Raw genomic sequence first — 72089 nt, forward strand, 5'->3', positions numbered from 1 at the left:
GTCTCCATATTTTCCCTAGATTATTGAAGTCAAGATGGTCAGGGCCGTTCGTTGTCAAAACTGTGTTTCTATATGAAGCAGTGGAGACTTTTGAGAATGATCTGGGTCAAGCATTCAAGGTAAATGGTTAGAAGTTGAAGCATTACTATGGTGACACAGCAAACTGCGAGGTGGTTAGTGCCGTTTTATTGTTCGTTTGATCTCGCGTTTCTACGTCAAGCTAACGACGTAAAACAAGCGCTTCTTGGGAGGCAACCCAAGTTTGTTGTATATTATTAGGTAGAGGAAGCAAGAAGAAAAGAGAAAAACAAAAAAAATCATAAAAACAAAAAATTTCAGGGCCAACTTCAGAAGTTGAGCGCGCCCGTACTGATCTAGCGCGCGACCGCACTGGAATTCCAGAAACCAAGCACGCCCGCGCTGATCTAGAGCGCGATCGCACCGATATGGCAGAAGGTGAGCACGCCCGCGCTAATCTAGCGCGCGCCCGCACTGGGGTCCCGATTAAAAAAAAATAGCAGTTTGTGAAGAGAAAATCGGGGTTTTTTTAATAGAAAATTAATTTCCACCCAATTTTTACTCTTCCACATCCCAAATTTCCCTCCCCAAATCAACCCATTATTCCCACTATTCCCATAATCAATTCCCACTTCTATTCCATATCTAATTCTCCTCTCACCTCCTATATATACACACACTTATACATAAACTTCTCCACCACTTCTCAAATTCTCAAACACAATTCTCTCTCAAACACTTATCTTTTATTCTCTCTTACTCAATCCCAATGTCTCCCAAGAGACAAAGAACTCAAGTCAGCAGCACCACTGATTCTTCGAGTGCAGGTGGTGTGAGGCCGAGGTTTTCGACTCCTGATGCTGAAGCGGAGTTTACGAGGCTTCTCTCGAAGCGTATAGCAAAGGAGCGAGGTTTTCTGCCATTAGGGAAAAATGGTAAGTTGTTGGAAATAATCTTGGAGATGGGCTGGGTTGCTTTTTGTGAGGCACCCACTACTGTGCCCATGAGTGTTGTTCGAGAGTTCTATGATAATGTGAAGGCGGAGAAGAATGGTTTCACTGTGGTTAGGGGGATGACGGTGGAGTACAGTGCGAATGTGATAAGGAGGGTGATTGAGAAACCCGCGAGGAAGCCCGGTTAGGACACCTGGAATAATAAGACTCCAGAGGATTTTGATTTGGATTTGATAGTTTCTACTCTTTATGTGCCTGAGACTCATTGAAAGTTCAAGAGGGGAACGACTGATTATTCCATGTTCCCTTCCTCGTGCATGAACAGGTTTGCACGTGTTTGGAATTCATTTATCTGTGCTAACATCATGTCATCTTCTCATGTGCATGATATTACTATGGAGCATGCTCGTCTGTTGTGGGGTATTCTTCAGGGGGACTATGTGTATTTGGGGATGGTTATTCATCAAGGTATTTTGAGGATTTTGTGAGGAGGTACTACAGGTTCTATACCCTATGCATCCATTGTGACGAAGCTGTGCGTGGCAATTGGTGTTCATTGGCCCGCACATGAGCAGCTTCAGCTTCCCAGTGCTCCTATCAACAGTTCTACACTGCTGAACATGACAGAGTGGTATGGTGGGAAGCCCGATCCTAAGGGGCTTGAATATTCTTATTACCATCTGCCAGGAGGAAGACCAGCGGATCAGACTTATGCTGGTGGGACTTCGCAGGCTCGTCGAGCAGCATGGAGAGCTCAGTTGGGAGAGGAGGCCGGTCCATCACAATAGCAGCAGCAGGAGGAGGAAGCAGGAGCAGATGTTCGAGCTGGTTTGAGTGCGATGCAGTATAGGCATCTAGCGAGGAGGATGGATGCGATGCATGACATCCATAGTCGGTTTGCACGTGATCTCACCCAGGCACTTGGGACTGAATTCAGAGCCATAGGTATTTATATCCAGTGGTCAGTATTTGGTGAGGACTCCGTGTATCCACCTCCAGACACGGCTGACACTCCACCCGTTGAGGGTGATGATCCTGATTCCGAGTAGGTATGCCTGATTCCTTACTATTACCTTCACTGAGGACAATGAAAATTTTAAGTTTGGGGTAGTAGTTTAAGGAATATGTTTTGCGTGAGTCGCATATAGTTTGTATATTCATGATAGTTTAGTGCATATAGTTGCATATTTTTCCATGTAGTTTTTTTTTATTTTGGTAGTTTTTATGATAGTTTGTTCATATAGTTTCATGCATTTGCATTATAACATGATCCCTTAGATGATTTTTCCGATTGAGTTGTGATATTGATGCTAGTATAGTGATGTCAAATTTAGTGATATTAAGTCTTGTCGAATTGATTTGCATGCTAGAGACAGTTGTATATCACTAAGTCTTATAGGTTGCTTGAGTGTTAGATCATGATCATGGTTTATTGTTTGTCAAGATGTAATCGCTTGTTTATATATAGAATTTTGGATATTCTTTTAATGATAGAATAACATAGATTTTTAAAAATTGGAGAAAATTGGATTTTATTGCTAGTTGTTGTGGCTAGATGTCAAATGGATAGTAGTCGGCTCATATTTATATGAGTAGTCTAGGATTGAGCGAGATGGAGCAAAACGCACTCGTTCAGAAATTTAAGAAAAAAAAGTGTTATGTATAATTGATCACGAGTGGGCTCTTTAGTACTAGAGTTATTAATTTCTTAGGGGACTTTGTGCCTAGTGACCTAAGGCTTATATAGTCTAGGATCCGATAACCTAACGCTCGCTACATGGGTACTATTGTATAATTCTTTTGTGGACCTCACTCATTGCACGGTCAAATAAGCATACTTGTGTTATTTTGTTGTGAATAAAAGCGTGAATCCAAATAAAACTCCAAAATAAAAATTGAAGTGTCATATGTTATTTTGAGTCTAGCTTTTATTTTATTTATAACATTGCGATTGCATTGATGAGTAGTGAGTCATGATTATTGATCTAGTTGCGATAGTATATCTGTAAGCAGTTGCACACACGCACGTCTCTGGTTTGTAGGTTGATTTGTAAGGTTTGATTGATCTTTATGCGAATAACTTCATTTGTTGAGATGTTGCTTGTTGATTTAGTTATTCTATTGGGGATCGTTGCATTCATTTAGTTGCATTCATGCATATTTTTATTTCTTGTTCTTTGAGTCTGTTTATGCTTGAGGACATGCATCGATTCAAGTTTGGGGGTATGTTGAGTGGCATTTATGACACTTTATAACGCTCCATTACGCTTTAAATTGGTGTATTTGTACTCAAGTTGTTGGTGTTTTTACGTGTTTTTGTAGTGTTTTTGCATTGCAGGCATTTTCCAGGTAATAAGGTAAATTAGCATGGTTGTAGTGCTAATTTGGTGTTTGGATGGTGTTGGAATAAAGGCTCGTGAAAAGACCAGCTCAAATCAGCAAGGAGAAAAAAAATCAGAATTTTATTCAGGCTGACGGCGCGCCCGCACTGAAGTAGCGCGCAGTCGCGCCCAATGAGCAGAAACTCAGCGCGCCCGTGCTGGTCAAGCGCGCACCCGCGCCAGGTCGAGGTAGCAGAATTCTGTTTCTATTGGGATTTGGAGAGTTTGAAGCCCTGGTCAATTCTATAGCATATATATACATAAATAAAGACATTTTTCATAAGGAGAGACATAACGGAGCTTAAGGAGAAGACGACAAGAAGACCTATAGCACAATTCAATGAAGGCGAAGAAGATCTAGTTTATTCTTGTGAATCTTTGTTCTAAGTTGTAATCTTGTATGCTCGTTTCTTGTTTGTTGAACCTAATACTCTGGATTTCGTATTTTGTTTATTATTTGTTTATAAAGACTACGTTTATTATACCATGCTTTCATCGGAACCCATGTTGATGATGAGTGTTATTATGGGCTAATCGTTATCGTGGGGTTCTAGCGGATTTATTTATGAATTTCTTTAGTTGATTTGTTTCAATGAATTTTGTATTAAACCATTATGTTATCAAATTCTATAGATGTATAGGGTCTCAATATAATTGGTGTATATTCAGCTTCTATCTCTTTTGCGGATGTCTGGTAGTATAGTATTCGTACAACGAAAGTTGGCGTTTATTAGTTTCGTGTTATCTGATTAGTGTCATCACCATTACATGCCAAGGTTAAGAACGAAAAGGCTATATAATGAAGTACTTAATGAAGTTAGAATCCCATATTTGTGTTATATATTATTCAACTCTCTTTACTCTCTTTAGTTAATGTTGTCTAGCATAAATTCTCAATAGTTAATCGTAGTATAATAAAAACCCAAAATGTTATTCGTCTTAGCATTGAATAATGGTCATATCATTTTTGCATAAGTGCATAAATCACAAGCTTAATCTAAGCATGTCCCTGTGGGAACGAACTAGAAATACTTCTATATTACTTGCGAACGCGTATACTTGTATGAATTTTAGCACGTGTTTAGCGACTAACAACAACACGTAACATTAACGCGACTCGACCTATTCGTATCACTTCATTAAAGTAAGAGTATTCATTAACCTCGATTTACATTCTCAGTCCTTATCGTTCATTATACTTATTCAGTTTTACGAGTTGGCTCTTTTCGCGATTTTAAGGATTTCTACTTGCGCGACCTCCGTTCCGATATTTTTATAAAATTGAAAAATATTTTTTTTACTTGAAATTTTACATCAGTTTATTTATTCCATTTCTCAACCTCTGTAAAATTTTCATGATTTTTAAATAATTTTAAGTCGATCATTTATATTCTCAAAGTTCATAATTCATAGCAGTTTTTATCGCGTAAATCATTTTCACTAAAACGGGCCTAACTTTTGAACCGTAAATCGAAATCAAGCGATTGAAGTGCCTGAACGATCTTTATGATAAGATTTATCATTTTCAAGTCTAAATTTTCAAGGAAAGGCAGTTTACATATTCTGTAACTTTGCAGAAAACTAATTACTGTGATTCGGGCATTATAATGATGTTACATTTACGATTCGTGGTTTGTTTTAACACTAAATCACTACCTATCATTCAAATATCAAAAATCCATCATCTTAACTACTTAATAAACTCAAGAAATCAAGGCCTTATGCTCATCAACATCATGATTACCATCCAATACATCAACGATCATTAAATCAACACAACAACACCAAGACTACATCTATGTTCAAGATCCATGATTTTCTTGAAAGTTTAACACTTAACCAAAGTTTGAAAGAAGGTTTTATACCTTTATTGGTTGCTTGTATGGCTCTCCTTTGATGGATGATTCTTGGTATGCTCTTGGGTGTGCTTAAAGATCCTAAATTCTCCAAAAAAATCAACAAAACACTTAAGTTAATATTCAACTACTATTCATCACCACATTTATCTTTTTATTTACCTATGTAAAACTCAAGAAAATGGTATGAAATAATTATCTTACCTTAATTTGATAATATAGAAGTTTGGAAGGTGGAATTTTTTCCATGGCTTGAAGCTGGATTTTGAGTTTTTGTTTCTTCCTTTATTCAAGAAAGCCGAATGGAGCTTTTTGTGGAGAGAGAGAGTTGTGCTCGGTGCTTGCTTGGTTTGATGTGTATCAGCTTATTTTTATGATATATAAATATGTATATATCTTGTAATAATCAAGAAGCATGGTTTTTCTAAGGTTAGTACCTAGCCAAGTACTTGCACCACCATACTTCTCACTATTTATCCCATCATCTTATTATGCTACTTACTATTTGATTATCTTTACTTGATTGCATTTTATGCTAATTAATTTGCATGATTTGTATGGCTTGTATGGGAAGTTGCATGGGTTCAATACGTTCATTCATTCAATTACGAATTCATTTGGTCGCTTTTTCGTAATCGTGATAAATCCCCGTAAGTGATTCGCGAGGTAATCTTTTCTTATAAATCCTTTATATTTCGTAATCTTGTACTTGAGTTTTATTTGTAGGATTTTAAATTCTTGATCATAATGTGATTCTCGTATTCCTCAATAGTTCGTAGAATAAGGTCATTTTGAAATATTGATTTTCTTCGAAAACTAACACTTTTACATACACTCATTTGATACGTATAACCACAATATCAACTCGGAAACTTAGTTTACATACCCTAATATAGTGTGGGCTAAATGTTTTTCCTCGATCGTCAGGATTACTATTCATACTTGATTTTACAAAGTCCCAAAAATTCGGGTTATTACATGTATTAAATGAGAAAATGAGAAAATGGTGTTTCTTATTTAAGGAGTGTGATTTATATGTGACTTGTATTGTTACGTTCCGTATGTGTTCGCCGTATAGGCGGTGGTGTTTTAAGTGGATATTATTTTAATATTTATTTGAAATACTAACTTTTATTTTCTTAAATTATTTCTATTACGTGTGTGCAAATAAAAACCGAAAAACCGAAATCGAAAAGCCGAAAAACCGCACCGAAAAAACCAAAATCGACAAAAACCAAAAAAACCGTAATCGATGTTAGAAAATGAAAAGTTTGAGGCATTTTTTAGACATGTTCTTAATGTAATTTCCTAAATCTAATTTTTGGAGGTTGTTTCTTGTAATGACTTAAACTTTCATGTTTGGATCTAAGTCATTTTCTTAGTGTAATCCATTAAGAAATTTAGTCGAAGTTAGTAGCTTGAAAAGGGTTGTGTGGGTTTGTCCCACATTGATTAAGCGAGGAATTTTACTTAATATTTAATTATAATATTTACTGACTTATTAATTGTTTTAATATGAATATTGAATCCGAATATCAGGATTTGGTGTAATGCACTGAACTGATTATCCACCGGGGTACAATGTGTACATTATCCGTCGGGGTACAAAGTGTGCATTATCCACCGGGCTACAAAGTGTACATTATCCGTCGGGGTACAAAGTGTGCATTATCCACCGGGGTACAAAGTGTACATTATCCGTCGGGGTACTAAGTAAACATTATCCATCGGTGTACAATGTATGGATTATCCATCGGTGTACTAAGCATTATCCACCGGGGATGGGCTGTTTTCGATTCTGAAAATATTCATTAAATGCATTTAAGTCAGAAAATTTATTTTAATTAATATAACATATTCATTTATGTTTTGGGATGTAATATATATACTGAACAAAATGTTTTGGAATAAAGAGGTTGAAATATACATACGTAAAACCCTAGGTATCATCTTCCTCTTTTTCTCTCCTCCAAAATTATACAGATTAGCATAGGTTTTGGCGACTGAGGTCTGATCGCTTTCTGTACATCAAGTTGCTATGAATCGGTGTGTTGTAGCTGTTTTATCCTGGGAGGGTTATTGCAGTCTCTGAACACAGTAAGTGAGGGCAATAAACTCTTCAAGAACATCCTCTTCCTCTCAAGGGATTGGTGACTCAGCTATGATTGAAAGCTTCATTATTTTAAGCTTTCTTTCTCCTCTTATTTTTCTTTTACAGTTACTGATTATATATTATTTACGACCTTCGTGTTTTGTTTTCGTTATTGGTGCTATTGCCTTATACTTGTTATTGGTTATATAACTGCCTCATTGTGTTAGTATAATAGTAATTTAGTATTGTTAATATCCCAACAATCTTGAAGAGTTTATTTTTTATATAGCTATTTAACGAGATGGTTATCAAAACTGGTACTCCTGTTGGTGAGACTCCTGTTGTTAGTTCTGGTTCTAGAGTTACTGCGCCCGCCATAGATTGGACCACGTAGAGATTTCCACAACCTATTGATTTATCGGGCATGCCTGATAAATTCATTGGGGGCTTCTTTTTCTCGTTGGCAGAAAAAGATGAAGCTCTGGTTAACTGTTAAGGGTCTATGGCCGGTGGTACAGTATGATCCTCTTGTTGTGGATCAAGAAAAACCCGAAACTATGACCGTTTATGCGCTATGGACTGAGAAAGATGGGGTGGCTAGGGTTGTCATTCTAGCTGCTTTAGCGAACACTCTGTTTGATGTTTATTCATCAGATGCCTATAGTGCTAAGCAGGTGGGGGAGAAGCCGGACCAAACCCATAATACTGATTCTCAAGGTCTTGAGAAGTATTCTGCGGCGAGGTTTCTTGATTACAAACTGGTGGATACCAAATCCATGACTGAGCAAGTACATGAGTTTGAGATGTTGGTGCATGCTTTGGGTGAGTCTGGAATGGACTTACCTGAGAAGTTTAAGGTGATGGCAGTGATTGAAAAGCTCCCTAAATCTTGGGAGGAGTTTGCTCTCTCCCTGAAAAGACAGAAAGTTGAGATCACATGGACAAACCTTATGTTGGACATCTCTGTGCAGGAACAGCACAAGTCCAAACAAGGACATATGATGCCTGTTGAACATGGGAGTAGTTCGAAGGTGAATGTAGTGACTGTTGGGCAGAAAAGGAAATCTGTCAATAAGAAGGATAACACTAAACCGAAAAATGACAAGAACAAGGCTAAGAAACCAAAGGCAAACAAACCTTGTTGGTCTTGTGGACAGGCTGGTCATTGGAGTAAAGACTGTCCTGTGAAGAAAGCAAAGAAAGCTGGAGTGGTAGCTCAAGCAAACACTGTGCTTGGACTTGCAACCACTAGTGGGCCTGTGGCTAACATGGTTGTTGGTGAGGTTGTTGCCTTTGACGCCAACGACGGGTATGTTAACTACAACCCTGAACTACTTTCCACTTATCTGTCTAATGAATGGTTGATTGATACTGGAGCTAATGTGCATATTTGTGCTGATATTACTCTGTTTGTATCTTATCAACAGACTCATGGAGTGACAGTGACGATGGGGAATGCTAGTGCTGCTCAAGTGCTTGGAATAGGAAACGTGGACCTGAAGTTTGCTTCTGGGCGGATTCTATCTCTCACTAGAGTGCATCATGTTCCCTCTATTCGTAGAAACATTATTAGTGGAAGCAGTTTAGTTAAGAATGGCTTTGAACTTTTTCTCAAATGTAATAAAGTAGTTATTACACATACTGGTACTTTTTATGGCAAGGGTTACTTGTCTGACATTTTATTTTTAATAAATGTGGAGCCTATTTTGGGCAGTTTTATTAATGATAGTATTGCACCTTCTGTTAATTTTGTAAAATCATATGATTTGTGGCACTTATGACTTGGTCATTTAAATTTTGGTGCTCTAAAGAATATGATGAATTTAGAGTTGATTCCAAAGCATGTCATTGATAAGAAAACTAAATGTCAAGTATGTGTGACTGCTAAATTAACAAGAAAACCATTTCATAATGTTGTTAGGGATTCTGACTTGTTAGATTTAGTACACACAGACATATGTGAATTTGGTGGTGTGTTGACTAAGGATCATTGTAGATATTTCATTACCTTTATAGATGATTGTAGTAGATATTGTTATGTTTATTTGCTTAAACATAAAGATGAAGCACTAGATAAATTCATTATGTTTAAAAATGATGCTGAAATACAAACTGGCAAAGTACTTAAAAGGTTGAGGTCAGATAGAGGTGGTGAGTATACGAGTACCTCGTTTAATAAATTTTGCGCAAGCAATGGTATAGTTCATGAGGTGACTCCTCCATACACCTGAGTCTAATGGGGTGGCAGAGCGAAAGAACATAACTTTTAAAGATATGATTAACAGTATGTTGATTAATTCGGGGTTGCCTAAGTACATGTGGGGAGAGGCTCTGAATACGGCTTGCCATATTCTGAACAGAGTCCCTCTGAAACACATAGGTAAGACTCCTTATGAATTATGGAGAAAGCGTAAAACTATTTTGAGTTATCTTCGTGTGTGGGGGTGCCTTGCCAAGGTACTTGTCCCTAAACACAAGAGAAAGAAACTAGGACCAAAAACTGTTGATTGTGTCTTTCTGGGCTATCTTGAAACCACAATTGCTATGAGATTTTTGGTTTTAAAATCTGACATAGAGGGTATTATGTCGATTACGATAGTTGAGTTTTGTGATGCAACATTCTTTGAGGATGTATTTCCTATAAAGACTGGTATACCTCAAGGTACTTCTGATGATGATCCCACTCGTACATCGAGTTCCATTCCCGATCATGTGGAAAGGATGACAAATGTGGGGGCAGATCCTGGTAGTAGCTCTACTCCTGGTCGAGGACGAACCTTTAACTTTTTATCAGGCCATGGATTCTTCAGAATCAAGGTATTGAAAAGGCGCTGTGAAGAGTGAGATGGACTCCATTGTTTCTAACGGAATATGGGAGTTAGTCGATATCCCTCCTGGGTGTTCTACTATAGGATGTAAGCGGATTTTTAAAAGGAAGTTAAATCTTGATGGTTCAATAGATAAGTACAAGGCTAGGCTAGTTGGTAAGGGCTTTAGGCAAAGAGAAGGAATTGACTACTTTGATACATACTCTCCTGTTGCTAGAATGACAACAATCAGATTGCTTATTCTTATCATCCATCAGATGGATGTAAAGACAACTTTTCTTCATGGTGACCTTGAAGAAGAGATTTATATGGATCAACCTGAGGGATTTGTTGCTTCTGGTAATGAGAGGAAAGTATGTAAGTTAGTCAAATCCATTTATGGCCTAAAACAAGCTCCTATAGACTGGCATAAGAAGTTTGATGAAACTGTTTTAGGCTTTGAGTTTTTAGTTGATGAAAGTGAAAAGTGTGTCTACTATAAGGTTAGAGGAAATGAAAGTGTGATTGTGTGCTTATATGTGGATGATATTTTGTTGTTTGGAACCAATATTGAGATTATTAACGAGACAAAGAGTTTCTTGAAAAGGCACTTTGAGATGAAGGATATGGGTGAAGCTAGTGTGATTCTTGGGATCAAGTTGGCTCGGTCAACCGATGGAATAACCTTGTCACAGTCTCATTATATAGAGAAATCTATACTTGAGAAGTATGGTTATTTAAATTATTGAATCACTAGTACTCCATTTGATCCTAAAGTTGGCCTTATCAAGAATAGTTCAGGTGTTCATGTGTCTCAGTTAAGGTATTCTCAAATTATTGGGAGTTTGCAATATCTTGCTAATGTGGCTAGACCAGATATTTCTTATTTTGTGTCTAAGTTAGCTAGATATACAAGTTGTCCGAACAAGACTCATTGGGAGGCACTGGATAGAGTTCTTAGATATCTCAAGAGAACAATTTCTCTTGGCTTGCATTACCGGAGATTTCTGGGGGTACTCGAGGGGTACAGTGATGCAAGTTGGATAGCTAAGAAATCTGGTTCCAATGGAGTGACTGGATATGTGTTTACCCTTGCGGGTGGAGCAGTGTCCTGGAAGTCTTCTAGACAGACTTTGATTACTCGGTCTACTTTTGAGGCTGAGTTGTGTGCACTCGATGCCACGGAAACGGAGGCTGAATGGTTATATGGACTCATAAGTATGTTACATGTAGTAAGCAAGCCGCTTCCTGCCATTTCTGTTCATTGTGATAACCGTACAACTATCGAAAAAGTCAGAAGTGTTAAGTATAATGCTAAAACAAAGAGACACATCCAAGTTAGACTTAAGTCTATAAGGGGTCTTGTGTCTGATAGGATTATTGCTATAGAGTTCATAGGAACTCAGGATAATATAGCTGATCCTTTGACTAAGGGGCTTGAGCATGTTGTGGTCCTTAAGTCGAGGTTGGGGATGGGACTGATAACCCATCATGGTTCATCTACAGCGGGAACCCAATACACCTGAAAGGAGATTTCTCGAAGAGTATTCAATGTGGTAATAATAAGTTGTAAGGATGAATCGGTAGTACCTTTACTATATATAGACTGATATTTACGTATCTGAGTCTATCCCCTGGAAACCTCAAAAGGTACTGAAACTGCAAGTATAGCAAGAGTTTTATAACTCTGAATGGGGACAAGTCGTAAGACGAGATGTTAGCAGTACATCTTTGGAGATGCCCAGCTAAGCGAATGTTATTGTGAGGCCGCAATTAGAGGAAAGGGTTATTTCTCGAAATATTCGACGAACAGGATCGAGACACGACCATAACATCTCAAAACCGTAGATCTGATCATAGCCTTTGACCTGTCGTCGTCTATGGAGTGTGGTTACACTTTACGGATAAAGACTCAAGGTGAAATATTCCATCTATATCCGGTAGCCATCGAAGTAGAGGACTTAGGAGGGTTCAAATCCGGGAGGGTACCGACTCTGAAAAGCAAGTCATGATAAAATCTGATATGCATTTCTGTATGGATTTATGGGGGATTGTTAGAAAATGGAAAGTTTGAGGCATGTTTTAGACATGTTCTTAATGTAATTTCCTAAATCTAATTGTTGGAGGTTATTCCTTCTAATGAGGACTTAAACTTTCATGTTTGGATCTAAGTCATTTTCTTAGTGTAATCCATAAAGAAATTGAGTTAAAGTTAGTAGCTTCAAAAGGGTTGTGGGGGTTTGTCCCACATTAATTTAGCGAGGAATTTTACTTAATGTTTAATTATAATATTTACTGACTTATTATATTGTTTTAATATGAATATTAAATCTGAATATCAGGATTTGGTGTAATGCACTGAACTGATTATCCACCGGGGTACAAAGTGTATTATCCGTCGGGGTACAAAGTGTGCATTATCCACCGGGGTACAAAGTGTGCATTATCCACCGGGGTACAAAGTGTACATTATCCGTCGGGGTACAAAGTATGCATTATCCACCGGGGTACAAAGTGTACATTCTCCGTCGGGGTACTAAGTGAGCATTATCCATCGGTGTACAATGTATGGATTATCCTTCGGTGTACGAAGCATTATCCACCGGGGATGGGTAGTCTCTAATTCTGAAAATATTTATTAAATACATTTAAGTCAATATTTATTTTAATAAATATAACATATTCAGTTATGTTTTGGGATGTAATATATATACTGAACAAAATGTTTTGTAATGAAGAGGTTGGAATATACATACGTAAAACCCTAGTTATCATCTTCCTCTTTTTCTCTCCTCTAAAATTATACAGATTATCATAGATTTTGGCGACTGAGGTCTGATCGCTGTCTGTACATCGAGTTGCTGTGAACCGGTGTGCTGTAGCTGTTTATCCTGGGAGGGTTATTGCAGTCTCTGAGCATAATAAGTAAGAGCAATAAACTCTTCAAGAACAGCCTTTTCCTTTTAAGGGATTGGTGACTCAACTGTGATTGAAAGCTTCATTACGCTAAGCTTTCTTTCTCTTCTTATTTTTCTTTTATAGTTGCTGATTATATATTATTTACGACCTTCGTATTTTGTTTTCGTTATTGGTGCTATTGTCTTGTTCTTGTTATTGGTTATATAACTATCTCATTGTGTTAGTATAATAGTAATTTACTATTGTTAATTTCCCAACAACCGAACCAACGGAACGGTTAAGTAACAGTTACGGTTTTGTGCATATAACCAAACCGAAAAACCGAACTGTTTATATAATATAAAATTTATTAGACTAGTACAATAATAATGGTTAATAATATATTATTGTTATTTATATTACTTATTTACCATACAGTAGCTAGTAGTATAGTACCATTATGTAGTCTATGATAATCTGAATAGGACTTTTACTTGTCTAAAGTCTAAAGTCAGCGTATTATACATACTGTCCAATGCATGTAATTATAGAGAAAATATTAGAATTATTAGAATTGTTTTTCAATTCAAAATTTGTTTAAACTCACTTTATAATTATAATAATAGAAAGTGTGTAAGTTAAATCCTAAACTTATATCTTTTTATGTTAAAATATTTCAAGTTTATTATTATTAAAATAGATATAATATTTTTTAAATGAGTAAAAACCGAAAAAACCAAAACTAATGAACGGTTACTGAACCGAAAAAACCGTTTCGGGCGATTCAGTTACGGTTAATAAGTAGAAACCGAACTGAACCGACATACACGATTAGGTAACGGTGTTTAGTAAAAAACCGAGCCTAACCGAACCCTGCACACCTCTAATTTCCATTATCATAAAATATTTCACAATTTTGAATTTTAGTTTTTTTATTTCTTAAGTTAGTTCTAAAACTTAAAAAAGATGTCTAAATTATCTTCGTGCCTTTTTATTTTAAATTGATTTTAAAAGTATTATTGTTTTTACCGTCTTCATAACTTGCAAAAATCATATAAAATAATCTATACGTTCAAAAAATATTTTAAAAATATGGGCAGAAAGATAATTTATTCTCTAAATTTTTAAAGTGATTATTTAATTGTACCAGCTATTTTTGAATTACCATGTATTTTACAAACTGAAATTCGAGGTGTTTTTATCTTAAAGATAAAATCAGAATTTTTAGTTAGGCAATTACTTTTCAGCCCTTAATCCATAAAAAACCCAGGCCCTGCCCAAATCTCTCGATTTCTCTCTCATACTCTCGGTTTTATTCTCTCTCATAATCTCTTTCGCACTCTCTCCTTTCACTCACTTTTTCTTAGGGTACCTGTTACGAGACTTCCCCAATACATATATATAGGCATGTTTTTTACCTAAACACATGCCCAAATGACATACCACTTATCAATTAAATATAATAAAATTTAATAAATAATTATTATACTTATATACAGTGAACTTAAATATAAAATTAAAGTTAGTTGATAATAACAACCAAATACTATTATAATACTAATTTACTAGTAATTTTTTAAATATTAAGATATATGTAAATATTTTAAAATTATATTTTTTATTTCTGTATATTTCTAATATTAAAATAATTATTAAAAAATAAAAAAGAAATAGTAAAAAGACATGTCTAATCAAAGAAAAGACATATCTGGCTACTTACTTTCATGTATGTGCCGCTGTGACATGTTAGTATATCCTTCTCAATTTCTTCTTTTTTCATTAAACTTACAAATCCTTCATTCTAAATCTCTATTCCTCCATCTTTAAAGTGTTTATGTTAGTATATATGTGTGTATATGTGTGTAATGATATGGGTTTTTGAAATGGGTTTTTGAAATGGGTTTGACGTATGTGATGGTTTTGGAGGAAGGGGGTGAGAGCTCGAGGTGAAGCACCGGAAACGGGGCCACCCGAGATCCACCGTCGCCGGCGATGAAGAAATCGGAGCCGATGACATGGTTTTGATAATTTTAAATGTTGTTCTTGACTACTTTGTGTTGTTTTGGTGAATTGATGATGACTTTATATCCGATTTGGGTTTCTTGTTTTCGATTAGATGTCTAGTGTTCTTGGTAGTGGTTTGATGTGTTACTTCTGATTATGTGTTATAATAGAAATTAGGCGAGTATAATATATTGTTAATAGGTTTCGATTGATACATGCTTGTTTCTTGAATTTTCGGCTTGATTTTAGCATGTTTTAAGTTTCAATTTTTTATTAAACTTAAGGGGATTGGGTTGTTCTTTAAGGTTCTGAAATTATTTTGGAGCAAATGATGATTATGAATTGTTAAATGTTTATTGGATGCATGATATACTTACATGGACTTTTGGTTGATTGAATCCATTTTTTTTTTAATTTAAGAGCTTTTAAAAATCAAATTTTTGATAAATACGAAAATGACTACTAGCTAGTATTTGTTAGTAATTGAAAGAATTTTTCTTGGATGACTAGAGCTAGTACAATGTCCTTTAAGTTATTTAGCATGTTAAATATGAGTTTTGGTAAAATTAGGACTATTTTTGAATTGAACTTTTAGAAAATGAAATGAAAATTATTATCTATGCTTTGTTAAGATTAATGCTTGATTGTGGTTAGTTAATAAAGGATACATGATGGTTATATGAATTTGATAATATTAATTGGTAATGGGGATCGAGTTAGAGAAGGTTTTGGTTGAAAATAGTGAACTTTTGGTTAGATGATTTTATGAGCTAAAGAATTAAAGGCTTGGTTAAGTGGTGTTTATAAAATTAAAATTTTAAAAATGCGATTGTCTTTCATAATTTTCAGATTGTTAAATATTAGTTTGAAGGATAATAAGATAGTAAATAAGACTATATGTCTTAAAGATGTTAAATGATTTGTTGAGTTAATATAACATTATTTGGTTGATATTTTGACATATATTCTTTGATTTATAAAATTTTATATTTGAGTTAATGTTGTTTGTTGCGATACTTTGACTTGTTTTCGTGTTCCTCGATTTGACAATTGCTTGTGTATTACTTCATTCGAGTCTTATGACAATGTGTGCTAGAGTATGTCTATTTGATTCATGTTCTAGTCATTAATTGTGATAATATCACATGACAATATGTTTAGTTATAGTCGAAGTTTATAGAAGTTGGTTATTGATTATAGTATATATTGGTTTTGGTATGTACAAGATTGATTTGGTGTTTGTGGACTGTATAGTTAGTTATACTACCGGATTTTTGTTAGAATCCTAAACGACTCTAACTATAAATTTGTTAGCTAATATTTATAATATCATGTGTGTAAAACTGTTTACTTAAATATTTACCAAGTCTTATAAGTATTAAGATATACTAGCATAAATCCCGTGCGATACACGGGTTTCCATTAATATTTTAAATTTTTATTTATTCAGTTATATTGTATTTTTAAAATATTTATATAAATATATAATGATTATAAATTTATAATAAAAATAATAGTAACATGTGGTCGTAATTTAGTAGAATAAATAGACTATTTCTAGTAGTTTAACAATTTAGTAGTTTAGCAGATATATATATATATATATATCTTTTAATAATAGGATAAGTTGTATTCGTAGTTTAGTAGGATAAGTATACTATATTTAGTAGTAGTTTAATAATTTAGTAGTTTATTAGATATATAACACTATTTATCTATTTTTGTAATAATCAAAATTAGGGAATTATCGTTGAACCAAACCGTTGAACCAAATTATCTCTATTCCGGCTATTATATTATAGTATAGAATCCAACATAGTTAGCGTATAGTCAAGTTAACTAGTTGGATAACGTGGATTTGACCAATTAGACATTATTTGACTTGAAACTAATTAACTTGGATTCTCAAATTTGTTTTAAAAACCAAAATCATTTCTTTTACCTAATCAAATTTTACAAAAAAAAAAAATACTTTTAAAATTCTGTTTTAAAAACAAGTATGTTTAATGTTTTAAAACTAAGCTTTCAAAATGAAGAGAACAAAAAAATTAACTTTTAAAATTCTGTTTTAAAAACAAGTATGTTTAATATTTTAAAACTAAGCTTTCAAATGAAGATCAAATATGTACTTGCCTATGTGCTATATGATCAATGTATATGTACTTTATGATAGAGTGTAAGTTATCTAGGATTATCGAAAGGGTGGATTAGAGTTCGACGTTCAGGGTGAACGTTAATTAGATTATAAACGGTGTTGAAATATTGTCTTATATATGTGTAAATGCGAAGGGAAAGTGCGGATTAAAGGAATGAAAGGCTAATCTAGAAGAATTTTAAAGTAGGATCTTCGAGTTGTAAGAAAAACAAATTTGAGGCAAGTAACATTTCCTCGACTTCAAATACACTCTTCTTGATTTGAATAGATACTATCACATTTTGATATCTTGTTTTAGATACTGTTTTACTTAAATTTAATAGCCTAATCCCTTTCAAATTCTTCAAGAACTACTTTGAAATGCAAGTACCCCGGAGATACTTTTGATTGATATATATATATATATATATATTATTGTTTGTCCCCATTGACATTGCATTTCCATAGACTTAACCCCACGAGAAACTTTATTGTTGATTTCTTGAAAATGAATTTAAAAATAATTTCAGACTCGAAATTTTCCTATAAATTCCAATGGATGGTGATGTTTTTAAAATGAAAGTGTTTTGAACTTTCCTGTAGATTGGAACTGTAGATTGGAACTGTAATTTTGACTGAGACGTCGGTCCCCTCTTAAAAATTTGAGAGTCATGTATAGGTATGATTTGGAACTACTCCGTGGCTGATCATCGGTTGCAGCTCGTAGCATCTTTTCGTGATGTTCCAATTAATTTTCACATTGTTTATATTTTAAAAATTTGACTCCATCTTTACACTTTTATGTGTTGCATTAACTTCAAAACTGTTTAGATTACAGTTGCTTGCTGAGCTTTTGTGGCTCACTTTTTAGAGCAAATCCAATACAATAGTGTCTTAAATTGTTGTCCTAAACTATAATTTGAGTTATTTTGATTAATTAGATACTCCAACAATGTCCTAGTGTGGTGCCTTAAAACACTAGGATATCCATCAAATGCCTCATTTTAAGGCTCTATTAGGGATGCCTTATTTCAATTTTTTCAATAAAAAATTTGTTTCACTCTTTTTTTACACATATCTTCTCTCTCATCTTTTTCATTCCCTCCAAATATAATTCAAATATAATATTATTTTAATGATAAGATACAACTATAAAGTATTGTTGTTGGAGTGCATACATGAGAATATTATCCTAAATTACTAGGAAATCATATTTTATAATATTTTTAAGGTATCTCTTAAAACACTCTTGGACTTACTCTTATCTAGCCCCTTTCAGTTAAGCGTGCCCTAAGATTGTCAAGATTGTCAGGAGTAAGAGCATAGCCAAGAAAAGTGAATATTATAAACCTAGGCGCATAAGCAGGTTTGTGATGCTTCTTCGGTTAGATGATCTTTTGACAAGAAGTTTGAGGTGATAGGTTGTATGACGAATGTAAGGAATTTAGTTCAAAGATTGTAGACATTTTAGTTATTGTGTAACTTCATATAGAAGTTATTTAGGGAAATTTAAATTAAATGTATTAATAAGATTTGTAAATTTACATTTAGATACTTGTTTCAGACCATTACCTGTTTTGAATCCAGAATTCGATTCGGGGTCGAGTCTTTATATTTATATTATATATATTATATTCAGGTTATATATGTTAGTGTTAAGATGTGACTCCCCGATCCCGGTCTATGATTGGGAGGGCGTCACATGTGCGGGTCTTATTTGTTAATATTTTTTATTTATATTTTAGCAATCTGAATATAAAAAGTTTATGGAAATACAATCTGTATATCGGCAATAAACACTCATTATTATATTTTTGTTATTTTATATATGAATAGAATATTTAAGTTTTACCGAATGTGTTATCTAATAGATCTTGTTGGCAGGATTCGATTCAAACATGAGACTACAAAATAAGTTTAGTGATATTATTTGATACTATTTAATACATGTTTGTAGAATTTGAACTTGAGACCTTGTTTGGCCTAACTTTATAATTAAATCTAACATTTTCGTTAACTTGATTTGAAAGATGTAATGATCGTAACTGAAATGTATCAAAAACATGGGTTAAACAACTGTAAATTCTACCCATGTTCAGTTTTTATGATTTAGTATATACTATGTAGTATAAATAATGGAAGGACGAATTGATGGATCTGAATAATTACACAAAAATGTTGTTCTAAATACTTTTAGAACATCTCATTTAAAATCTTAAAAACTTCTTCTCTCACCTCTATTTTAATTTAAGAGCCACTACATAGCTCTTAATTTTTTTTATGAATACAATTTTTATTTGCAAATGTTTCAGTTCAAATTTTTCTCATGATTATTTTGAAATATAACTAATATTTAACTTCAAAATGAAAAATAAAGAGTATTATTGGAATTGACATGAATATCTATTTCCTAACTTTTTAAAAGTCACATTGTTTATATCATATGTTTATATCATATTTAAGAGCCCACTAGGAGAATCTACAACATTCTTTTAAATAACTCGTAAATAAAATATATATTATTGGCTTTTAACAATATAATGTAATCATGTCAAACCAAAACCGATCAATATCCGAATGAAACGGATTCGAACTTCTCCAAAAAAAGTTCATCTACAACAATTCTATGTACATTCACTCTTTACTTATATTTATATTATTAAAAAGAACTTAAACTCGTGAAATACTAAAAAAATGGGAAGAGAGGTTCAGTATGTTTTATTGGTTTACTATAAAATAATAGATAAGAGCTATTTAGTTGCTCTTAAAATTGACGAGAGAGAAACCACTCTTAAATTTTAAAAAGCCTCTATGAGTGTGATGGAACTCTAATTTTAGCATTACTCTTTATATTTTTAGTTAAGAGTTTATTTGAAGGGATGGTTGAAGATGCTCTTAGAGCAACTCAAGAAATACTCTTCATTCTTTTTTAAATATATATTATTATATAGACTCTTAGTTATTTAAAATACAAATTCATCTTTTCATTCCCACAATGGCTCTTCAATGTTCATCTTTATCAATTTTATATGTTTTGATGTTTTATATTGTGTCAAGTATATAACATATGTAGAGTTTACCATTTATTTTAGTAATAGGTTTCAATGTACTTGTCATATTTGTCTTTTAGACAACTCATAATGTTATAAGAGTTTAGAGTTTCTCATACAACAGTCTTGTACATAATAGTTATAGAATAAATCAATATTGATAGAAATTTAATGAAGATTGTTCAAGTAGTAAAATGAAGATAGAAGATCAATAAAGTTGCAGAAATTCTCTAAATCCAATATCATAAAATCTAGAAGAGTAATATCGTGAAGTCTAAAAGAGTCATATCGTGAAGTCCAGTTTATAGTCATTTAGTGAAGTTCAAGTCCAAACTTAACCTAGCTCGAGCAGTCTAATTATATGCTACACCGAGAAGTGAGGAAAAATGCTAAATCGTGAAGTATAGAATTATACTATATCGAGAAGTCCGAAGTAAACTGGATAGCATAATCAAGTCAAAAGTAGTTCACGATATCTTTACTCAGCCTTTTCACAAAAGACAAATAAATGTACAAATTACCAGAAACGAAGAAACAGATCACTACAGCATAATATACAGGAGGTGGTCCATGTGTGTCAAAATTACGGCCAAACTTGTAGAGAAAGAGAACAAAGCAGTAAAAGATCAGGAACGAATAACGAAATAAATTGGTTCTCAAAAAGCTGCTACGTGTACCCTAACAAGATAGCATTCCATGTTGTAGATAGATGTGCACACTGAGCAGCACAATGATGTATCTATATAGTGCACATTTCGTCTTTAGCTGTGCGAAACATTGAGTAAAACATCTTGTAATATTTTTTCTCTCCATAATCCAACTCAAGAAACTATTCTTGAGAAGAAACTTGTTTTTCTTAGGAGATGTATCAACAATTTCTTTGTATTATATATATATAATAAATTGATTTAAAAATCTTTGTTTTACAGTTAATTTCATTTTTCGAGAAGAGTTTAAAAATTTCAAACTAGTCATTCACCCTCTCCCGCCTAATTTTTGGTTCCTTATTTTTTAACATATTGCATGTGACTAGAATGGTATTCTAAATGTTAAATGTCCTACGGATTACATTTCGATATAAATCAATATAAAATTGAAAGAGGAAGTAAAAGATGTTCCTCAATATTGGAGATCGATTAAGAGTTAGGGAAGGGCATGGAGGTTGTTGGAAATGTTTTTTACTTAAATCTCCTCAAATTTAACTGAGGAAGGAATATATATGATAACTATTGGAGTTGCTCTTAAAAAATAATGCTTTCTCAAATTATTAAGAGTCCATCTTTCTTTTTTTTAAGAGCAACTTTAACAGCATTCTAACACGTCTTTAAAAATATTATAAAAATATAACTTTTAGTAATTTAGAATATTATATGATAGGTTAACTCCAACAATATTTCTTAAATTTGTTCCTTATAATAATAATAATAATAATAATAATAATAATAATAATTTTATTAATAAAAAGTTATGGAGAAAAAATGTAGATTATGAAAGAAATGAACCTTTTGCTGAGGAAATAAAATAAGGAATGGCTAGTGATTCTTTAAATATAAGGGATGAGAGGGGTGTCTTGACTTTTGGGAAGCTACTTAAGGGACTTAGAGTAAGTCCAACAGTATCTTAACAAGTTCCTTATAAATATTATAAAATATTAACTCTTAGTGATTTAAGACATGATTTTGAATTTGAACTCCAACAATGATCCTTATTTTCATTCCTTATTATTATAATAATAATAAATTTGAATAAGATATGAAAGGAAGAGAGAGAAAAGAACTTAAAAGAAAAGAGAGAAATCAATTTTTTATTGACAAAAATGAAATAAGGGATAACTTGTGATTCCTTGAAGATAAGACATGAGACTAAGACACTGTTGTAGTGCATTTTTTTTTGTCACATTTCTTATATTTGGAGTTAAGAACATGTTTAAGGAAGCTGTTGGACTTACTCTTAAAAGACTGTTGGTGCACTATTTTGTGTCAATAAATTTTAATTTATAATTTATTATAATATAATACAAGCACGCAACTCTCCGCTTGTATTATTGTCCACTTGTATTGTACTCATGTCTAATAAAAATACTTTAATATTAAACTATTGTTTAAAGAGTGAAAATAAAGAATTTTATCGGAGATGAATCTACAGTAAATTCCTGAGAATTTTTTTTTATATTATAATCAAGAGTGACTTGAGAAATTGTTGACACTACTCTGATGATTGAAATTCTCACAATATGTTTAACTCATTTCTAACAATCTCGTATTTCACTCCTAAAAATAAAAGACACTTGTATTTAGTTTTTGAAAAGTACTTGATCTACTAAGACTCATCATCCTAGTTTCGTTTCGAGTACCCCGTGTCGGACACTCAACACTCAGATTTGAATACTTGTTTTATACTAAAAACATGAATACTTTTTAACCTGTTGCCTAGTCCAATATTTGGACCCATATCCATGTATGTCGGGCATTTTTAGCCGAATCCGAGTAACATAAAATTACGTGGAACAATGGGATCTACCATTCTATTTGATTTTCTCCATATGTGCTAGATCGTCACATGCCAACATCATCGGAAGCTATCAGACGTCGTGAATGTCGACTTGCTAATGGCCTCCAAGTCCGGTTAGTTGCTACCTCAAATTTTCTTTTATCCTTTATTATCAGACATTCCTTGGTATTACTGTTCTATTTAGAGTAACACTTGATAGTTTTTTGTCGCAAGTCACACCTTTTAATTTCAAGTTTATCCTCGGGGAACTTTTAATTACTAAAACTACTGAATTTGAGCAGTAAAACAAAAACCTAAAAAACTCCACATACCACCACATCAGAAGGTTTCACATACTGGCATGAAATCTCTTGAGTTACGAGAAAACCAAGCAAGTTTCACCGGACAAAGTTACTTAAAAAAGTTGGAAGGTTTCGTTATACATGTATATTTTGACAGTGGTCCCGCATTTTTTTGGTAACCTCCCCGTTGTTTTCCACTTTACCCTTATGGAGGAGTGACTTTACCACACTCATCATCTCTGTATTAACCTGCAGAAAAAGAGTATATCCCAGATGTACAAAAGTTGTCATAAGATCTTATGTTTAAAATTTGGCACCCATCCAGCACCAATTAATACCAAGACATCTACCCAATTTTATTTATCAAATTCTAACACTCTTAGCAAATAAAGTTTTCTTAACTATGGAGAAAAGAAAAAACAAGAGTTAAAATGATAATGACAGTTGGACTTTAAGTGCTTCCACTTTATTGTCCTTTAGTTTGCCAATCCAACAAGGAGGGCACCGGTTGATGACAAACAATGCAACAGAATTAGTGATTATACCTGTGGGTTCTGAAGGAAATCGAAGATGTTGTTTGAACATGAAGGGCATTTCATAATATATTTTTGTACTCGTAATGTCCGCCAACCTTCAAAATTTCTCTGTCTAATGCAAGGATGACCAGAAAAAGCACCCAACAAACAGGACTTGCAGAAGTTATGTGCACAGGGAGTTGTAAGAGGTAGAACCATCACTTTCCGGCATATAAGACAGCTAAATGCTGCACTAGTGTTGCATCCTTAAAATTAAGCCTGAGCAACATATGGAGTTCTTTCTTCTGTTAATGGTGGAATAAGGTAAAGCAGAAACATACCTTTCAAGAGCCTATCTTTAATTGAAGATGCATGTTTATGCCTCGCCTTTCCTGTTTTTCTTATAACCTCTGTATCTTGGCTGCTTGCTTGTTTTCCACTTACTGGTGGGGGTTTTAACCACACCCATCTTTCCTTTTCATCCTGAATGCAAAATATCAATCTGAGTACAATGTATATAGAAAATCTAAAATTCTGAATACCATGATTAGAACGGCATCCTAAGTACAACTGCCACTACTTTGTTTTCTGCAACCAGCTATAAAATATTTAATATTTAATTTTATGTGGTTAATAAGTAGCCAAAGTAACCAATTTCCGATAACTGCCATGGCATAAAATACATTTAAAAAAATTGTTATTAAGTATACTCAATAAAATCATGTGCAGTCCCCTAAAATGTGTGATTGATGTTCGTGTAAAAAATGATCACATCAGCTAAATATTACAAATAAGCATAGAAACAAATTTGAAGGATTTGTATATATATGCAAAATTTCAACCAAGACAGGCAAAGACTCTAACATTGTAACCCCATGAAGGACTTTCTTTTCTCTCTGTAATTTCACTTGCCGTCTTCAGCTCTTTTATATCGGGTAATGACCTAGGCCGGTCGCCATAGTTACCACTGCACATTTACAGAAAATAATTATACATTAAAGGCAGTCGAGAACATATTATAGAAGACAATTCTAAATCACACAAACAGATTCAGATGTGCAAGCGCCTATCTTAGGTCTATCCATTTGTGCCCAGATAGAGCAGAAACCTGCTCCATGGGGCAGGATCGTTATCACACCGAACAAAGAGATAGTGAGAAACCTTGCATCCCTAAAATTAAAACATGTCAGTGGATACTTTTAACCACAAATATAAATCATATTACATATTTACGTAATTCCTTTACAAGATTCTTACTTTATTACAAACTTTCATCCAACATTTTTCAATTCTGTATATACCATCATATCGTATTCCTGATTTTGGTGCATAAAAAGGAAGTTTCTTTCTCTGGAGCCTGTGTATATAAAACAACAGCATCAAAAAGATATCTTGAGAATTAGATAGTATTTGGCATAGTAAAAAGATGGCATTTTGTATATGTGAAGTAGGCATTTCTTTCACTTTCTTCCTTGGGAATTATGCACAATCAAATACTCAATAAATCCACAAAAAACATTTAGGCTTCCAATTTATAGAAGCATGCACCATCATTCAGGAGGTAACACATAACCTGTCGAATAAATTCATATTAGAATGGAAATTTGATTTCCTTTCTCGTCGGTAATACTTTCCAAATCTTTTGGGCTCGTCAAATTTGTCTCTCACTCGCTTCGTCAATAGTGACTCTGAAGAGCTGAAACGGTGGTATTTCTCATAAAGAACACAATTAAAATGTTGAAACTCTACATCGCATATCCATGTGCAATTGGACCAGTCTAGGTTTTTCCATTTTACTAAATACTTTTGGTAGCTACCCTTGCGAGTTGAAACAATCTTGGTATCAACGATATCCTCAATTTCGTTATGTGGATAAGATGGGAAGAGATAAGTTGCATCAATATTGACCAGAGAATTTTTTGTACTTTCTTGAGAAAGATCTTTGCTATCAAATATGTTAGTAATCCCCATATTGTCTGGCAAATCCAGAACATACATATTGGAATTAATCTTGTGAAGGACTTTGTATGGTCCAAGCTTTTGGTTTTGAAGTTTCAAGTTCTTTTCATCCAGAATATGTTCACAACGTATATGCACCAAGACTTGATCTTCAGCTTCAAAAATAGCATGTTGACCACAGTAATCTGCATCATTTTTGTGTCCCGCATTGATTCTAGAAGTATTGTGATGTACCTCAGCTTGATCTAGGATCTTCCATGAAGAATATCTACAAAAGTAGAAAGCCGTAGGAGGTAGTGCACATTTCAGATATATAACATTTCAACAGATAATTTAGCATTACAACAAACTAGATATTGTAAGAGATTTGTTCTTCGAAAAGCTCACCTTACAACTCGAACAGGATAGCCCTCTTCAAAACTAACACGTAAAGCTTCATTGTAGGTCTCCAACTTCTGATGAAACCGTTTGCTTGTTTGTTCACACTCAAGCAGATCTCTCCCATTACTGTAACAGAAATAGGGAAGAGAGAGAGAGAGAGGGAGGGAGGGAGGGAGTCAACTCAATGCTAACAATAACACGGAGATGGGGAGGGAGAGAGAGAGAGAGTCAACTCAATCTAACAATAACATATTTGTCTTAGCCTATATCAAACGCTTAAATTTGAATGAATAAGCAGTAAACCAAAGACGTAGGGAATCAAATTAAATCATTATCTTCAAAATCATTCCTAACTAATACTCCCTCCGTCCCACTGTGATGTTTACGTTACTATTCGGCACGCATTTCGAGACTTCTATAAAGTATAGTTTCATAATGTTTTTTCAAAAAAAAAATTTTGAATAAAAGTTTAAACATAAAACTTTTATTCAAAAAAAAAATTTTTAAAAAAAATATTATAAAACTATACTTTAAACGAGCATTTAAAGCATGCCGAAAAGTAACGTAAACAATTTAGGGACGGAGGGAGTAACTATTAGTCTTCCTTATTTTACTAGTTTTATACCCGTATCGCACGAGTTATTTGTAAATTATTAATATAAGTATTTTAATTCTTTTTTCATTTATTTTTTAAATAATTTTATTTATCCTAAGATATTATTCTAATTAAATTTAACTTTAGTTAATTTTATAAATTAAAATTAGTAATGTATCTTATAATTTATGTATAATATTTTACTTTATGTTGTGGCTTCGAAATGAAATTTTTTATTTATGGTTTTAAATAATTTGGTCCATAGTTATATCTCGTATATTTATTTATTTTTTAATTATTTCATTTTTCCTAAAATATTATTGTAATTAAATTTCTTGCATTAAATACTCAATGTGTGTCCAGTCAAATCAAGTTTTTGTTTTTATTTTTTTAAGAGAATGTTTGTTTGTGGTAATATCATATTAATTAATTGATGTAACTTATTTGTACATTTTTTATGCTTTTTTATGTATTTGTTCTTTTTATTTATTCTTTTGTTTATAAAAGTTTTTGATATTTGTTTTGGGTTTCAATTACATTAATTTCATATCATAAATGATTATAATGAGTTTTATTAAACAAACTACATCTTTATTTTTTGAGTTTATTAGGCAGACTACTTTTTTAAAAAATTAATTAGTTTTTTGTTGTACTTTGAACTATGTACTTTCTGATGTATTAATTAATTGATTTAACTTATTTGTATATTTTTTATATCTTTTGTTTATGAATTTGTTCTTTATATTTGTTTGTTTCTATAACTTTTTGATATTTATTTAGAATTTTTATATAAAATAATTATATATTATAAATGATTAGAATGAGTTTAATTGAACATACAACATCTTTATGTCATGAGTTTGTTAGGCAAGCTTTTTTTTTAAAATGAATTAGTTTTTTTCATTGTACTTTGAACTTCGGTACTCGAACTTAAACCTGAGTGAGGCTATTTTAGTTATGAAATGATGTTCTCGTTTCAAAATTATATTTTTTATTTATATTTTTAAATCATTTTGTCGATGGTTGTTTCTCCTACTTTTATTTATCTTTTAATCATTTCATTTTTCGTAAAATATTATTCTGTTTTGTTGTACTTTGAACTTCATGTATTAATTAATTGATAACTTAGTTGTGCATATTTTTATATTTTTTATTAATGTGTTTGTTCTTTATATATGTTTGTTTGTTTCCATATTTCTTTTATTTGTTATGGGTTTCTTTATATTTGTTTGTTTCTATAGTTTCTTTAATATTTGTTTAGGGTTTTTATTTAAAATAATTACATATTATAAATGATTAGAATGAGTTTTATTGAATAAACTGCATCGAGTTTATTGGCCAATCTATTTTTTTTAAATGAATTAATTTTTTGTACTTTGAACTTCAGTATTTCAACTTAAAGCGTGTGCGAGAAAGATAACTGTTTTAGTTATGAAATGATGTTGTGGTTTTAGAATGATATTTTTTTATTCATATTTTTAAATTATTTTGTCTATAAGTGTATCTCCTACTTTTATTTATCTTTTAAATATTTCATTTTTTGTAAAATATTATTCAGTTTTGTTGTACTTTGAACTTCTCTACTTTCTGATCTATTAATTAATTGATGTAACTTTTTTGTGCATTTTTTATTTATGTATTTGTTCATATAAGTTTGTTTGTTTCTATAGTTCTTTATATATTTGTTTAGGGTTTTTTTTAAATAATTACATATTATAATTATAAGAATGAGTTTTATTGAACAAACTACATCTTTGTTTCATCAAACTACTTTTTTTAAAAAAAATAATTGATTTTTTTGTTGTACTTGTACTTTGAACTTGAGCTTGTGTGAGGATGCTGGCTATTTTAGTTATGAAATGACCTTATAAACCCCCTGATGATTTAGTTATGAAATTACCTTATAAACCCTAACGACCAAACCATCTAACCATACCATTTTAAGTGGCTTACACTAATTATATATAGGATATAACATAATTTTATTGTTCCAACTTATTCTTCAATATTTCAAAATTAATCATGGTCATCATAACCTAAAATAAATGTAGGTATTCCTATTTATGGACACATCTCTAAGAGTCAATTGCAAAAGTCTGCACTACTATGTTGAGATGACTGATTAAGCTAAAAAACTGAGTAAAAATAAGAGCAACAAGTACCAACATAAAGTAAACATAATAAACCTTGTCGTATAGATGAACCAGTCACCGTGGTCCTCGCCATCTTCTTTCCCACAAGAGAGTGCCACTGACTGAGCCCCATAATCTGCCTGGCCAGATATCCCTTCATTGTACGATACATGTGCCCCCCACTGTCCGCATTCTTCCCAACTCTCCCAACTTTCCCCAACTAAGACACCTTGCTTTCTACGCGGATCATTAACTGCTAAAATTGGTCCAAAATGATCCGGTGGAACAGTAACAAAAGTGTTTTCCCTGAAAGCAGTTTTCTTTCCGACTTTCTTTGCGGACTCGTGACTGTATGCTTTGCCAAGCTTGTTTTGGCTGTGAACAAAGTCACAGGCCTTCGCTGTCCCCTCAAGAGAACTAGATTTTGCTATCTGAATAGCAACAGAAAGTGAAGAGTTTATACAAGGGTTACTTACCATCTTAGATGGGATTATAGAGCGACATTTAGCACAAGTGCGCTTCCCTTGTCCAACCCACTTCTGGAAACACTTGAGGCAAAAATTGTGACCACAGAGTATCTGGAATGGAAACAGAGTAGCCATAATCATTCAAAAGAAGCTATAATTACACTCGTTTCGATAGTAAATCTTATCAAAGTATGGTTTGCAAAACATATGGTGTGATTTGGGGAAGAGAATTCAAATCTCCACTCTCTTGCAACATTTCAAAACAAAACTAAAACTTTTGAGATTATTGAAATTGTGAGAAATTGTGCTCGTGAATATCGAAAGCTAGGTTCGGATTCACTGAACATAAAACAATATTTGACCATATTTAAAAAACTAAAAAGGAAAGGAAATTACGAATTCCTGAATTTAGAAAAGACGGGTAATAATTCTGCACTTTCATGCAAGACTACTCAAAACTTTTTCCAGTGTACTTTAAAATGAAGATATATAGAAGTAAAGATAGAAACATAACGGTGACTGGACTCTGAGGAAGCTGCATACAGAAGGAACACTTGAGACTCTCTTCAAAAATCTCAAGAACTTGATTATTGTTCACAACATCATCCTCTTTAAAATTGGGTAGGGTGAAGAGGTGTTCTTGTGTTTTACCCTTCCGGGGCTTAGATGGTACAACAGCAGGTGCAATTTGAGATATTGCAGAGATGGATTGGTTGGGGAGGGAGAAGCAGTCAGGACATTCCCAATAAGATGTATGAGCAGGCATGGAATTCCCAAGACAGGGAAGATGCCAGGGAGTAGCACATGTGTTGCATGTCAGAATCTCCTCTTCCCATGTCGCCTTCTTGCACACCATGCACTCCCCATTGCTATCACATGGAAGTAACTGAGTACCTAAAGCTTCCATGGACCGGAACTCTAGAATCGGATCATATGTACATACTAGTGACCTTAAATCTGAAAGAGAAGGAAGAATAAAATAGTAATTTAGAAAAATCTACAAAGGAACAAGTGGCTTTATACTTAAACTAGTCATATGATTACTTTGTTGAGGTTTCAGCATCTGAAGGTTTAAAGATGTTAAAAGATGTTAATTATATGCGTCATATAATCCAGCAGTTCAAGAAACATTGATAGAAAATTTTATTTACACGTGTCGTTAAGTTCATTAGAATTCCTTCTTAATTATATAAAATCTTTAGGGCTAAAAATACTAGCTCAAATATAATGGTACTAAGGAAACCTATCAAAAATACTTTTTTTACTAATTTATTTATATTAATTAAGATATACTGAGGACAAGCTTTTACTTTGTGTTATATTAATTAAGATTAACTGAGGACAAGCATTTGCTTTGTGAAGTCACAAAGCAAACATGGTGAGAATCAAAGTATTAGGCTCCTATAAGAAAAATAAGCAAATCAAACCAATGGGAACGAACCCAAGTTCTTTTTAAATTGAATCAACCCAACTTATTGTAAATAAGCAAACTTAAATCTGCAAACTCATGTTTTAGGGCCTTAGGAGTAGTGTCTCTTAATTAATTATTTTGTCCCCCCCCCAAATAAATGTCACATGTTCTTCAATTATCCTATTTAAATTAATTTTGTAAAACAGAACAGAGTATACTACTTCTTTTGATATTGTTAAATTAAGTCATTATGTTGTTTGTTAGCGATAATATCTGATTACCTCTTCGCAACACAATTATAGAAAGAGAAAATTAAGAATTTTATGTTGAGTACACATGAACTGAGAAAGGAGAACAATTGAAAGCAAAAGAAGAGAAACAAGATCTGCAATAACCTTTAACTTGTGACGAAAACCACGAAAAGTTTCAATGAATTGGATTTAGAATTGAAAATTATATTGATCAATCATTCAGAACAAAATATGTTAGGAAAGAAAAAAAATATTATTCCAAAGAACAATATTGAAGTGGGGTCAGGTTCTATTTAGAACTACCTTAAACATAGAACTATAAAACTAATTCGAAAAAACCCGAATTATTATATATATATATTAAATATATATATATATTAATTATATAGAGAAAAGTTATATGGAGACCACGTTTTCATCGGAGACCTTGGAGACCACATATGTTTTGCAATCAAAACAATATAAAATATATTATTTTGTGAAGTATGTTTTACGAGTATCACTAATTCATTAAAATTATTGAAGATCATTTAAGTTTAATAAGTAGAATGTGTATATTCTGCAAGCTGAACCTGCAAACTTAACATGTTTTGCAGAATAAAATATTTTTGTAATGTTTTACATGCAGTACATATATGATATTAAGATTTTGAATAAAATAAGGATATTTGTAGAGCATGATTCGCAAAATAATATGTTTTGCAATGTTTTTATGCAATATTTAGCTTGTAGAACATAAATGGTCTCCGAGGTCTCCAAAAAAAAGTGGTCTCCATAGAACTTAACTCCATATATATAATATTAGAATTTTATATATTACACATTATAATATATATATATATTAATAATATACATTATACATATTATTATATAATTTTTAGAACATATATTTTTATATTTATGTTAAAAATTAACTAACTATAAAGTTTAATTAAATATAATTATTCAATCATTTAAACGGGTGATAAGGTTTATAAGGTTAACAAAACATCTTTTAGTAATAAATTAAAAAACTGGGTATCAATTGAGTTGATTTTTTAAATATTAACTATACATATAATAACACAATTAATGATGTGGTGTAGTGGTTGGAGATGACACATTAAAACTCTTTCTCTACATATCGCGTGTTTGATCCCAAGAACTTCCGATATCAATAATTATACAAATTTTAAGATTTCGGGTTCGGGTTCGGGTTTCGGGTTCGGGTATGAATATCCAGTTCAAAAAAAAATCGGGTTTCGGGTATACTCGAACGAATCCGATCCAAAATTCGATGGATCAGGTTCGGGTATTCATTTTCGGGTATTTTTCGGGTTCGGATATGATTAAAATTTTCGGGTTTGGATATGGATTCTGCAATACCCGACCTGATCCGACCCGATTGTCATCCCTAATTCTTAATTACTTTTTTGGCATACTAATTTTTGTAATATGTATATAGAGGGCTGAGTTCTATGAGTTCTATGGAGTTCTATAGAATTGATAATTTTTGTATCATGTTAAAGAAAAAATTATTCTAAAAATTATATGTACTATAGTTTGTAAATAAATCCCGATGCTCTGCTAAAAACACCATATTCTATAATTTACAGAGGAAACATGGTGTTCTGCAGCAGCCGAACAACAACAATGTACTGCAACAGCAGAACCCATAAATTTCAGTCACTGATTATGTGTACATATAAGATTCAGATTAACTCTAAAGTCATAAATCATAACAAAGTCCTAATTGAACCTCACCCTATTAAGATATCTCGTAAGCCGCATAATCGAGGAAGATTAAGCAATTAATTACAATATTTGTAAGGAAGATAGCATAGCATTATAAAGCCATGTCAATTATGTACACAATATAATCAATAAACACAATGACTCTAAGAACATATATTACACGAATGAACAGTACTGCCAAAGAACATACCTATCTAAATATCTATATATAGACAGAACTCACTTGATCACATCAGTTTATATTATTACTTTTAAAGTATATCTAATGTGCTAGTTTCACAAATGCTAATTATTTGGAGTTTACATGCAAACAACAATTAAGCACACACCAAAGCACTAAATAGCACATATAATGAACTAATTAACAAAACATAAATATTGTGTATATAAATTATATACAAGCGAGTGTGTGCGCGTACCTATTGGTTCTATGGAACTAGGGTTTGGACTTGATGACGATAGGGTTGAAGAAATTCAGGACGATGATTTGACTGACTGTGGTGTCTACAGTCTACCAATTTATTGAACCGAAACAAATGGAGGAAATTTCGGTATTCATGAACATGTACGTATTTACCCGGTGATGGCCAAAAATACTTTTTTTTTACAAGTTGTAACAAGAATACCACTTTTTGGAGTTTATGCCCAAAAATACCCTTCTAATACGTATTTTAGAAATGGGTAAATCTATTACGCATCTGAAAAACGGGTATTACATAAAAAAAAGAGATAGAACATGTGATATGCATGTCACAAATGCGTATCACCAGAATCAAATGGGTGATACGCATTTTGTGAATGCGTATCTTATTTTTTATTTTATTTTTTCAATTTTTTTTAATACGAATTACCCATTTTTAAAATGCGTATTAGCATACCCAACTGAAAAATGCGTATTAGACGGGTAATTTTGGCCAAAATTTTAAAAAGAGGTATTTTTGTCACAAACTCTAAAAAAAGAGTTATTTTTGTCATTTTTTCTATTTACTATTGGGTTATACGGACAACTATTTCTACACCTAATTAATTATCCACTACTAACTTTATAACCCGTGTACGGATTTTCATTAATATTTTTATATTTTTTAAGGTTATAATAAGTTTTATTAATCATTATCTTATTAGTATTTTTATAAATAATAATAAATATATTTGTTATTGGCGGGATTCGAATATGAATCTTGGGTAATATATAAATAATAATATAAAAAATTTGATATTGGTGGGGTTCGAACATGAGATCTTAGTAGTGTATAAATAATAATATAAATATTTGTTGTTCGCGGGGTTCGAACCTTTGAGATTGAGTAGTGTATACTCTTTTAGTATTTGAATCTAACGGTCCTGATCACTTGATTAAAAAGATCCGACAGTCATAAATGGGGTATAACCAAACCAATAAAAAAAGACATACCAAATTATACCCCATTCTGGTTATTATAGTATAGTATAGATTACTCGTTACACAAACTATTACTCACCAGCTAAGTTAATACAGTATAACCATGGTTATAGAAATTGGATCAAATCGGTTGAGATATTAATTTACGATTTATCAGATAATCAACATTGAAATATTAAATCAGAGTAAAATCGGATATATATTAATATTATTCTAAAATATATACATATTTTAAATATTTAAAGTGTAATTGGGCTTGCATGTCACGGCACAAACCATAATTATAATACTACTACTACTAATCTACCACTCAGTTGTAAACACAATCTCCCTTCTTGTACACATTTAGTAAAGTTACACAGTAACAAAGCATCGTTAGGCGTGCCATTTTAATACAAACACTCGACTTATTCATGTGATAGTCTCCTTTTTCTTCTTTTCTCTTTCTAAATGATAACATGAACTAGGCTCTTTATCTTTTCTTATTCGTGTCGTCACTTTCGACCACTTTCCTTCAAGGTCAAGCTCTCTATTTATCTCATCACTTCTTCTCTCCCTCCCTCTCCTCTTTATATACATATTTCACTGTTCACCAATCCGTTGACTTTGTCGATTTTAGACTCGTTTTTGACCCGATTTACAAAAAACGTATTATGCAGCGATTTGTGGTAATTATATCAGTATTATGAATTTTATCGATATTTCGGCCAAATTATCGGTAATACGGCCGGTTTTTATAACATCTAGTATAACTGTATAAGTTTAAATTAGTACAATTTTTTTGTGCATTTAAAACCGACCTCTTTAAAAGCTTCACATACTCGTTTAAATCATCTTTAATAAGAATTATCAAGTTAGTTGTCAATCCTTACCAAAAAGTATTGATAATATATATATATATATATCAAATTAAAAACGGAGGGAAAAACTGAGATTGTGTGTGGGAGAGTGCATATTGATAAGTGGATTTTATATCCACTTGGAACGCTTTACAAGCTTAAATTGGTGTTTTGGACTCAAGTTGTTGGTATTTTGATGTGTTTTTGTGTTATTGCATTCCATGTATCAGTTATATGAAGAAATGAGCTTTTAAAGGAAATATGATAAAAAAGTGATCAGATTTGGAATCCAAGGCCATTGTCAAGTTGTAGAGAATCTCAATAGCTACGCGTGGGCAGTTGAATCGCCTAATTCTGACGAGTAGAACTCAAGTTATGGCCAAAACAAGATTCATCAGAAATTTTTCCAGACAGGAGCTGAGCGGCCGCCCAGGAGAGCTGAGCGGCCGCCCGGAGAGCTGAGCGGCCGCCCAAGGCGCGGTTGGTCGCTGATTTCGCTGAAAAAGCCTTTTTTTAGTGGAATTTGACAATTTTAAGGGTCCAGGTCCACAAGGGGCGTATATATACTTAAAAAGGGTTTTTCATCATCCGGAAAGATTGGGATACCAAGGAGAAGACCTAGAAGCACAGAACAACTCTCATAAAGAAGATTTTGTTTTCAACTTGTGATTCTTTGAATTTGTTGTAACTTTGGATGCTCGTTTTCATTCTTGTTGAACCTAGATCTCGTTTATTCGTACTTTAATTATTATTCAGTTTATTAAGACCTTGTTTTATACCATGCTTTCATTGGAACCCAAGGTGACGATGAGTTCGATTATGGGCTAATCGTTGTCATGGGGTTCTAGCGGATTTACTTATGGATTTCAATAGTTAATTGTTTTGATATCTTGGTGTGTGGTGATTGATTGATATCCTAGTATTGGTTGTGCTTATTCGTCTTATGTGCGTAGCTAACATATAAGATAACGTATTAATCTCTATTGAAGCGACAGTGAATATAGAGATTTAGAACTTGTCATGCTAGCATAGGTTCATGTATTTGTTATGCATGATTCGTAGGTAATTCTAACCGTTTTACTTGCCCGATGTAATCAAGATTAATAACTTATGCTTAAATCGTTATGTTGTCAAATTCTATAGACATATAGGGTCTCAATATAATTGGTGCCTATTCAGCTTCTATCTCTTTTGTGGATGTCTAGTAGAATGGTACTCGTGCAACGAAAGTTGGCGTTTATCGGTTTCGTGTTATCTGATTAGTGTCATTACCATCACATGCTAAGGTTAGGAATAATACGGCTATTGAATGAAGTATTTAATGAAGTTGGAATCCCATGTTTGTCATATATAGTAATTCAACCTCAATTCTTTTAGTTAATGTTATTTAGTATAATCTCTTAGTTTAATAAAAACCCAATTTGTTATTTGTCTTGGCATTGAGCGATAACCATACATTCTTGCATAGGTGCATAAATTGAACTTAACCTAAACCAGTCTCTATGGGAACAAATCTGATTTATATCTTATACTACTTGTGAACGCGTATACTTGTGTGTATTTTAGCGCGTATTTTTGCCCTAACAAGTTTTTGGCGCCGCTGCCGGGGACTCGGTGTTAATTTTTAGTTTATGTGTTTGTCATCAGTGGTCGTTAAAGTTCACTGACTCGAATTCTTTTACTTTCACGGTTTATTTGGTTTTGTTTCAGGTACTCATTACAATGGGAGATCCAGCAGCACGAACGAAAGCCTTGATGGATTTTTCTCAACCCAAGATCAATGACATTCAATCTAGCATTATCCGGCCAGTTATCACAGCTAATACCTTTGAGATCAATCCTGGCATAATTCAATGGGTACAGACTTCAGTTTAGTTTGGGGGTTCTCCAACGGAAGATCCCAATACATACATTAGGGATTTCATAGAGATCTGCGACACCTTCAGGTTCAATGGTGTTTCTGAAGATGCTATGAAGCTGAGACTGTTCCCATTCTCTCTGAGGGACAAGGCTAAGAGCTGGTTACACTCTCTACCAGCTGGTTCGATTACTACTTGGGAAGATCTTGCTCAGAAGTTTCTTACTAAATTCTTCCCTATGGCGAAGACAACTGCAATCAGGAATGCTCTTACTCAATTTGCGCAGCAATCAGGAGAATCTTTATATGAAGCTTGGGAGCGCTACAAGGAGATGCTTAGGAAGTGTCCTCATCATGGAATGCCTGATTGGATGATCATCAATTATTTTTACAATGGGTTGGGAGCACAGTCCAGACCCATGCTTGATGCAGCAACAGGTGGAGCATTATGGGTAAAGAGCTATGAGGAAGCTTATGATCTAATTGAACTGATGGCTGCTAATGAATATCAGTATCCAGCCCAGAGATTCCCACAGAGCAAGGTAGCAAGAGTTCTTGAGGTGGATACAACTACGGCTATCACTGCTCAACTAAAGGCGTTGTCTATGAAGATCGATTCTCTGGCTAACTATGGTGTTAAGCAGATAATTAGTGTTTGTGAGCTGTGTGCAGGTCCGTATGTGATAGAGCAATGCGTTATATCTAGTGAATCAGCTCAGTTTGTGAGCAACTTTCAGAGATCGCAGCAACCAGTTCCAGACACTTATCATCCTGAAAACTGGAATCATCCTAACTTCAGTCGGAGCAACAATCAGAATGCGATGCAACAGCCGTTCCAGCAGTTTGGAAATAAGCTATTCAACCCTCCTGGTTTTCAGCAACAAATTGCACCAAGACAACAACTCCAACTTCAACAACAAACTCATGATGCAGGCCTATATTCGAATGAAAAATCTAAATTGGAGGAGTTGAGGCTTATGTGCAAAAACCAGGCTCTTATATGCCAAAGCCAGGCTGTTTCTATCAAGACTCTGGAGAACCAAATAGGGCAAATTGCTAATGCCTTATTGAATCGACCACCAGGAACGCTTCCTAGTGATACAGAAACAAATCCAGGCAAGAGGGAAGTTGAAGAACAGGTGAACGCCATCACCTTGAGGTCTGGAAAGGTCGCAAGACCCCAAATTCAGCATGACGAAGAGCCTAAAAAATCTCAAGATTCAGAAAATGCAGTTGTGGATGAAGAAGAAGTGCAGAAGGAAGCAGAGGTGGAACCAAGGAAGACTACTGTGGAACACACTCCTCCTGAGGTTAATACAGGGGAGAAACAGATCTATCCTCCACCTCCTTTTCCTAAGAGGCTGCAGAAGAAAAAGCTGGATAAGCAGTTTGAGAAGTTTCTGGAGGTGTTCAAGAAACTTCATATCAACATACTTTTCGCTGAAGCTCTTGAACAGATGCCTAGCTATGAGAGGTTTATGAAAGGTATTCTATCTCGGAAAGTGAAGCTCGATGACTTAGAGACCGTTGCTCTAACGGAGGAATGCAGTGCTATGTTGCAACAGAAGTTGCCTCCGAAGCTTAAAGATCCTGGAAGCTTCACTATTCCTTGCACCATCGGGAACTTGTCGTTCAACAAGTGTTTATGTGATTTAGGAGCTAGCATCAATCTGATGCCCTTATCTATCTTCAAGAAGCTTGGTCTGCCTGATCCGAAACGAACATACATGTCATTTCAACTAGCTGACCGTTCCATCGCTTATCCACGAGGTATAGTGGGGGATGTCTTGGTCAAGGTGGATAAACTCTTCTTCCCTACTAATTTTGTAATTCTTGATTTCGAGGAAGATAAGAAGATTCCCATCATCTTGGGAAGACCATTCTTGGCTACAGGCCGAACTATGATCGATGTGCAAAAATGAGAGCTTTTGATGAAGGTTTACGATCAAAAGGTCACTTTTAATGTGTTCAAGGAAATAAAGTTACCCACAGCTAAAGAGGAGTTCTTTAAAGTAGAGCAAATGCAGGTTTTGAATGCACCTCCGTGGGAGAGGAAGTTGGATTTTCCATTCGATTCTCTTGGGGTAGCAGAGCTGAAAATTTCTCATGAGCGTTTTGAACCATTTATTCAAGAAGCTCCCATACTTGAGCTTAACCGAAAGCCAGATCACTTGAGTTATTCATTCTTAGGTGCACCCCATGATAAGGGGTTGAGATATATTTTTGATGATGTAGAGGTGGCCTGACGGATCTTCCAGTGCTTACAGAGGGTTCTTCTCATGCGCCACAGACAGTTGATAGGTTTGGTCTTGGTGATGAGCAATACAGGCGAGTGACTAGGCGTATGGAGGCCATGCACGACATTCACCATCGTTTTACTGAAGATTTGACACACGCTTTCGGTACTGTTGTCCGAGACATTGGTGGCAAGGTTGATTGGCCACCTGATCCTCCACCGACGAGGGTGACTCTCCCGCTGACTAGGTATACCTGAAATCCTTATTATTATCTTCAATGAGGACATTGAAAATTTTAAGTTTGGGGGAGATAATGTAAGGATTAGTAGTGTGTGTGTGTCCACATAGATTCATATAGATTCATATTGCATGTTTATTTGTAGTTCATTCATATTTTTGCATGATTGTTCATTTAGGACATATTTGTTTGTTTTTACGTGATTTCATATAGTTGCATTTGCATGCATATTTAGCATGATCCCTTAAGATGAACTATGATATTTGATAAGTTGATGTTGATTTGAGTGTGGTGATGACGAATAGAGGGATGTTTAAGTCTTAATGAATTGATTTGCATGCCAGAAACAAATATTTTCACAAAGTCTTATAGGGTTGCTTTTGATCTAGATCATGATCATACTTGTTTGTTGTTGAGATTTAATCATTTGGTTATATTTAGAATTTGTGATATTCTTGTAATGACGTAAAAATACTGATTTTTTTTATCTGGAGAAAAACATGGATTTCATTGCTAGTAGTTGTTAGGTTAGGCGTCAAATGGCTAGTAGCCGGCTCATATTTGTATGAGTAGTCTAGGGTTGAATGAGATGGAGCGAAGCGCACTCATTCAGAAATTATTGAAAAAAAAGAAAAAAAGAAAAAAAGTATGTGTTTATGCATAATTGATCAAGAGTGAGCTCTTTAATACTCGAGTTATTAAGTTCTAGGGGACTTTGTGCCTAGTGACCTAAGGCTTTTATAGTGTGGGATCCGCTAACCTAACGCTCGCTACATGGGTATTATTGCATAAGTCTTTTGGGACCTTATTCATTGCACGGTCAAATAAGCATCTTTGTTATGTGTTCAAAAATAGTGTGAATACTTGTATAACTCTAGTAGAAAGGAGGTGTTGTGAGTCATAATGCGTTTATTGTCTATTCTGTTTATAAACTTTTGATTGTTTCGATGATAGATAATTTATGGTTATTGATCTAGTATCGAGAGATATCTGTTAAGCATTCCACACACGCACGTTTCTGGTTTGTGAGTTGGTTTGTGGGATTTATTTGAGCCCGGTTTAAATCATTGCATTCTTAGAGACATTGGCTTATTCATTTGGTTATGATTATTCTGAGGGGATCGATTGCATTATCATTTAGTTGTATTCATGTAGTTGCATTCATGCATTAGGTTTGTTTTGTAGTTTTGAGTCTGTTTATGCTTGAGGACAAGCATCGATTCAAGTTTGGGGGTGTGATAAGTGGATTTTATATCCACTTGGAACGCTTTATTACAAGCTTAAATTGGTGTTTTGGACTCAAGTTGTTGGTATTTTGATGTGTTTTTGTGTTATTGCCTTTCAGGTATTAGTTATATGAAGAAATGAGCTTTTAAAGGAAATATGATCAAAAGTGATCATATTTGGAAGCCAAGGCCATTGTCAAGTTATAGAGAATCTCAATAGCTTCGCGTGGGCAGTTGAATCGCCTAATTCTGACGAGTAGAACTCAAGTTATGGCCAAAACAATATTCATAAGAAAATTTTCCAAACAGGAGCTGAGCGCCCGCCCAGGAGAGCTGAGCGGCCGCCAAGGAGCTGAACACCCGCCCGGAGAGCTGAGCGGCCGCCCAAGGCGCGGTTGGTCGCTGATTTCGCTAAAAAAAGCCTTTTTTGAGTGGAATTTGACGATTTTAAGGGCCCAGGTCCACTTGGGGCGTATATATACTTAAAAAAGGGTTTTCATCATCCGGGAAGATTGGGATACCAAGAAGAAGACCTAGAAGCACAGAACAACTCCGAAAAAGAAGATCTTATTTTCAACTTGTGATTCTTTGAATTTGTTGTAACTTTGGATGCTCATTTTCGTTCTTGTTGAACCTAGATCTCGTTTATTCGTACTTTAATTATTATTCAGTTTATTAAGACCTTGTTTTATACCATGCTTTCATTGGAACCATGGTGATGATGAGTTCGATTATGGGCTAATCGTTGTCATGGGGTTCTAGCGGATTTACTTATGGATTTCAATAGTTAAATGTTTTGATATCTTGGTGTGTGGTGATTGAATGATATCCTAGTATTGGTTGTGCTTATTCGTCTTATGTGCATAGCTAACATATAAGATAGCGTGTTAATCTCTATTGAAGCGACAGTGAATACAGAGATTTAGAACTTGTCATGCTAGCATAGGTTCATGTATTTGTTATGCATAATTCGTAGGTAATTCTAACCGTTTTACTTGCCCTATGTAATCAAGATAGATAACTTATGCTTAAACCGTTATGTTGTCAAATTCTATAGACATATAGGGTCTCAATATAATTGGTGCATATTCAGCTTCTATCTCTTTTGTGGATGTATGATAGAATGGTACTCGTGCAACGAAAGTTGGCGTTTATCAGTTTCGTGTTATCTGGTTAGTGTCATCACCATCACATGCTAAGGTTAAGAACAATAAGGCTATTGAATGAAGTATTTAATGAAGTTAGAATCCTATGTTTGTCATATATAGTAATTCAACCTCAATTCTCTTAGTTAATGTTATTTAGTATAATCTCTTAGTTTAATAAAAACCCAATTTGTTATTTGTCTTAGCATTGAGCGATAATCATACATTGTTGCATAGGTGCATAAATTGAACTTAACCTAAACCAGTCTCTGTGGGAACGAATCTGATTTATATCTTATACTACTTGCGAGCGCATATACTTGCGTGTATTTTAGCTCGTGTTTTCGCCCTAACACATATTAGTTGGGTGTGGTGCTTTCAGGGGCGGCATTAGAAATAGATTAATATAATGGTTTAGATTAATTTCTAGTTTCTATTTTTAGTTTAGTTTATATTTAATCATATGCCTATGTATATATACATATATGTATTTTAGTCATTTCGGGAAGTTGGCAACCTTAAAGCAACTCCAATAGGGATTCCAAGAGAAGTGTCAAATCCTATGTGACATGACATTTTTAAGTGCCTTCATATTGGAGTCCCATGGGTGTCTAAGGGATGCCAAAAGAAGTTGTCAATTTTTGACAAGCTTTTGACACCTTTCGGAAAAAAATCTCAATACTTGTATTAAAAGTATAAACTATCCATACCCATTATGTTACATATAGCATTTTATATCATTTGTTTGGGGACCATCTAGGCATTTCACATGGGGTCAAGTATTGAATTTGAAAGGTGCTAAATGTTTAAATGTTATATAAATGAAGAAATAAATAAAAAAATTGTTATTTATAATGAGTTGGACATATTTGGCACCCCCAAAGAATGTCTTTATTGGAGATGCTCTTACGGCAACCTATCAACTCCAATAGGAAGGTAACCAAAAGTGTCTTGTCACATCAACTTTGACAATCTCTTGACAACCCCTATTGGAGATGCTCTTATAGGTCAAAAAGTAGATTGGAGACTCTAATATATGAGGGTATTAATTTACATTTCGTATTTATAATTTGCATTTGTGTGCATAATAATTGTTAGAATTTTGATTAGTAGAGAACCAGACGCTCTAAAAATTTAATATGCTAGAGAAAGGCACTTTGCAGGATCTTGGATTAATATTGTAATAGTAATATCGCTAACGAATCGAGCTATTTGTGAAAAAACTCTAGTTCGATTCAATAAGTGTACGATTCTTAAGAACATTGGCACTAAATTCGTTGCCTTAAACTACCGAGTTCGAGCTGAGTTTTTAGTATGTGCGATTTGCATTCAGTTCGTCTTGAATTCGACTGGTTAAAATTTGAAAAAAAAATAACCTTCATTTATCAAGCTTTCATAATACTCATAGCATTTGAGGTATAAAATTATAATTCAAATTTTATTATGTGAATTCATGTGGATAGGGATAATATATTAAACTTTGACATTAAGTTAAGTCAAAATCGATAAAGTTGTCATCATGTTCATTTTAACTAGTCGTTAAGGGTTCAAGTGCCATACATTTTTATTTGATAAAAACTCGAGTGTGACAAGATTCGTTAAAGAGCTCGAACACATTTCTTGTGCGGTAAGTAATAAGAAAGTTTGGTTCGACTCGGTTAGTCAGGAAAAAAGTTACATTCAGCTCTTCTATGCCAAACCTATACGGTCATTTACAGCAAAATTCCTGGCTCATTAACACACTACTTAGATATAAATCTAAAGACATTTTTTATTTAAAATCTGTAATTTAATACTAAGATATATTTTTAAAATAATTTAAGATGGTAATTTGACATGTAAAGTAATTTAGTAGAATTCAAGTTAATTAAGATTTTTCTCCTTTTTCATTCGAATATGTTAAAGTAAATATGAATTAGTATTTTTATATTTTGAATATTTTAAATGATATTTTTACTAATATATATCTTAAATTTAATTTTAAATTTAAATTTCTTCTCTTTTTAAATTTGAATGTATTTTCTATTATAAATATGCAATTTAATTTGAAGAAAATCTTAAGATAAAATAAGATAATGACCTGATACGGATAAAGTTTAAAAGAATTTAAAACACTCAAATAATATTTCATTTTAGTTGTTGAAATTCTAAGTGAGGTCATAATAGTACTTTCTACACTATTTTATAAATATATTAGAAAGTTATTTTTGGAGTGGTAAACACTCTCAACTATCTGTTATGGATAAAAAACATGGATTTATTTATCGCGCATATTTAATGTTAGGGTTTGATAAGGTTCGAGCTTTAATGGATGCGGTTGTGTATCGTGGCTTAAATCTGCCCTCAAAAGATGTCTACGTACCTTGGTGTATATTAAGGATCAAGCCAAAATATAGTTCTTGGCGTTGCTTGCCCTTGGGGCTATGGCGGCAATGGCACACCAAGGACGTAGTGACTTTAATGTCCTTCAAGGACTGGGTCTAAAATGTCAATTTAAGAATGGCCTCGTGACTTGTCGGATGCCTTCACGTCTTCCTGATGCTTAGAGCTATGCTCTCAGACGTGGTTTCATGATGGTTACGTGTGAAACACTTGTCCAAAACCCACCTCTGAATTTAAGGGGGTAAGACGTTGAGAGTCTAGGAATTAGGGTCGAATTGAGTGACTTGGTGAAAAAATCGCCACCTTTGAATGGAATTTGGAATCCTAGAAAGCAGGAATTACTTTCCTTATGAATTTAGGTTGTTTGAAGGCTACTTCTTGTAAAAGTAGTTACTTATTTAAACACTTTCACTAGACTGTTTACTTAGCCCTTTTTATTAATTATGAAATTAATAAATAATTAGGGTTTTGGGCCTCATCAATTGGGCTTTTCCCTTTGACCAAATCAGGTCTAATTAATGAGACATATCAATAATTAGGGTTATTTTTATTTCCTATCATTTTCCCCCAAATTCTAAGAAACCCACTCTAGATTTCGTAGAAGTTAAGTTATTTCATGTCTTTCCAGGGTATCGTTTTTTAGCGTAAAGTATGGAGCGACCTACACACTTACAACGATTTGCCTTACTCGAGGCTTCGGTATATTTTCTGCAATTTTCATAATTTTCCATACTCATTTTCGTACCTATTTCAATTTTTAGGAATTTTATGGTATTTTTTCCTTATTTTTCGGGGATTATCTTGTACTCACAGATTTTTTCAATTTTTCCTAATATTTTTGGGATTTTTCCATACCTCCACGTATTTTTCCTAAAAATTTAGGAAATTTTCCATACCTCTGGATATATTTTCGTAATTTTTCCTTATATTTTAGAATTTTTTCCGTACCCACATGTATTTTTTCATAATTTTTCCTAATATTATAGGAATTTTTTCGTACCTAAATGTATTTTTCATAATTGTTCCTAATTTTTTAGGAATTTTTCTGTACCTCTGGTTATTTGTTCGTAATTTTTCCAAATATTTTAGAAATTGTTCCGTACCTCCAGGTATTTTTCGGAATTTTTTTCCCAATTTTTAGGAATTTTTCCATATCTCCGGGTAATTATTTGTAATTTTTCTTATATTTTAGGAATTATTTTATACCACGGGTACTTTTCGTAATTTTACGGGGACTTATTTGTAAGTTTTCATAATTTCAGGATCGAATTTTTAACTTATAACATCTCAAGATCAAATTTGTAAATTCTCAAACTTTAGAGTCAAATTCATACCTTTAGAAACTTCAGGGGCCATTTTATAAATTTAAGAACCTCAGGATGGATTTTGTAAAGCTTGTGCAACTTGGGGTACCAAGTACCAAGTTGCACTTCGCCATAAATCCTCCTCGCCCACGATCAGGCCTGGTCGAATTAAGGGCTGATTTGCTCTGCTCGTGGAAATTTCTAGTAGGTTCCTTTCGATCGGGATTCTGCTCGAAGATGTAATATTTTTTTTACTTCACTTTTTTATAAAATATTATTATTGAAAAAAATAATATTTATTTTATTCAATATTTTGAATAATATGAGCCCCATGTCAGGAGTATCCTATCCGGATAAAATATTTTCTGAATAATAACCCAAATCCGGTTAAAATTTCTCAAATAAAATTCAGCTTGGATTAAATTCAACCTGGATTTTAATATTATTATTACTAATAATATTTTTCTTAGTTATATTTATTATTAAAATAATAAATACATATATGGTATAAGGGACCCCAGTCCCATAAACTTAACATGTTTTTTCCTATACTTGATCAGCCCTGACTGAATTATGGGCTCAAATAGTCTAGTGGTGGAGAATTCGATTAGGACTTTGCACGACCAAAATCTTGGTCAATGTTTTTTAATAATTTCAACCAGGAATCCCCATTCGAACAGGATGTTATTCGATCAGGAATTTGGTCCAAATTCTGGTCGACTTACTTCAGTTTTTGTCCTTTTGACCGCAGTTCTGACCAAATTAAGGGTCGTTTCGTTCTGGTCGTGGGGTTTTCGACTAGGATGACTTTTGATCAGGACTATGGTCAAAATTTTCTATTATTTCGGTCAAGATCTTATGTTTGACATTGAATTCTGACCGAATTAATGGCGTTTTCAACACACTGGTCAGGCTTTTTCAATCAGGAATTCTGACCCCTTAGTTCCCAAGTCCTATATCTTTATATTAGGAATCCTGAGCTTCTAGACCAGGATTTTGATCCCTTAGACCCCGAATCCTAAATTTTTAGATCCGTAATTTTGACCCCTTGGACCCGAATTCTGATCCCTTAGACCCCGAATCCTAAACTTTTATCAGGGATCCTAAAATTTCGAGTTTCAATCCTTATAACAGCCATAACTTTTTGCTCATTATCCCGATTGAAGCTCATAATATATCAAATCGAAACTTAGTCCGAGATCTAACTTATAATAACATTCTACCCTTCCTATTTGTAATCTGTTAGGTAATGAGTACAACACAGTGGGGGGGGAGGTGAATGTAATGTGTTTTGGATATTTTTAAGGATTTTTGAATGTTTGTTACTTGGTTAACAAAGCAGATTAGAAATGTAATAATATTATGTTAGCTGAAATAAAATAGTGCACACAATATTTCAAAACTCACTTAGGCTCAGTTTGGGAGTGCTGTTAAAAACCGTTGTGTTGTGAAAAAAGTGTTGTCAGGAAAATTAGATGATTGTTTGGTAATTTTTTTTAATTTATGCATATTTTGAGATATAATACATAAAAATAATGTTTTTGAGAATATTAGATTGTGAAAACAGCTTTTTCGAAAAAGAAGGGGGGGACATACTTTTGCTAATAACAGCTTTTAGACCAAAAGCGCTTTTCCAGACAGCAGCTTTTAGAATTACCAAACACCTGTCTGGCAGCTTTTCAGCAAAATACTGTTGTAACTGTCTGCAACATCAATACCAAACGGGGCCTTAATTTTGTATTAAAATCAAGCTTGGTGTTTTGCTATAAATCCTGGGTTCTTTGTAAGTAAAGAACTCGGCTTTTTCCTAGAGAGTTACAAGAAAAACAAAATCTGTTTGGTACAATTTTATCAGCAAAGGACCGATGTTTACCTTATAGATTAGTAAACACAAGTTTACACAACATGCAATAAAATTTACTAAACCCTACTTTAAGTTATCTCTAAAGCTTTCCATTTGTGGCTTAGTGTATCTTTGCAAATCGTGTATGTCTGTGAGTTTTCTTTGTCAGTTAATCTTGGCCTTTGATCTTGTACTCTTCAAGCTGCTTTTGTAGACTTTTCAATCTAAGTGATTAGATCATGTGTTGATTGATAATCTTGAATATTTAACTTGTCTGTATTCTGTACTTGAGGTTTTTATCGAGATCTCAAGTTTGTTGCATAGAGAAATGATTTCTCGATAAGTATAATGGCTTATCGAGATCTTTTAGTTCTCTATAAGGGTCTTTGACTTATCGAGGTCTCTGAGTTCCCTATAAGTGAACTTGGCTTGTCGAGGTCTCCAAATTTCTGCATGTAGAAATGACTTGTCGATATCTCTGAGATCTATATAAGCATTTGGCTTGTCAATATCTCTGAGATCTCTAATGAGAGAATTGACTTGTCGATATCTCCAATCTTCATATCTTTATTTTTACTTGTCGATATCTATAAGTTCTCTAATGCAGAAATGACTTGTCGATATCTCAGAGATCTTTATATACATTTTGACTTATCGATATCTCTGAGATCTCTAATGAGAGAATTGACTTGTCCATATCTCTGATCTTCATATCTTTATTTGGCTTGTCGATATCTCCGAGACTTCTCTATAAGCTATTTTGGACTTCTTGATAAGTCATTCTAGAATTCTCGAACATCCAAGTACAACACTGGATTTGTAGTTAGAGCACTTGCAAAGTAAGTTTCAGAAAGAAACTTTGCAAAGCTCTTGAAATTGTCAGGAGCTTGATTTGCATAAGTAAAAGCAAGATAATTGGTGCCCTCATTTGGGATGAAAGGTGTAATTTTGTTTGATTCCATTGGCATAGTTTGAATTAGAGAGGGTAAGAATAATTAAAGAGAAAGAGCTTGAAATGAGAGAAAACGGTTTGGATTTGGAAAAATTAGGTCACTTAGAGATCTCGAAGGCGTAAGGATATGTATGTCGAGATGTCTGGGTATTTATAGTGAAAGGTAAATGACTTATCGAGAACTAAAAATAGGCGTTTAGGATTTTCTTATCGAGAAGTCATATCGAGAATAGATACATATCGATATGTCATTTTCCTGACTCTTATCGAGAACTAGAAAATGACCTGTCGAGATGTCAAATAAATACCCAGTTTGTCCTGAATGGACTGAGTTTTTCTAATTTTTATTTGAATAAATCAAAATAAAATCAGAATAAATTTTACCAAAAGTATTTCACCAAAATAATTTATTAAAGTTAAATTATCTTAGTTCTGAGTTATTGATAAGTCTAAAGTTTATACTTGTAGAGAACTCTGTGAATTATCAATTATCGAGATCTCTACATTGACTTATCGAGAAGTCATAATAAAGCTTGTCGAGAAGTCTTTCGAGTAGTCAGAGAAATGACTTATCGAGAACTTACTCGAGAAGTCTCAAAATGACTTGTCGAGAAGTCAATTAGAATTATCAAGAACTCAGTTCTCTATATACTTTTGTTCTTTTTGATTTTTGCTTGTGCTAATTTTACATATTGAAAATGTAAATCAACATTTAGACAGTTTTCTTATAATTGAAGAATTCCAAGCTAAATTTTGAATAATGAAAGATAAATATGCATAGATTTCTGAAATATTTATAACTCATATTCCAGTTAATTTCCAATTAAATTAAATTAATTTTGAATTATTAGAAATCAATCTGCTGTAAAATGTTATCTGAGTTCTTGCCTTTATGATGAAGAATTTAGCATTCCAATTTCACCTACAAGTCTAGTGAAAGTTGCTTCATCCAAAAGTTTAGTAAAAATGTCAGCTAACTGTTTTTCTGTTGGAACAAAAATGAGCTCAATCGTACCATTTGCAGCATGTTCTCTAATGAAATGGTACCTTACATCAATGTGCTTTGTTCTAGAATGATTAACTGAATTAGCCACAATATATATAGCACTAGTATTGTCACATATAATTGGAATTTTGTGTAACACTAGGCCATAATCCATTAGCTGATTTCTAATCCAAAGCACTTGAGCACTACAACTTCCAGCAGCTATGTATTCAGCCTCAGTTGTGGAAGTTGACACAGATTGTTGTTTGCTATACCAGGATACAAGTCTTTGTCCAAGAAACTGACAGCTTCCACAAGTGCTCTTTCTATCAACCCTGCATCCAGCAAAATCTGCATCTGTGTATCCAACAATTTCAAAACTTGTTCCCTTAGGATACCATAATCCCAATTTTGGAGTTCCCTTTAAGTATCTGAAAATCCTTTTCACAGCCATCAAATGTGATTTTTTTGGATTGGCTTGAAATCTTGCACACAGACATGTTGCAAACATAATGTCTGTCTACTAGCAGTCAAATATAAAAGAGATCCAATCATTCCTCTGTAACCTAAAATGTCTACACTTTTTCCTTTCTTCTCTTCATCCAACTTAGTAGCTGAAGACATAGGTGTATATGCAGGTGAACAATCAACCATACCAAACTTCTTCAATAAATCCTTAACATACTTAGTTTGGCTGATAAGATTCCATCACTAATTTGACTGACTTGAAGTCTAAGAAAGTAACTCAACTCTCCCATCATACTCATTTCATATTCACTCTGTATGAGCTTTGAGAATATTTGACATAGCTTTTCATTAGTAGAACCAAAAATAATATCATCCACATAGATCTGAACTAGGATCATATCATTGTTGAGTGGCATTTATGACACTTTATAATGCTCTAATAAGCTTTCGATTGATGCATTTGTACTCAAGTTGTTAAGTATTTTAACGTGTTTTCTAGTATTTTTGCATTTCAGGCTTTATCTAGGTAATCAGGTGAATTAACATTATTTTGGTGCTAATATAGTGTCTAGGTGGAGTTGGAATAAAAGCTCGCGAAGACCGGCTCGAATCTGCAAGAAAAATGGAAGAAGTCAAATTTGGCAGAAGGCCAGCGCGCCCGCGCTGAACTAGCGTGCGGCCGCACCGATGTACAGGAAGCTAGCGCGCCCGCGCTGATGAAGCGCGCGCCCGCGCCGATGAAGCGCGCGCCCGCGCCATGTCGGGATAATAAAATCCTGATTCTATTGCAATTCTATTTTCTGGACTCCTGGGCTGATTGGACTGCTATATATTGATAACTCAAGATCATTTTTTTATAAGGAGACTTACCAGAGCACAAGGAGAAGACGACAAGAGACCTATAGCACAATTTAACAAAGGTGTTAGGAATATGTGTATTAGTTTGATGATAAGTTAAACAAAACACTTAAGTAGAAATCTAGTGTTTGTAGCCTCAACGGATAAGACCATCTTGGCTATCCGTTGAAAGAGTAGCTTTACTTAGCAATAAGTTCAGTATTGTAGCACATTTCATTCTCTGGATTCAAGTTGTAATTCTTAGATGTTGTAGGAAAGTATCAGTCATGTTGACTACTAGTGGATATGCAAATAGGAGGGCTAATTGTAAATATTGCATGCCTTGTAATTTTGTATAAGTGAAGAAGTATCAACTGATATTGAAGACCTACAACGGATAAGAAACAAAGCTTCAACGGATGTCTCTAATGCTTCAACGGATAATATCCATCAATGGATAAGTGCTTCAACGGATAAAGACTTCAACTGATAATGCATCAACGAATAAAGCTTCAACGGATAAAGCCTCAACGGATAAGGCATCAACGGATGAAAGCTTCAACGGATGCTTAGCTCATTAGCAGTTGATAGTGACAATTCATAAGCTGACAGAGGCACATGGGTTGACAGAGATAAACTGGAATGTGGAAGACTCTAGGAGGAATCAAGAAAATGCAACATTTCCATTCTGATGCAAACAAGGAAGTATTCAAAGATCAACAGCCAAGCCTAAATTGCATTTGATAGAGAAATGAAGAAGAAACATGTGAAGAACCTTTTTAATTGTATTTTTACAGTTTTGTCTTCACTTGTAAACTTGGTGATATATAAACCAAGTAGCAGCTAGTAATTAGATAAGAATTTTCCTGAGCTGTTTAGAAATATCCAGAGAGAAAATCATCTAGTTTGTACTAGGAAGCAGCTGTGATTTAAATTCTTTGAATCACAGATTTTCTGAAATAACACATCTCTGGTGGAACAACAAATCCACCAAAAAAGTTTTTAAGTTCTCTGTGTTCTTTACATTTGTGTTTGAATATATATCTGTCTGCATTAGTTTCAAGCAATTCACACACACTTGCTCTCAAAAACACTTAGCCTTAGAAACTGCTCAAAACTTGAAAAAGTTTTGAGATTTACATTCAACCCCCCTTCTGTAAATCTCATTGTTAGTCCACTGGGAATAACAATTGGTATCAGAGCAAGCTCTTAACTTACAAAGAGTTTAAAGATCTATTCTACTAACATCATGAGTAAGAAGGATATTGGTGTAAAGATTCCAATCTTGGAAAGAGATAACTATCATCACTGGAAGGTGAAGATGCATTTACATCTTCTCTCTCAAGATGAAAGCTACATCAACTGCATTGAAAATGGTCCTCACATCCCTCACAAGGTAGCCACAGCTGCTACTGCAACAGTTGCTGTTGGACAGTCTATTCCCAAGCCAAAAGCAGAATGGACTGTTGAAGATATTGAAGAGGTTCACAAGGGCAAGAAAGCCATGAACATTCTGTTTAATGGCCTGGATAAAGATATGTTTGACAATGTCATTAACAGCCAAACTGCTAAGGAAATTTGGGATACTGTGCAGCTTATCTGTGAAGGCACTGAGCAAGTTAGAGAAAACAAAATGCAGCTTCTCATTCAACAGTATGAATATTTTCACTTTGAAGAAGGAGAATCATTGAATGATACCTTCAATAGATTTCAGAAACTGTTGAATGGATTGAAGCTGTATGGGAGAGTGTACCAAGTCAAGGACTCCAATTTAAAATTTCTAAGGTCTCTACCAAAGGAATGGAAGCCTATGACTGTTTCTCTAAGAAATTCTCAAGATTATAAGGACTTCACACTTGAAAGATTATATGGAATTTTGAAGACATATGAACTTGAGATGGAGCAAGATGAGCTGTTGGAAAAAGGGAAGAGAAAAGGAGGATCAGTTGCACTTGTAGCTGAAAGTGAGAAGGTTGAAGCCAGGAATGAGGAAAAGACAATACCAAGTCTCAAAATTGGCACAAGCAAATCAGAATCAAGCAAGGGTAAGGAGCAGGTAGATGAGGATGAAAACAATTCCAGTCAGGATGACTCTGATGATGTTGATGAACATCTGGCTTTTCTGTCCAGGAGGTTTGCAAAGATGAAGTTCAGGAAAAATAAAAAATTCACTAAGCCAAACAAAAACATGGTGGACAAATCCAAGTTCAGATGTTATAACTGTGGCATTAGTGGACACTTTGCAAGTGAGTGTAGGAAGCCAACCTCTGATAAGAAGAAATTTGAGCAAGTTGATTACAAAAAGAAGTACTTTGATTTGCTCAAACAAAAGGAAAGAGCTTTTCTCACTCAAGATGATTGGGCAGCAGATGGAATCGATGAAGATGATGATATGGAATATGTCAACCTAGCCCTGATGGCTAACTCTGATGAAAATGAAACTAGTTCATCAAGCAACCAGGTAATTACTACTGATCTCTCTCAGCTTTCTAAACATGAATGCAATAAAGCCATAAATGATATGTCCAATGAATTATATCATTTGTGTGTTTCCCTTAAATCACTAGCTAAAGAAAACACTAGGATCAAAGAGAATAATGTGTTTTTAAGTGATAGGAATGCTGTGTTAGAGGATCAGGTAATTGAGCTTGAAAAGATAAAACTTAAATGCTTGATTGTTGAGAGTGAACTAGAAGAAGCTGTTAAGAAAGTAGAAATTCTTTCTAAATAGCTAGAAAGTGAGCAAGAGGTAATCAAGGCCTGGAAAACATCTAGGGATGTTAGTGTTCAGATTGCCAAGGTTCAGGGAATTGAATCATTCTGTGAGGATGCCTGGAAGAAAAATAAAAAGGAGTTAAAATTAATTGATGGATTGTCAACGGATGTGGAATCAACGGATGATGAAAGTTATCTGTTGAAGGAGGAAAAGGAGCATCCGTTGAAGGCTCATCAATTAAAATAGGTAAGTAATTTTAAAAATAAAAATCTCAATAAGAAGGATGATTCAACTTCCAAGAACTTTGTCAAAGAAGGAGCCAGCACATCCAAAGATGCCAGTAAGGTGAATATAGGACACATGACTTTAGATCAGCTGAAAAATAGGCTTAAGTTGGTTGAGGATAAGAAGGAAACTAAAAGAAAATCTAAAAGAAATGGGAAGGTAGGGATTAATAAACATAACAATTACACACCTGATAGGTATGCTCCTAGAAAAAGCTGTGTGCATTGTAAAAGTGTTAATCACCTATCTGATAATTGCAAATCTGTTAAACATGCTCCCATGCCTTCAAATCCCTCCATGTCTAACATGTCTATGTCACCTCTGCATGTTATGCCTGTTATGTCTCACCAGAATCCCCATGCACATTTTGCAAACATGCCATATATTAATAATCCTTATTTTACTGCATTTAGTATGCCTCACATGCCATACAATATGCCTATGTGGAATAACATGTTTGCACAATCTATGCCTTATCAAATGCAATCAAATGTGCTAAATGATTCTATGACTAATCCTACACTTCAACTAACTACATCTGAGATCAAGGTTGACCTAAAGTTACCTAAGTCAAAAGATGCAGGAGGAATGAAGTCTAGGAAAAAGACTAACAAGGCTGGACCCAAGGAAACTTGGGTACCAAAATCAACTTGATTGATTTTGTTATGTGTAGGGAAAAAGAAGGAATCTATGGTACTTGGACAGTGGCTGTTCAAGACACATGACAGGAGATTTCACCCTGCTCACAGAGTTTAAGGAGAGAGCTGGCCCTAGCATAACCTTTGGAGATGATAGCAAGGGATTCACTATGGGATATGGCTTGATTTCAAAAGAAAATGTCATCATTGATGAAGTTGCATTGGTTGATGGTCTCAAACACAATTTATTGAGCATCAGTCTACTATGTGACAGAGGGAATACTGTTTCCTTCAATGCTGAAGCCTTTATTATCACAAGTAAGAAGGACAATAAAGTGGTTCTAACTGGAGTTAGAAAAGGAAATATGTACTTAGCTGACTTCAACTCTACAGATGCAGAATCCATTACTTGTCTTCTCAGCAAAGCAAGTTCAGTTGAAAGTTGGCTATGGCACAAGAAGCTGTCCCATTTGAATTTCAAGACAATGAATGATCTAGTCAAAAAGGACTTAGTTAGAGAAATGCCTCTAGTAGAATTCACAAGGGATGGACTGTGTGATGCTTGTCAGAAAGGAAAGTAAAAGAAAGTATCATTCAGTAAGAAGCTTGAATCTGCAATTGATGAACCATTACAACTGCTACACATGGATCTTTTTGGACCAGTCAATGTATTGTCAATTTCAAGGAAAAGATATTGCCTAGTTGTAACACCCCCAAATCCGGGGTCGGGGATCCGGGTTGTCACGACTTCCATTTCCCTTAACAACACCCAATCTTAATAAATAATCAACTACTCTGTACTGTGACCCCACAATAAACACACACACCACAAGTTATAGTCTCAGAGATGAATATCCAAAAATAATCACAAGTCGTTTTATTCCACAATTATATGCCAATACACCTTAAACAGGTTTCTGAATAAATTTACATTTCTTTGCCATTATTACAATTCATAAATATACATAATCTGATACATCAAAAGTTGAAAGCCTAGCCTATTGGTAGTTCCTACCTCAGCTATGGCGGCATCAGTGCTTCTAGAAAACTGCGGAACGTCTCCTAACCTCTTGCGAATCGGGAGCTTGGTCCGGTTCATCTTGTCTATCTGATGTTGTGTGATGAAAGAAGAAAGCAAGGGTGAGCAGCAAGCCCACCAAAATAATATGTATAATGATTAACAATATATGAGCCTTCTCATAGTACTCATGAAAGTCTTGGTCAAAAGAAATGAACCAAGTTGATATCTTAATGCGATGAAGTCGCAAAATATTCAGTATATATATATACATATATACTTTTCAAAATATTGGAAGTCCTCTTCCATGCACAATATACACAAAGTCCCAGTGTATAACTGTATAAAAAAAAATATCGTTGCAAGGTGATCTCATATATCTAACCTTGTCTCAACATTTTTCTGAAAATCTTTGTCATTCATAAGACAATTATTAATTAGATATAAGTTTAAAAGATGAAGTTACAAGATACCCCAATATACTTATATCTTTCCCAAATACTACTTGAACTACCACCGTTCAAGTTATAATTAGCTTCAAAAGTTCATCACATAAATGAGACTATAAGGCAAGATTTGAATAGATTAAATCTTTAAAATATTATCAAAATAAAATGAAGTTACGAGATACTTCATTTGATGTAAACATCATTTTGAAAACTTGACCCTGCCAACACTCAACAATCGCCCAACCGTAGCCTTTCTATCGAAGTGCTCTGGGTAGTGTTGCAGAAATTATCCAATTGGATGATGAACTCATTACGGGAGTTTGCCGCGCCAGGAAGACCACTTACGATGATCAGTCATAGTAGTACAACCCCACCATTTTCTACATGTAGCGGAGAACCTGTCGGATTTACTTGTCAACCGAACACTAAACTCCTAAGGAATGGACCGCCTTAGCGGAACTTCCAGGCCATTTGGGCCAATATAATAAGGCTGGGCCGGCGCTACTCGGCCACTTACGCCACTCCTAGTTCAGATGAAATCCATGACTCTGAAACGTAAAGCTTGTCCCCACTTTCCCCAAGTAGAAACTTGTTGATACGGCTCCACCAAGAAGTCGTATCTATTTGGAAAGGAGAACTCACCGATATTTCCCAGGCGATGCCTGTTAATGGATTAACTTGTTCCAAGAATTTTACTTCCCGAGTGTTGGGTAAGTAATCAATTCATTTATCAAAACAGCAACCTTGTTGCGAATATAAAACACACCACAGAGCCGGATCCCTCAGGTTTTGAGCGAGTATTTAAATCCCCTTCGAAAGGAGGATCTTAAAAAAAATGAGTTTTGGGATCCGCTCTAACTTTTAAAAAATCATTTTGAAGACTCGCAAAACATTTTTAAGAATGTTTGGAGTGAAGCTGATTTAATGAAGTAAATCAGTCCCCAGAATATTTAGAAAATGTCTGAATATTATTATTTAAATAATATTCCCATAAAGAATAATCTTTATAAAATAATTGAAGTAGAAGTATTAAAACTTATACTTGAAATGAATAGCAAATAATCAAAGATATACTTATACGAAAGTAATATCTTTATTTGAATAATTAAAAGTAAGTTTGATTATCGACACCTTATTCTTTAATACAATAAAGAATATTATTAAGTAATAAGCGGAGTCATAATACCTCGAATGAATACTATAAATAATATTCATAAAATAAAGGAGTCATACATCCTCAAATGAATATCCAAGTAATATTCAATAATAATATAAACTGAGTCATAAGCCCTCGAATGAATATTCAAATAATATTCAAATAATAAAATAAACTGAGTCATAAGCCCTCGAATGAATACTCAAATTAATATTCAATTAAGTAAAATAAAGGTATCGAATAAACCTTATTCGATCCATAGTTTTAAAAACTATATCCATATATATATAAATATATATATATATATATAATATACTCGGGAACATCGACTCCCGGTTTAGAAATATGTTCACCTTTTATCCCCTATACTAAGGGTATACGCAACTACTTGCTTATTTCTAGCATAGGTATTATGCAACTATAAGCATTGAAATCAACAGATAGATAACCAGATTACGAAACAGACATGCATATATACCATATCAGCATGCTCCAATATATCGTAAAATTTGCTAATAACAATCATGCACTATCACAAGATAATGCATATACATATATTTACATCACAACAACAGTATATCGGGTAGAAAACTTGCATGAGCGACTGGGGGTTACGAATGGCTCGGGATGAGTCTGGTAACCTATAAACAACAAGTAAGTTGGAATTAAACCAAAGTCACTTGTAAATCTATACTCTAACCAACTCAGACTCTAACGCTCGTTTTGCGCTTACTGATTCTCTTAAGTCACTCGAGTACCCTCGGCTCCACCATTTTTAATAATTTAACCTTTACGAGTTTTAAGGCGATTCCTTCGCGAGTGTCTTACCAACTGCCTAACACACTTACCATAAATGTTTCATGCATTAATTAACCCTTTTTGGTCTTTAACCTATATTTCAAAGTAAGGCGAGGGGAAAATTTTCGTTCGCGAAACGCCGTTACTTGAAACGGTCGTTTCTCCTAAACCGTGCATCGGAATCGAACGAACTACATATCAAAACGAAGCTCGTAACATGAGCTATCTAAACATGGCAGTGGTAATAATCTAGCAGGGGGTTCTCGGGTCCTAATGTTATACACAAAAACAGTCCAAAGAAAATCGGACGTTACGACGGCTATGTTTACGCGATTACCAATGTTTAAACTACTCCAATTAACCACCAACCAACTCATAACCATCAATACAACAAAACTTCACCTAAACCATACCACATCAGTCCATAATCTCCAAGGTTTTCAACTCAAACAACCACAATCACGACCTATGAACTATAATCAAGCTTCAATTACCAAAAACACTTCCAAATCAAACCAAACTACTAATAATCACAATCCATGCTTCTCATTTCACAACACCAACCATTAAACTTACTAACAAATAAAGTAAAGGCTAGGGTTTGAAGTTTATACCTTCCTTGGGAGGTGTTAAGTTGCTAGGAAGCCTTAGGGAGCCTCCTACAAGCTTGATCTTTCCAAAGAAATCAAGAACACAAAGTTAGGCTTTGAAGTTTCTAAAAGTCCGATTTAAAGAACTGTAAAAATGAGGGTCTTACCATGATTATTTAGACGAGACTTGTGAACAAGAGTTGTAGGCCATCTCAATACCTTTCCAATGACCTATAGAACACAATATTTGAGTGAGAAATGAAGGAGATACAACAGTTTTAGTGTTCTGGTTCTGTTTTGGCCGAGAGCATGAAGAACAATGCCTTGGTTTCTTTTTGATTTTGATGAAAAATGATTTGCTTGGCTTGGTTGGTTTGATTTTTGTGTTTGTTTTAGTAAATTACCTAGTTGCCCTTGATTTTGTGTGGTTAAAAAGCCACCACATCTCCTTCCTTCCCATGTCATGCTTGTGTCATCCTCATGATGTCATCCTCCCCTCCTTGTCCTCTTCTCATTGGTTGGGTGACATCATCCTCTCTAATCCCTTTGATTAACTTCCTCATTGTTTGCCTAATGACCGCTGATCTGTTATACGGTTCGCTTAACTTTCGTTTTCGTTTATCGTTTGAAGGATCATACCCGGGATCTTATTACTTAGGTTCCCTTAACCTTTCTCAATATATTATATTCCTTTTATGATCCTCTTCTATAATCCTTTAATTTAAATCCTTTTTATCCTGTTACCTTTTTCTCAAATCTTTCCGTATCTAGTGTATTTCCGGGAAAAATCAAAGTGTTCGGATTTGGATTCTGACGATCTTTACATACACTTATATCCCATATAAAGTACTAATAAAATCTCAGAATATCCATATCAGAACCCCTACATAGTGTGGCATGAAAAGTTTTCTCATTCAGCAAAAACACTATTCATAAGGGTTTCAAAAATTTCCCAAAAATTGGGGTTATTACAGTCTCCCCTCCTTAAAAGGATTCCGTCCCGGAATCAGATAGAAAATGAATAGGGATACTCTCTTAGCATTGCACTTTCTAACTCTCGAGTAAATTTTCCCACATTGTGGTTCTACCATCAAACTCTTACTAGTTTGATAACCCTTCTCCTAAGCACTCGTTCCTTTTTACTCTATACCCTTCCTGGTTGCTCCATATAGGTTACGTCTGGTTGCATGTCTATGCGCTCATATGCCCCTATTTGTCTGGCATCCGAATTACACTTCCTTAACATTGATACGTGGAACACGTTATGAACTTACTACAGGTTCGGGGGTAGGGCTAGCTCATATGCTAACTTCCCAAACGTCTTAATATATCCAAGGGTCCAACAAATTGTAGACTTAGCTTTCCTTTCTTTCCGAACCTCATCAATCCTGTTTCAAGGGTTTCCAAGGGGATACCTATAACATTACTAGGCCCCCTATTTCATACTCTTTGTCCTTTTTGAGTCAAATCAGCATACCTCTTATGTCCATCTTGGGTTACTACTAGCCGTCCTCTGATTAGACCTATTATATCCCTGGTCCTTTGGACTACTGCGGGTCCGAGCATCTTGCGCTCTACAACTTCATCCTAACATAAGGGAGATCGACATTATCTTCCCTCAAGGATCTCATAAGGTGACACCTCGATAATGACATATGATCTATTGTCGTGATATAACTAAATCCGCGTTAAGTGATCATTCCAAATTTTTTCAAGTCTATTGCACAGACTCTCATTATAGCATTTTGCATTAGAGCTATTGCTTCTCAATACCCATTCTTTTCGAGTTCGTAATCGCTACTACCTTCCGTTCCTAATATTATACTGGTTATACTTTTGCTCGTTAGCGTTCTATAACCTTTTAATAACCACGTCAACCTTAGTATTACGAATGTGTTCCCATTCTGAATACCACCATAACTTTACTACTCCTTTTTCAGCTGTTTCTATTTTCGAAAGCTTAATCCTTCATATAGAAGTAAAAGAATTTATTGAGAGATCACTATGATCATGAACACTTGTTATCTCGCATAGTTAGTACAGAAGGTGGCCAGCCTTTAGTACTTGACAAGCAATTAAACAATAGTTGGTATCCTACTAGGCTTCTATCACACAGATAGACAGTCATTCGGCAATACCTCCCCTTCTGGAAGGGTTGTTCTTCTCAACTTATATGAAATGAAAAGAAGAGAAAAGAACGAACTGAAGAGAATTGTATATATAAAAAAAATATACTGCCACAAAATATCTGGCTTAGAACTTACCTCTGAACTATAGAGGTTTGTCATAGGAGAACAAAACATATACGTATTTATATCAGCATCAAGTATTATAGCATCGTATTTCCCATGCCTAAATATTTCTATTCCTTCCATCATTCTATGGACCCATGCTCTTCCTCGAGCTTATACACAATCACCTTTGAAACTCCTTCGATTTCGAAAATCGAACCTGGGATCTCATTTTAGACATCACCGTTACTAGAGTTCTATGCTTGCACCACAACCTTCCTCATATAGTAATACGACTCTCTTTTCATAAGAGGGAATAAATATTCAATAGGTAGATACTCTACTTAATTAGTCTATCAATGATAACTTATACACTACCACGACCTGTTTAGTGGTACTCAATCTCAACATCCATTCCAATACAACTCTCACGGTTGTAATCAGCTCGTTACTCGCAGAATCATTGCTGCCTTACTATGGTCCACCACTGACCCACTGTCATCATTCACTTTCCATGAAATCTTAATAGCTAACCATACGGAGTCCATACATGTCGTATCAAATCCTTCTAAGGAGGTAACATAATCACCATTTCTGATTCATGAAGAACACTCCTGATCTCAAAGGTTCGTTTAGTCCTTTTGAAACATGGTCCAGGCTCATTCTCAAGATAGTACCTTCTAAGATAGATAGCCCGCTCATGGCGATTATACGAATTAAACCTTTACCAACTACTATTACGGCTGGGTATTGCACAGTCATCAGAAGGAATGTCAATCTTCCAAACCATAATACAACCTTCACAGTTTTAACCATCATCACTGTATTCTTTTGGCACAAGCGCCTATAATTATCCTCTTACCTTTAAAGTGTCGGCCACCTCTTTGGCCTTTCCTGATAGTAAAATTTCCTTACAGTCAATGTCACTTTAACCATCTCCAAATAAATTTTCTACCTTATTTCAATCACAGCTTATGTGAAAATGCTTTCCTTAAAATCTGATGAGTAAAAAAAAAATCACCATTTTTCCATAAGTTATTGCCTCAGTCTTTAGAGGTTAATCACTGTCATGACTGACTCTCAATCATAATTAGAACATCTTTTATCTTAAGTCCTAATTGCCCTGAATAATTTTGACCATTACTGGTTCGATCCATACTTTCTCGTGGTTTAACACGTGCCCCACTTGGCAACATTATAATTACGTCATATTTCCTTTATCAACATTTTTATTCTTGAAAATTTTGAATATTACCTTTCTCCTTGTAAAACCTCTAAGGTTATCCTTCAATCGTTCCTCCTGTATTCCCTAGATACAGGGCATATTAAAATACCATTTACTATTACTAGAACCATTGTCTATATACTTCTGAAAAATTTCTCCACTGATTCTTAAAGGTTGTTGCTACATTAACCCTTTCCAAATCATACTGTCAAAACTCATACTGTCCCTATTAAGGGTGAAATTCCAACCTTTATGCATTCCCCTAGGATTCATTTTAAGTTACCGATGTTCTATCCTTAATTCCACCTTTAAAAGGTACCTGCATCCTTCCATGGATACCTCAAGTCATATATCCCTGATAAGGGTGTCTTATTCAATCATTCCCACCTCGATAGTCTATACCTAACTTCATAATAACATCCTTATTCAAATTGAGGTCAATCCATATGGCCTCCAAAAGTTAACAATGGTCATCCACTTTTCTTTCTTGATTTGGTAATGATAACATGGATGTTCTGGAAGATATTGGTCATGTTCAACGTGAACTTCTTCTTAATAATTCCTTATTTACTTTTGTTGTTTATCTCAATAGTCATCTCAATGTTGGGATATCTTTCATATCTGACGTCTCCCTTTCTGGGTATCATGCCACCGGTCTTACACTTTACCTTCTTGAAGGTCACTTCCTTCACCCAATTTTCTTAATTTCTTACTTTCTTGTCTCCTCAGTCTATCCGCTTCTCATTATTTATCCTTCGAATTATCTCAAGGTTTCCTCGAATCTTCCCAACTTACAGGGGATAAAATATATGTATCTCTTATACCTTCAACCATCAATTTAACTCATGGTGAATCACTCTCATCTGGACGATTACCTACTTTTCTATTTCTATTTCTACGAGTCTTTAGGGTTTCCTCATACCCAACTCCCTTATCATTCCTCAAACTCTCTTGCCTTTATATTCCTTTCTCTTATCGTTATTTCATGAACCAACACAACATAAGCATTGATTTCAAACATCCCGTCATTCTGGATTCGTGTCTTCAGAACGAATCTTGATAACTTTTACAACTTAGATTCATAATTCATCATACTCGTCTGCCTTTGTTCTGGCTCTTAAGCTTTTACACTATCTCCATAACCTTGGGAAGTACTTTTTTGAAAACAATTGACTGAACTTAAATCAGTTTATTATAATCTCTTGCTCCGTGCCTTCCTTGGCCTTTCACCAGCGGGTGGTCTCTCTCTTAGGAGGGTAAGTGACAAAACAGTCTTTTGTGGTTCGTCAATCATTTAGAATCTCAAATGATTCATCTATTTCCTTTAGCCAGGCTCTTGCCTCGACTGGGTCAGCTTGTTTCTTGGAACTCTGAGAGCTTAGCGACTTAAAGGTCATGAAAGAATTTCCCACCGCACTGTCTCCTCAGGGTGGTGGTTGGGGATAATAGTCTAAGTTCTCTTTAGACAGGTCCATGAATTGCCGTATAGGGGTACCATCTCGGGTCTCCTGTCCTTACTCGACTTTTGTTTCCTCAGTCTAAATATTTCTTCCTACTCCCCATAATTGGGGTCATCTTACATAATTTAAATCCTCATTTTCCACTTCATCATGTTATGGGTTCCTTTTGTCTTGGTGGCAACCTCCCTGACTATCACGTTCAGGGTTTGCTCTAACTCTTATTCCTCAAACTAGCTTTCATCTAAGATTTCATCTTTAAGCTCTTAAACCTTTGGAACCCAAATTCTATAGGAATACCTCATTATTCCCTTATCATCACTCTCGGTATTAATCTCATACCTATTTGTTGGCTCTCTGCCTTCATTCATCACTTTTACTGGCACAATATGTTCTTTTCCAATACTTCGGGCTGTATTGCTATCTCAAACAGCTTTTCGGTACCGGCTCCGGTTACCTTCACTACTATTTCCATTTTCTCAAAATCTCTTATAAACTCTCCAAAAGACATTATCATCTTGAGTCTCTCCTTTTTACTAAGGGCATCAGCCACCATATTGGCTTTCCCCGAATGATAAAGAATCTCCCAATCATAATTCTTGATTAGCTCTAACCGCCTCCTCTGGCGTATGTTGAGCTCTTTCTACGTAAGAATGTACTAGAGCTCCTATGGTTTGTGAATCTCACACTTCTCTCCATACAAGTAGTGCCTCAAATCTTTAGGGCAAAACTATTGCCACGAGCCCAAGCTCATGGGTGGGGATATCGAATTTTAAATTCCCTTAATTGTCTTGACGCAGACGCGATTATCTTGCTGTGCTATATAAGAAGCACCCTAATTCCTTATGCGAAGCGTCACTTACAAATCACAAAATCTCATTTTCCATCCGGCAACGCCAACATAGGGAACGTCACCAACCTTTGCTTCGGTTCTTAAAAGTTGTTCTCGCATTTCTCTGTCCATTCGAACTTCTCAGTCTTACGAGTAAGTCGCGTTAAAGGGGCTACTATCTTTACAAACTTGAACGAACCTCTGGTAGTGACCGGCCAATCCTACCTCTGGTAGTCGACCCAACCAGGGTCATCAATTCATCAGTGGTCCTTTATCCAATCTCGTCAGGATCCTCCATGGGATCCTCCTCAGCAACTATCCCTTCTAGGACAACATCCTCAACCGCTACATCCTCAATATCAACATCATCCGGTCCTGCGTTAGGACGCTCTATTGGATCCACAATCTGATCTCCAATTAGTAATAAAACATCATCGCGTTGATGTTCCTCAACTTCAGGGTTCGGAGTCCCGCTACCATATACGATAACGAACTATGCTTCTATCGCTACATTTATAAGGGTTCCCATAAGGGTTTTAACTGTCAGTACTACGTTAGGTAGTCCGACTATGAACTTGGCAAGAGTTCTTATTATCTTAGTGAACTTATTATCTTAACGTCCCATCATCTCTGAGGTTTATAACGCTTGGCTCTGATACCATTTCTGTAACACCCCCAAATCCGGGGTCGGGGATCCGGGTTGTCACGAGTTCCATTTCCCTTAACAACACCCAATCTTAATAAATAATCAACTACTCTGTACTGTGACCCCACAATAAACACACACACCACAAGTTATAGTCTCAGAGATAAATATCTAAAAATAATCACAAGTCGTTTTATTCCACAATTATATGCCAATACACCTTAAACAGGTTTCTGAATAAATTTACATTTCTTTGCCATTATTACAATTCATAAATATACATAATCTGATACATCAAAAGTTGAAAGCCTAGCCTATTGGTAGTTCCTACCTCAGCTATGGCGGCATCAGTGCTTCTAGAAAACTGCGGAACGTCTCCTAACCTCTTGCGAATCGGGAGCTTGGTCCGGTTCATCTTGTCTATCTGATGTTGTGTGATGAAAGAAGAAAGCAAGGGTGAGCAGCAAGCCCACCAAAATAATATGTATAATGATTAACAATATATGAGCCTTCTCATAGTACTCATGAAAGTCTTGGTCAAAAGAAATGAACCAAGTTGATATCTTAATGCGATGAAGTCGCAAAATATTCAGTATATATATATACATATATACTTTTCAAAATATTGGAAGTCCTCTTCCATGCACAATATACATAAAGTCCCAGTGTATAACTGTATAAAAAAAAATATCGTTGCAAGGTGATCTCATATATCTAACCTTGTCTCAACGTTTTTCTGAAAATCTTTGTCATTCATAAGACAATTATTAATTAGATATAAGTTTAAAAGATGAAGTTACAAGATACCCCAATATACTTATATCTTTCCCAAATACTACTTGAACTACCACCGTTTAAGTTATAATTAGCTTCAAAAGTTCATCACATAGATGAGACTATAAGGCAAGATTTGAATAGATTAAATCTTTAAAATATTATCAAAATAAAATGAAGTTACGAGATACTTCATTTGATGTAAACATCATTTTGAAAACTTGACCCTGCCCACACTCAACAATCGCCCAACCGTAGCCTTTCTATCGAAGTGCTCTGGGTAGTGTTGCAGAAATTATCCAATTGGATGATGAACTCATTACGGGAGTTTGCCGCGCCAGGAAGACCACTTACGATGATCAGTCGTAGTAGTACAACCCCACCATTTTCTACATGTAGAGGAGAACCTGTCGGATTTACTTGTCAACCGAACACTGAACTCCTAAGGAATGGACCGCCTTAGCGGAACTTCCAGGCCATTTGGGCCAATATAATAAGGCTGGGCCGGCGCTACTCGGCCACTTACGCCACTCCTAGTTCAGATGAAATCCATGACTCTGAAACGTAAAGCTTGTCCCCACTTTCCCCAAGTAGAAACTTGTTGATACGGCTCCACCAAGAAGTCGTATCTATTTGGAAAGGAGAACTCACCGATATTTCCCAGGCGATGCCTGTTAATGGATTAACTTGTTCCAAGAATTTTACTTCCCGAGTGTTGGGTAAGTAATCAATTCATTTATCAAAACAGCAACCTTGTTGCGAATATAAAACACACCACAGAGCCGGATCCCTCAGGTTTTGAGCGAGTATTTAAATCCCCTTCGAAAGGAGGATCTTAAAAAAAATGAGTTTTGGGATCCGCTCTAACTTTTAAAAAATCATTTTGAAGACTCGCAAAACATTTTTAAGAATGTTTGGAGTGAAGCTGATTTAATGAAGTAAATCAGTCCCCAGAATATTTAGAAAATGTCTGAATATTATTATTTAAATAATATTCCCATAAAGAATAATCTTTATAAAATAATTGAAGTAGAAGTATTAAAACTTATACTTGAAATGAATAGCAAATAATCAAAGATATACTTATACGAAAGTAATATCTTTATTTGAATAATTAAAAGTAAGTTTGATTATCGACACCTTATTCTTTAATACAATAAAGAATATTATTAAGTAATAAGCGGAGTCATAATACCTCGAATGAATACTATAAATAATATTCATAAAATAAAGGAGTCATACATCCTCAAATGAATATCCAAGTAATATTCAATAATAATATAAACTGAGTCATAAGCCCTCGAATGAATATTCAAATAATATTCAAATAATAAAATAAACTGAGTCATAAGCCCTCGAATGAATACTCAAATTAATATTCAATTAAGTAAAATAAAGGTATCGAATAAACCTTATTCGATCCATAGTTTTAAAAACTATATCCATATATATATAAATATATATATATAATATACTCGGGAACATCGACTCCCGGTTTAGAAATATGTTCACCTTTTATCCCCTATACTAAGGGTATACGCAACTACTTGCTTATTTCTAGCATAGGTATTATGCAACTATAAGCATTGAAATCAACAGATAGATAACCAGATTACGAAACAGACATGCATATATACCATATCAGCATGCTCCAATATATCGTAAAATTTGCTAATAACAATCATGCACTATCACAAGATAATGCATATACATATATTTACATCACAACAACAGTATATCGGGTAGAAAACTTGCCTGAGCGACTGGGGGTTACGAATGGCTCGGGATGAGTCTGGTAACCTATAAACAACAAGTAAGTTGGAATTAAACCAAAGTCACTTGTAAATCTATACTCTAACCAACTCAGACTCTAACGCTCGTTTTGCGCTTACTGATTCTCTTAAGTCACTCGAGTACCCTCGGCTCCACCATTTTTAATAATTTAACCTTTACGAGTTTTAAGGCGATTCCTTCGCGAGTGTCTTACCAACTGCCTAACACACTTACCATAAATGTTTCATGCATTAATTAACCCTTTTTGGTCTTTAACCTATGTTTCAAAGTAAGGCGAGGGGAAAAGTTTCGTTCGCGAAACGCCGTTACTTGAAACGGTCGTTTCTCCTAAACCGTGCATCGGAATCGAACGAACTACATATCAAAACGAAGCTCGTAACATGAGCTATCTAAACATGGCAGTGGTCATAATCTAGCAGGGGGTTCTCGGGTCCTAATGTTATACACAAAAACAGTCCAAAGAAAATCGGACGTTACGACGGCTATGTTTACGCGATTACCAATGTTTAAACTACTCCAATTAACCACCAACCAACTCATAACCATCAATACAACAAAACTTCACCTAAACCATACCACATCAGTCCATAATCTCCAAGGTTTTCAACTCAAACAACCACAATCACGACCTATGAACTATAATCAAGCTTCAATTACCAAAAACACTTCCAAATCAAACCAAACTACTAATAATCACAATCCATGCTTCTCATTTCACAACACCAACCATTAAACTTACTAACAAATAAAGTAAAGGCTAGGGTTTGAAGTTTATACCTTCCTTGGGAGGTGTTAAGTTGCTAGGAAGCCTTAGGGAGCCTCCTACAAGCTTGATCTTTCCAAAGAAATCAAGAACACAAAGTTAGGCTTTGAAGTTTCTAAAAGTCCGATTTAAAGAACTGTAAAAATGAGGGTCTTACCATGATTATTTAGACGAGACTTATGAACAAGAGTTGTAGGCCATCTCAATACCTTTCCAATGACCTATAGAACACAATATTTGAGTGAGAAATGAAGGAGATACAACAGTTTTAGTGTTCTGGTTCTGTTTTGGCCGAGAGCATGAAGAACAATGCCTTGGTTTCTTTTTGATTTTGATGAAAAATGATTTGCTTGGCTTGGTTGGTTTGATTTTTGTGTTTGTTTTAGTAAATTACCTAGTTGCCCTTGATTTTGTGTGGTTAAAAAGCCACCACATCTCCTTCCTTCCCATGTCATGCTTGTGTCATCCTCATGATGTCATCCTCCCCTCCTTGTCCTCTTCTCATTGGTTGGGTGACATCATCCTCTCTAATCCCTTTGATTAACTTCCTCATTGTTTGCCTAATGACCGCTGATCTGTTATACGGTTCGCTTAACTTTCGTTTTCGTTTATCGTTTGAAGGATCATACCCGGGATCTTATTACTTAGGTTCCCTTAACCTTTCTCAATATATTATATTCCTTTTATGATCCTCTTCTATAATCCTTTAATTTAAATCCTTTTTATCCTGTTACCTTTTTCTCAAATCTTTCCGTATCTAGTGTATTTCCGGGAAAAATCAAAGTGTTCGGATTTGGATTCTGACGATCTTTACATACACTTATATCCCATATAAAGTACTAATAAAATCTCAGAATATCCATATCAGAACCCCTACATAGTGTGGCATGAAAAGTTTTCTCATTCAGCAAAAACACTATTCATAAGGGTTTCAAAAATTTCCCAAAAATTGGGGTTATTACACTAGTGATTGTAGATGATTTCTCAAAGTTTTCATGGGTCTATTTTCTTGGATCAAAGGATGAAGCTAGTGAAATCATTATCAATCATATCAAGCAAGTCAACAATCATCCTGATTTCAAAGTAAGGAATATTAGGAGTGACAATGGAACTGAGTTCAAGAATTCAACCATGAAGTTGTTCTGTGAAGAAAATGGGATCATGCATGAGTTCTCAGCTCCAAGGACCCCATAACAAAATGGTGTGGTGGAAAGGAAGAACAGATCACTAATAGAAGCTGCAAGGACAATGCTTGAAGAGTCAAAACTCCCAACTTACTTTTGGGCTGAGGCTGTTAACTGTGCATGTTACACTCAGAATATTTCTCTAATCAATCAAGCAAAAGGCATGACTCCCTATCAATTATTCAAGAGAAGAAAACCAACTTTAAACTTTCTGCATGTCTTTGGTTGTAAATGTTACATCTTAAGGAATCAATCTGATCACAAAGGGAAGTTTGATGCAAAGGCTGATGAAGGAATATTTGTTGGTTATTCTTCTGGAAAATCATATAGGGTCTATAATCTAAGAACCAACATTGTCATGGAATCTGTGCATGTTGTGTTTGATGATAAAAAGATTGATGGACTAACAGATGAGGGACATCATGAAGGACTCAAATTTGACAATATTGAGATATATTATGATGATAGTGAAGATGAGAATGATGAAGAAGGCATCTCAATAAGAATTCAAAATCTGCCTTTGGATAATGCACATAATGCTACATCCGTTGAAAGTCATAATTCAGCTTCCGTTGAAAGAAGCAATGCAGCATCCGTTGAAAGACAAAGTGCATCATCCGTTGAAGTTCATAATGAAGCATCCGTTGATCACAGTCTGCCAACGGATAATCAAGTCACTTCATCAGTTGATAGAGCTCCCAACTCCTTCTAAAGGATCAGCAACTCAGGGGGAGTGTCAACCAATCAACATTCTATCTCACATCATGACAATACTGAGGCAACCTCATCTAGAGCTAATCTACCACCTCAAAGGAAATGGACCAAGAATCACCCTTTTGAACTGATCATTGGTGATGCTACAACTAAAGTGCAAACTAGAAGGGCTACTCAAGATGAATGTCTGTATAGTAGCTTTCTATCACAGGAGGAACCTAAGAGAGTAGAAGAAGCTCTATTGGATCCAGATTGGATTTTAGCAATGCAAGAGGAGCTAAACCAATTTGAGAGGAACAAAGTATGGAAGCTGGTACCCAAGCCAAAGAACAAGAGTTCTATTGACACAAAATGGGTATTCAGAAACAAGATGGATGAAAATGGCATTGTCATAAGGAATAAATCCAGATTGGTTGCTAAAGGCTATTCTCAACAAGAGGGAATAGATTTTGATGAAACATTTGCTCCAGTTTCCAGACTTGAAGCCATCAGAATCTTTCTAGCCTATGTAGCCCATGCCAATTTCAAAGTCTATCAAATGGATGTCAAGAGTGCATTTCTAAATGGGGAACTGGAGGAAGAAGTTTATGTAAGCCAACCTCCAGGATTTGAAGACCCAAACTTTCCAGATTATGTGTATTATCTGTTGAAAGCACTCTATGGACTAAAGCAAGCACCTAGAGCCTAGTATGAGACTTTGTCAAAATTTCTTCTAGATAATCACTTCACAAGAGGTACTGTTGACAAAACTCTTTTCTTTAGAAATGCTAATGGCTCTACAATACTTGTTCAAATTTATGTAGATGATATTATATTTGGATCTACAGATGATAAGCTTTGTAAAAAAGTTTGCTAAGTTAATGCAAAGTAAATATGAAATGAGCATGATGGGAGAGCTAACTTATTTTCTTGGTTTACAAGTTAAACAAGTTAGTGGTGGAATTTTCATTAGTCAAACTAAATATATTTATGATCTTTTAAAGAAGTTTGACTTAATGGACTGTTCATCTGCAAAAACTCCCATGGTCACTGCCACCAAGCTTGAATTAAACAAGGCTGAAAAGTCTGTGGATATTTCAAGTTATAGAGGCATGGTTGGCTCACTTTTATATTTAACTGATAGTAGACCTGATATAATGTTCTCTACATGTCTTTGTGCTAGATTTCAAGCTGACCCTAAAGAATCTCACTTAGGGGCTATTAAAAGAATCTTCAAATATCTCAAAGGGACTCCAAATCTAGGAATTTGGTACCCTAAAGAGTCTGGTTTTGATCTAATTGGCTACTCAGATGCAGATTATGCAGGCTGCAAAATAGACAAGAAAAGCACAACTGGCACCTGTCAATTTCTAGGGAACAAGCTTGTGTCATGGTTCAGCAAGAAGCAAAATTCTGTTTCTACATCAATAGCTGAAGCTGAGTACATTGCTGCTGGTAGTTGCTGTGCACAGATACTATGGATGAGGAATCAACTATTTGACTTTGGACTAACTGTTGACAAAATTCCTATATTTTGTGACAACACAAGTGCCATTGCCATTACTGAAAATCCAGTGCAGCACTCAAGAACCAAGCACATTGACATCAAGTACCACTTCATTAGGGAACATGTGATGAAAGGTACAGTGGAACTTCATTTTATTCCAAGTGAAAAGCAGATTGCAGACATATTTACCAAGCCACTTGATGAATCAACATTCACAAGATTAGTAAGTGAGCTAGGTATGCTTAATTACTCATAAATTTATGTCCTCTATATAATCTGCCTTGAAGCCTGAAATGAATTTGCTGCAAGAACAAAGTTGGCTTTAAGAAAGACTTATTCTATCAACGGATATTCCCTATCCGTTGAAAGCCAAAATTGTTCTATCAACGGATGTTCATTATCCGTTGAAAGACAAATACATTTCTGGTAATTTTATCCCTCAACGGATAAAATAGTGTTGATCATCAATAGATAACTATTTATCTTATCCGTTGAAGTGTCACATCAGTTACTTTAAGTGAGTCACAGCCGTTGATTCTTTTACTTAACCGTTGATACATAAATACACTGTTGTATATATTTGTATTAAAGGCAGTTTTCAGAATTTCTACAGTTTTCTTTACTCTTAAACGGCTGTAATTTATTTAAAAGTATCATTTAATCATTTTATTTATGTTTTAATTCAAGAAAGTATAAAAGCCCATTGTATTCTAATTTTCACTTTACGCTTTCTTGCAATTTTTATTCTCCTTCTCTCCCAAAATTCTCAAGTTTTTCTCTACAACCTCTACTCACAACAACGACACCAGTAGTCAAAATTATGTCTCAATCTGGATTTGTTTATGAAAAGAATAATTTCATAGCCTTGGTTGAAAAGAATGAAGCCCATTCTGATTATCACAAGATGATGGACTTCATCAAAAACTGCAAACTAAGCTATGCAATGCTGGAAGCCCCAACCATCTACTGTGAGGTGATTGAGGAGATTTGGACAACTGCAGAGTTCAACTCCACAGATTTGACTATTACCTTCTCTCTCAAAGGTAAGGATTATTGCATCAACTGTGATGATATACAGTCTTGCTTTAAGTTATCTGAGAATAATGCCATGACACCACACACTGATAAAGAACCAAGTTCATTAGTTATAGAGATCAGTCTTTAACATGTGAAAGATTAACATCTGA

At 34.5% G+C, this 72089-nt stretch overlaps 1 protein-coding gene, 1 long non-coding RNA gene and 1 other non-coding gene across 6 annotated transcripts; 1 reads left to right on the forward strand and 2 right to left on the reverse strand.

The window, feature by feature from the left end:
• Positions 1-22479: 22479 nt before the first annotated feature.
• Positions 22480-23710, forward strand: LOC141692309 (uncharacterized). Its single transcript, XR_012562798.1, has 2 exons — positions 22480-22817; positions 23466-23710. It is a non-coding gene; the product is annotated as an uncharacterized LOC141692309 (long non-coding RNA).
• Positions 22986-33001, reverse strand: LOC141692308 (E3 ubiquitin-protein ligase ORTHRUS 2-like). Of its 4 annotated transcripts, none has more exons than XM_074497084.1 (11): positions 32850-33000; positions 29549-29991; positions 28622-29145; positions 25847-25966; positions 25497-25727; positions 24758-24857; positions 24609-24670; positions 24365-24467; positions 23842-23983; positions 23531-23748; positions 22986-23234 (listed from the first exon to the last, which is right to left on the reverse strand). In XM_074497084.1, exons 2-11 carry the CDS (start codon positions 29939-29941, stop codon positions 23121-23123), a joined length of 2007 nt encoding a protein of 668 aa, XP_074353185.1. In that variant the 5' UTR covers positions 29942-29991; positions 32850-33000; the 3' UTR covers positions 22986-23120. The 4 variants fall into 4 exon arrangements, with proteins under 4 accessions (XP_074353185.1, XP_074353183.1, XP_074353186.1 ...); XM_074497082.1 differs by having other exon boundaries at positions 25074-25727; XM_074497085.1 differs by lacking the exon at positions 29549-29991 and having other exon boundaries at positions 25074-25727; positions 32850-32950.
• Positions 33002-36783: 3782 nt separating this feature from the next.
• LOC141694530 (small nucleolar RNA R71) lies at positions 36784-36890 on the reverse strand. Its single transcript, XR_012563825.1, has one exon. It is a non-coding gene; the product is annotated as a small nucleolar RNA R71 (small nucleolar RNA).
• Between the last annotated feature and the right edge of the window lie 35199 nt (positions 36891-72089).

This window comes from Apium graveolens, chromosome 10 (assembly GCF_009905375.1).
Source record: "Apium graveolens cultivar Ventura chromosome 10, ASM990537v1, whole genome shotgun sequence".
Classification (NCBI taxonomy): domain Eukaryota; kingdom Viridiplantae; phylum Streptophyta; class Magnoliopsida; order Apiales; family Apiaceae; genus Apium; species Apium graveolens.

What these genes read in the sequence shown, in the direction of transcription:
- LOC141692308 (XM_074497082.1), bottom strand. Translation starts at nt 29,941, where the DNA reads ATGGAAGCTTTAGGTACTCAGTTACTTCCATGTGATAGCAATGGGGAG. An exon ending in AATATGAATTTATTCGACAG is followed by an intron (nt 24,858 to 25,073) that starts GTTATGTGTTAC and finishes TTATATACACAG; the next exon opens with GCTCCAGAGAAAGAAACTTC. An exon ending in ATTTCCTTCAGAACCCACAG is followed by an intron (nt 23,235 to 23,530) that starts GTATAATCACTA and finishes CTTTTTCTGCAG; the next exon opens with GTTAATACAGAGATGATGAG.